Source organism: Pieris rapae, chromosome 12, assembly GCF_905147795.1.
Source record: "Pieris rapae chromosome 12, ilPieRapa1.1, whole genome shotgun sequence".
NCBI lineage: Eukaryota > Metazoa > Arthropoda > Insecta > Lepidoptera > Pieridae > Pieris > Pieris rapae.
The window spans coordinates 3,020,253-3,071,048 of record NC_059520.1 but is presented as its reverse complement, the minus strand read 5'-3'; the positions used below and the strand labels follow the sequence as shown (position 1 = coordinate 3,071,048).

Sequence of the window (50,796 nt, the reverse complement as noted above, 5' to 3'; positions counted from 1 at the left end):
CGAACCTATCCTAACCTCGGATGAGAGTCGCACCCTGAATGGAAACACTGCCCACAGACCTATATATATATATATATATATATATATATATATATATACCTAATAACAAAGAATAACATTACTTGTTAAAATATCTCTCCTATTTTAAAAGCCTTTTATTTATTTTAGCACACCAACATTATTATTTATGGAATTTAAAATATTAAATAGCTGATTTTAATAATTTATATTAAATCTAGAAATTAACCTAGAATGTTGACCATAAATATCGTAAATATATATATATATATATACCTAATAACAAAGAATAACATTACTTGTTAAAATATCTCTCCTATTTTAAAAGCCTTTTATTTATTTTAGCACACCAACATTATTATTTATGGAATTTAAAATATTAAATAGCTGATTTTAATAATTTATATTAAATCTAGAAATTAACCTAGAATGTTGACCATAAATATCGTAAATTTTGGCACATTTGCCACCTACTAAGAGACAAGACAGTTAAATTTAATTTTATTCACTTCTCCGATTATATCTATATAGCAGCTATAAAGAGGACATTGGCTCAAACAAAGTTTGGGTTTTGGCCATGTGTATAATACTTACATTTTTCTCAAGAAACGGTGAGGATAATAATGTTCCCGTACAAAATGTATTGTATTAGATTGTAAAAATAATAATTTAATAATTTTGAAATAATGAAGTTTGTTTTTACAATTATTCATTAAGTTTTAGACAAAAAATAAATTATGAAATTACTGTCGCAGATTTAGTATAGTAGTAATAAATAAATATTTTGAATGCGTTTTACTCAGGTAGGTGTGTGTGTCTTTTATGAAGTTTGAAGGACAGCATTGTAATGCCAATAAATAATAATTTCATTTATTCTTGTATTATTTTATATTTAGTTTTGATTTTAATGCTATACATATTGTTTATATGATTTCTTTTAGCCAATTTTCATCATATTGTCTAGACGAAGGTCCTCCTGTTGCAACTGATCTAAACGTTTTATTACGTATAATTGTTTGTGGTTTTATCATTATTTTGTATTCTAAGAGGTGTTTCCTCTCGTCGATTTTTTCATGTCGAAATCCACGAAACATTTTAGTGAACTCATAAACCGGTTACGCCATTTAAAATATAATCTAGTTTTAAAATCGTAAATTTATTACAATTTCAGATTTAGGTCTCACAATTAAACCTTATATTTTTTGCTCTTTAATACAATTTATAATTCTAAATTCATTACAAAAAAGTGTACAATAATTTAAAATTTGTGAACTTCAACATCTGCCTCTGAGTTATCATCCACCGACACATCTTCAAGATGTATAATTTTCTCGACATTTTCGTTAAACGTGACAACTGATTTTCTTCTTGGACGTACCTTTTCCCCAAATTCATCATCATCAGACTCATCTGTGTTATCTTTTAACTTGTCGATTGATTGAATTACAATCGGCCATTTTGAATCAGGTTCAGAAACATTAATTATTGCTTCAGTTTTCTCTACATTTTTCGAAGATGCCTTTTCTGGTACTTCTTTGGGAGCATCGAGACGTTCTTGAAGCTTTTTTTCACTTTTTCGTAGTTCCTCTATTCCTATAAGCCTTGGTGTTGTAAAGACAGGTTCCACCTTTGGTGATTCGACAGAATCGTTTCGTGAACGCAAACTATTTTGGTCACTGAATTGGTCGTAGTCGTTCGCTATTTTCCTGTAAAATAATATTTGAATATGTTACTAAACTCTTTAAAGAGTACTGTTAGAGATTATCATAATACTATACAGTATGTACATACGTACATCGATGTCAGTAGAGTTTGATTTTACATTCACATTATTTAATTTCTTTGACAAGAAAAGTTTTTAAAAGAGTTATACCAGTAAAGTTACACCAGTACAGTACATTAATTAATTTGGTGACGAAACTGTAGATATTTCTCAAGAATATTTAGGACCTAGTTACTGAAGTTACATTTAGATTTTAAAAATCATTGCATAATAGATGAGGAATGTTTCGTCTGATTCCTATGTTCAAAGTGTCTTGGTTAAAATATGACATTTTTTAATAACACGGTACAATTATTTTCTGTGAAAGACATACCTTCGCAAGTAGAACCATACCCCGAAAACTAGAATTATGATAAGAAGTAACACTGCTAGTACTATAGTTGCCGCTAACAATCCAATCTCACGTTCAAAAGCAGGACATATCTGAAGTTCATCTAGATGATCTTCCAGTGATAGGACACGGGCCAAGCTGACCGTTACCATGGTGTTACGAAGATCACTGTAAAAATCTAGTTTTAGTTAAAGTAGTTTAACCACCAACAAAATAGTTGTGTAACTGTTAACTATAGAGGTTAATAAAAAATATATATAATGAGAATGTATTGCTATTATGTTACCCTACTTAACATTGAGGTCGTATGTTCGAACTCCAGCTTTTTAATTATAGATATTTCTTTCTTCGTCTAGAGTTGGTATTAGTCTACTCTTCTCAACCCTAATGTCGTTGCGTTTGAATCGCGGCTGTGCTCAAATATGTACCAACTTGTGGTGCGGAGGAAAACATGAAAAAACCGGCATGACCTCAAAATCGACGGACGTCAGGCAAACGCTTGCATATTTAGAATCATCACGAAAAACTTACAAAATCCCAGGTTATCCAGAACGTTACGCCTACTGAATGCTGTCTCCTACACTATCGACATATTTGTAAGTTCGCAAAGTGAATTCACAGTAGCGATATTGTGTATATGTGTTTAATATTATATATGCACTTTATTATAGTTTATTAATTGATTTTCGACATTATCGTATTGTATACTATACAGTCTGTAAGGATAATGTATGTATTTTTGTAATAAATAAATAAAAAACTTGGGCCGAACCCTAAAGATAGTCCAGCTTCATCAGGTACCCTAAACATTCATGTCTACGTACTATTTTGAACACTTTCTACTTAAGATATTAAGGCAGTTAGGCTGTTGGTATTTTAATTAAAAACTTACTCAGTGAGTTGTGTGACATCAACAGGTTCACGCTGTTTTAGGCCATAAACATAAAGTCTTAGCGAGGCTCCATTTGTATTTACATCACGTCGCTCCCTTGATTTGTCTCCTTCGTTGTCATAACGGCTTTCCGAAATTACGGTAGTGCGAAGTGGTTTTACATCATATCCAACAGCGTTAGTCAGCTCATCCAGTATTGTTGATTCATCGTCAAGAAATCTACTTGGAACTGTTACAACGGCTATCTGATTTCTATCTAATAACCGAACCTGTGAATTACTTTTATAATTAATTATTTATTATATTTGGAATTAAATTGAAAATTACTGGACAGATTATAATTATCTCCTTTATCCCTGTAACCTATTTATTTCCGAAATATAAATGTAGTAGTAGTGTGAAGCCGAGAATCGAGATAGGCCGCTAGTATTCATAAAGTGCTTCAAAAGTTTAATGAAAAACAACAAGTACAATGGAAGAGTACAATTTTCCATTGTACTTGACTATAATAATTTGAATTTGACTCAACCAATTTAATTTTAAAAGCAATATTTTTAATTTCATATGTTTCATCTACTCTATCGTATGAATAGCCAAAGCATTAGCGAGTTTATTAAATGTTGTAACAAACGCTACAGCTGAATATCTTACAGGTCGCTAGTTATACGGCGCCGTTTAGTTACAAAGCTAGGCTATTAATTGAACGGCTAATTATGCTAGTTGGCTGCGACACATATATATATATCTATTTACTTTTATAACCACACCAAAAAGGCCACACATAAGAATTAAAAACTGATTACATGTTTTATTACACATTAATATTAGAACGTAGGTGAATAGATATAATAATAGTAGGTGCGGACAAAAACATAATATAACGATTACAAGGCAATACAGACAGAATTGGCAGCACCCAAGATATGTATGGTCAGTGCCTAAAACGATGAACAATGTCAGCAGTAAATAAATAATATTATGTAAACAGTTAAGGTCGACTGGATAGTAAACAATACTCTCTGAAGTTTACATTATTAAAAGATACTTCAAAGATTTGGGGTCGAGTACCGTTATTTTGTCAGATTTAAAAGACTCTTTAATTAGTGCCTTTAATTTATTAAGCCTTTATCGCATGTTACAGTGTTGAAACAGCAATGATTTATTTTAAATAACGCTAATGTATTAACGGTTTGTTGATATACAAAGCGACTTTGAAAAGTGTATAGTTTTGTACATGTTAGTTTTGCAATCAGGAAAAAATATGTAGCTAATAAATTAGTTCGTTAGGGAATGAATATAATAAATGATACTGAACATTGTAGTTTTTTCTGCATTGCAAGCATTATATAACATTAGAACATAATAGGAGTTGCATAGAGTTCCTTGCAAGTTGAATTTTTCCGTTCCATCGTCCCTTGATTAGTGTTATGAATAGAATTAGATTTGTTAATCGTGTTTATAACAAATCGGGTGTATATACAAATGAGAATCTTCATCTTATTAATATTAAGTTTAAAGAATTCTTTTTGATAAGTACTTATAACAACGCATAGTTACGATAGGTTCATTCAGATTATTTAGAAGTACAATCAGCCATAAACTCTGTTTTAAATTCCACAGTTAATAAAAGCCATGTCATAGACTCTCAGCTCTATAGAACGGTTGACATTTTGAACATAGAACTTGGGCGTTCGTTTGTAATATGGAAAAACACAGTTTTGGGTCTATGACACATAGATGCTATCATAGCTACGTGACGGCGGATTTTCCACGAGTCTAACAGTAATAATTGGTACAAACAGGATATAAGATGTCACCAGAGACCCAAACCTCGTGAGACTGGTTTGGTGCAAGTTCACATCCTTAATGGCTATTGGCACGAAAAATTTACAGAAATGGACTTTTAAATAACGAATGATTTTTTTTTGTTTGACTCATGCGACTACTACACATAATAAATTGTTGCAATTCTGCGAAAATATCGTTGCAGGAAAATTCAATTACTCGCAAAAGAAACAGAAATAGGTTTTAGAAGGTTCAATTTTGAAACATTTAACAAAATATACGAGAATGTACAACCCGATTCCTTTATTGCATTGTATGTATGTTTGACCCCGGTAACACAACAGCTGTTCTGCAAGCCAACAAGTATTTCAGAAAAACAGTTGCGATTTATGTATCGGAAAGCTATGGAAGTTATCGCACAAAGGAGGACCTTTTTTATTACCAGAAAGTTGAAGTGGCGTAGGAACATTAGAACTTTGACTTTATCATATCCAATTTTCATAAAAACTTGTATGAAAGTGGGATAAATAATTGACCTCTATTAAATAGTTTTATGAATTTAATTTATGTCTGTTGAACTCTGGGAGCCGTTCGGCGTAATAAGTAGCTCATAAATAACCAAGTGACCCACATTTCTTGTAGATTTTATTCGAATTTTTGTATTAAATATTTTATATTCTGATTTATTCGAAACTGGACTCAGCTGTGTAATTGGATACAAACTTCTTACGTCCCTATTAACATTGGAAGGTTTGGTAAATTCAACAAAATTTATTCAATCGTAAACCAAAAAAGTATAATACATTCCTTATTATTCCCACTATAGTTGGTGCAGTGGTTTCCCTTCAAAACGTATAGTAGTCTTAGTATAGCCTAAGCCTATGCGTACGACTCTCAATCCATAGATCGTGCGCTCGAATTCCGACTGTACAAGTCTTTTCTTTCCATAAGTACACGCTATTAACACTGGTTCGTACGGCATTAATTGTATGGAAACCGACAGGTCCTATGCAACATGTGCCAAGCTCATCATCTAATAATATCAGTACGGATGGACCTTTAACAAAGTATCAATAGCCCCTCACTTTGTTCACCACCGAAGTAATACCAAATCAGTTACACGAATCTAATTGCTTCAGGAATAACTCTAAAATTTCTACAAAATAATAGCCCGTATAAAGAGCTGTGTTCATTGGCTTAGGTCCGCGTGCAACCGTGTACCAGGATCATGAATCAATCCGGTTAAATTGTTACCAAACTTAATAATTATAATATAGCTTTATTCTATACAAATACAACACAATATATTAACATCAGTAAGTAAAATAAAATGTTGTATTCATTAGAACTAGAAGCAGTGTTGGCCTAGTGGCTTCAGCATGCGACTCTCATACCTGAGGTTGTAAGTTCGATCCCCGGCTGTTCACCACTTTCTTTCTAAGTGCGCATTTAACATTTGGTCGAACGGTGAAGGAAAACATCGTGAGGAAACCGATATGTCTTCGCCCCAAAAAAACGACGACGTGTGTCAGGCTTAGAGGCTGATCACCTACTTACCTATTTTATTTAAAAATGATCATGAAACAGATTCAGAAATTTGAGGCCAAGACCGAATGAGGATGTAGCGCTACTGATTTCTTTCATTTTTCTGTTAATTTTTATATGGAGACACCACGCGTAAAAGCCTTCTCCAAGGCATGCCACAACTTTTGAAGTTTATATGCCAGCATTGCCTACCACGATTGCTAAAAATCATTTGAAAGATTGTGTCATAAACAATGTACATACATAAATTGTAATTAAATTTAGTATTATTATTCAATTTAAAAAAAATATGTATTGCCGACATACATTTGTATGTTAACCGGCAATATGGAATACACACATACATATAGGAAACTGTGGGAGAGAAAAAAACTTTTCTTACCATAATTTCCACAGACCCTTTAAGCCCAGTACCATTTCGATCAACAGCGTCCACCACTAGCCGAGTATTATCTTCCAAAGTAACACGATTCCTCAAATGAACGGAACCAGATGTTGGAGATACTACGAACCTCTCATCCGAACTCATATACCGTAGTAATGCATTCTCTTCTATATCTGCATCCGTTGCCTGTAATAATGTTATTAATAAGTTAGCGAGAGGCATTGACTAATGTACGCGCCGAGACTAAATACATACAGAATTTTTTACTTAATAGATACTCCTACGAACAAACGAACTCGTGGTTTCAGTGTGCGACTTTTATATTGTGCGCATCTATCACTTGCTTGTACGGTAGAGGAAAACATGCTGAAGAAATTCGGCAGAAAGGTGATGATCTACTTGTCTATGAAATATTTGCGTGTTGTTACCACATGAATGTAAGTGCGTGCTCCTATTTCACCATTCCTCCTGCTGATAGAGGACAAATCGTCGTAATTATTATTAATTACTTAAGATGTCATGTGGAGCATTGTTTAATGGTTGCAGCACTATAATAATTGTGTATAACAAAAACTTGGCGATCAAAAAGAGGCGGAGAGTTTAATGCCACTTCATCCGGTTTACGCCCTTGATTTGAGAACTGGCAGTAAATGTACAATTAGAAGCACTTTATATTTATTTCTCTAATTGACCTTCATAAGTTTACAATGTGTTACTTTTATGAATAAACCAATGAGGCCAAGAATGGAAACAATTGCATTTAAGCACGCAAATAATTGCACAGATTAACAAATTGTACACGTAAAAAGCTATTTAAAAAAAATCAGCCGTTTGACGTGACGAGAAGACAAGACATGCTGCTTGTTATTAATTAGACGACCATGGGACGCCCAAGATGTTTTTAAACCGAGTAGTAATAAAATATAATGTTTTAAGCCTTTAACATCGGCTTTTCGATTTTTTAATTTTAGACAAATTATTCAACATAATCATAGTCAAAAAAAGCAAAAATGTTTCAAACATTTTCTTTCAGCTGTTCGAAATTTGAGAATTTTTGGAGGTATCATTATTCAACATGAGAAAAATTTTCAGCATAATTGTAATGAAAAATATAATTAAAAAAAAAACATTTTTATTTCGGCTGTATGAAAATTTTAGGTGTTTTGTTATGAGGCGAGATAAAGAGCACAATTTCAACATTAAATAATCCTAAAAAGAATCGGACGACAATGTTCGCTGTGTCCTAATCAGTTATAGCACTGATGTAATATTATCTAAGTGTTTTTCAAATATATACTTGTCAAAACCATATGCAGTGAGAAAAACAAAATATTTTTAGACTTCAATTGATAAGTGTTTGTTTACTCAATAAATCATGCTATAAGGATGTAGATAGAATTTTAAGACGCCGTGCCATTGAGGTGAGTCACGACAAAATTTTAATTTTATTACATTTTAGTATACATAATTAACTTTGAAATTTATATAAATCTGCTGTAGAATGCAAATGATTGTTGCAAAGAAATTTGAACTTATTTGATAATGAATTCGTTACAAGTCAAGTTCGTTACATACTAGAATATGATGTAAATATGGATAGGATCTTAAAGTTACTTTTACTGGCAGTAATATTACATTTTTTGACGTCAATATAATTTTAAATCAATCAAAGTGAATTTGATTTTTGTAATATTCTTCAGTTTAAATTCGTACATGATTCATTTAATTTAATTTTGCTTACATAAAAGTATACATTACTTTAAACAAGAGATATTGTAAGAAGCCACAAGAAATCCTTTCTCAAAGCGGTCACGCCCCGAGGGCTTTCGCTCTGATTGAAAATGCTAATGAACGATTGTTCCGGTTCCAAATTCGTGAAATTTACACCAAATAACTATGGGAAAGACATTACTGAAGCAGCAGTGCCTATACATCTAAACGTTTTGAAGTACTCCTCTGACAATTTAACATAAAATTGAGAATAGTATGTAGTTATCCTTTTCGCTTTCTGTTTAGTCATATTTTTATAGTGCTGGCGGGAATCAAACATAAGGGCCGTTCAAGTATTACGTAAACACTAAAGGGAGTCTTTGATTTTCGTTTTCCGTGATTATGTCAACAGTAATCATTTAGTTATTTACACATATTACCCACACATTGTGTATGCTTGAAAACAAAATGCTTTACCAAGAATTCATACAAAAAATTAATACGTTTATGTATTATTATTTTTGAAAGCTTTGCTTACTTTTTTTGGGGGTGGGGGAAGAGGGGGGATAAATTGCAGTAAATCTGCTTACGTGGTATTTGAACGTCCCCTAATTCAACTGCTACTCTTTCTAACCACCTACTCTTTTATTTACGAGTTGCATGTAAGATGCAATCATTTAGTCCTGTCCCAAATAACATGGAATATGTTTATTTATTATTGCCTGCACTACACAGCATAGGTAAAAATGTGTGATACAAAAATTATGTGATATTAAGTGATAATGACAGTGTTAAGGATTGTATAGCGATTGCTATTTGTGGTGAGTTGGATCAATTTAAATACAATAATTATTTTCACTGCGTGTTTGCGTGTTGTTCACAGCAATGTAGGCGCTTGCTCCTTCACCGTGCCTTGTTTGTTTTTTAATTAAAAAAAAATAGCAAGTTATGAGGTCGTTAGTACTTACAAACATTTTGTAAAGAAATTACCATATTAAAGAGTAAGTGTATTGACAGTTCTTGTCCGTTCTTGATTTGAGACATGTAAATTTAAATGGATTATTCTTTTGCTCACAAGTGTATATTAAGTTCGTTAAATACATGATATTGATATATCTGTTTTTTTTTTATAGAACAGGGGGCAAACGGGCAGGAGGCTCACCTAATGTAAAGTGACACCGCCGCCCATGGACACTCTCGATGCTAGAGGGCTCGCGAGTGCGTTGCCGGCCTTTTAAGAATTTGTACGCTCTTTTCTTGAAGGACCCTAAGTGGAATTGGTTCGGAAATACTTCAGTGGGCAGCTGGTATTTGTGTGCACTTTAAGTTTTCATTTTTATCACGGATTCAGTTAATAGAAAATATGCTCGGTTGAAAACTAAAAACTAGACGTTTTGACAGTGGATAGTAACAACCGCAAAAAGGATTTTTAACTCCACAAAGGGGCGAATGATGAATGAACACTTGTATAAAATCCGGAATGTTCAAAGCTAAAAGCATGAAATTAATGCAAAGAAAAGGTCAAAATTTCGGTCAAAAGCGACTTTTTGATTGCTTTTTTCTACGGCTACAATCCTATATAGATAAGACACATAAAAATAGACATGTAATCATTTCAATTTAAAAAAGACAGGTTACAAAAACAGGTTGCATGGAGATACATGCTGAATCACAATTCAGTTTTGTGGGCCGTGGCATTGTTTGAATAAAGCAAAAGTTTGGAAGTTTTAATTTCTTCGTATTTCCAACGACCCACTTTTTTTTTTAAACTTGAAATTCTTTTGGAAATTTGTCCTTCATATGCCACTTTGCAAGTGAATAAACATAATCTTTAAATAATCGATACTTAAATGTATTTTCTTTCTTCAAATATATTAATGAGATTTTATATACCGTAGTAGGAGAATATGTCTTCAATTTCCATTTAATCTACCACTAGAAAAACGAGCCTAAAATCATTTTCAGTTCTAAAATAGTTCCTTTTCAAGTTCATACTAATTCTTTCAATTCAAATACTCACCTATCTCTTTCCGTCACAGCGTAGTCACAATTTGCCAGAAAAAGACATAAGTTTATTTTATTCGTAATTGTGAAATAGGAAGTTCTTTGATCATCAATTTATCTCTTCTATAAGACAATGTGAAGACAATGTGAAGTGTTGGCCTAGTGGCTTCAGCGTGCGACTCAAATACCTGAGGTCGCAGGTTTGATGCCCGGCTGTGCACCAATGGAGTTTCTTTCTATGTGCGTATTAAACATTTGCTCGAACGGTGAAGGAAAACATCGTGAGGCAAAATGTCTTAGACCCAAAAAGTCGACGACGTGTGTCAGGCACTGGAGGCTGATCACCTACTTGCCTATTAGATTAAAAAATGATCATGATACAGATTCAGAAATCTGAGGCCAGGACCTAAAGAGGTTATAGCGCCACTGATTTATTTTTATAAGACAATAATGTAGAACTTTGTCATCCTTAACTGATAGCTATTGAAATTGTAATGAACTAAAAAATGATATATGCAATATATACCTACCTTATTATGATAATAATTTTTTTATAATTAGTACTTACTTTTAGCTCGGCTAATGCTCTTGGTAACACAATTTCTGCTAAGTCACCGCTTGGGTATCCAACTGTCACGGAATCGGCTTCAAATTTCGGAGCATTATCATTTATATCCCTAACTATTAGATTCACCAATGTCCTACTAGGGTTATAGGAGATACTATCCGTGAGAATCCATTTATTGGAACCATAGTCTAGAGTATCAACGTTAGAACGCTTGCTTCGTTTATTACAATTTAAGTTCAGTTCCACCTGAATTTGAGAAACAGGCATGAAGGCAATAGAGTCGTGTTCTCTGTCTATAGAACGTGTGTGTAAGCCTTCTGAATTCACGTAAAGCCAATTTTGGTCAAGTGGCCATTTATTTGAAAGACTGTATTCGCAGTTCGGATACTTCGTACGGTCTAGAGGTACTAGGTTTAAGTGTGGTTCTTCCTCATCACGTTCTAGGACGAGTAGAGGTGGTAAATTAAATGTGGTTCCAAGTTCGGCGATTGTCAGCTGAACCTGTAATATCATTTGTGAACATCTTATTTCTTATTAAACAATTATCGAGTCTTCATTTGTTTCATTAATTTCGGTTTTATTAATAGTATAATTTTGTTTTGGATCAGTGATGACCTAGTGGCTTTGGAGTGAGACTCTCATCCTGGGCTCATAGGTTCGAAACCCGGTTGTGTACTAATTAATTTCTTGCCTATCATATTTATTTGAAATTCGCTCGTACGGCGAGGTAAACATCATGATGTGTGCGACTGGCACCGAAAGCTACTACACCTACTTGTTTATTATAAAAAAACAATTGATTATGAAACAAACACAGACGTTTGCCCCCTGTTCTATAAAAAAAGTCATGACGTCATTATCCTATAGGCAAATACGGACTTTACCGGAGATGAAAAGTGACCAACTAAGGATATTCCACTTACCGCTGCAGAAGCAGAGACTTGTGAAATTCTTGTTCGGGCTGTTGCTTTGAAACTGTATACACCAAGATTAGCTGAAGCTGATAGATGTATCTCTCCATTGTTATTGACTGTAAGTCGTTGCTTTAAGTGTTCTGAAAATATCATTAAATTTCTGGTTAAATTCAAATAAAATTTAAAGTTCTAAATTTAAAATATAATTTAATTTTTTACATGATTTTTTATTGGAGGTTGTTTGGCTTAATTGGACGTTAGCATATTTGTTTTGTCTTCCGTCTGCCGTCTAAATTTTAAATTGAGAATTTGCTTTATTTATATACAATACTAGCGGATCCGACAGACGTTGTCCTGTCTACACGTCTTTAATTTCGGGACAGACTAAAATTAAAATTCGAATATTATTTAAAATTTGACACTGCGATGGTCTGTCGGATCCAATGTAAAACATTCCAAAATCAACAACAACTAATAAATTGAAAATTAATTAAAAAAACATTGTCCAGCGGACAAAATTGTGAATCTAAACCATTCCCAGATCCCCTTGAACACACACAAAAAATTTCGTCTAAATCGGTCCAGTAGTTTAGGAGGGGTTCAGTCACATACACACGCACACAAGAAATATATATATTAAGATAAATTAATTACAAAAATGACGACAACACACGAAACGATTCATAAATTGAATAAGAAATTTATGAGCTGTGGTGTAAAGGGGCAGGTAGAAGGGAAAAAGCCGGTGCCTATACATAAATTATTTCATCAAAGAATCATCATTTTATCAAATATTAAGTTTAAGTGACAATATTTTGAGAGAATTAAATGCAATTTGCTTATAAAAACAGCGATATTGGTATTGCTAATAGAAAATGCAGAGTTCCAGTGATTGACAGTAGTAGTAGTGAACCAGTCATCACACAGCATTGCATTTGGTATCACTTTATAAGTAATATATAATAATTGTTATTCTTAATATAGCGATGCATCTAAAGTCATTTTACATCTTAAACATAAAATTATCTATTAAATGAAACTTGGCTATGTTATAAAAATATAATAGACGAAATCACGGTTTTGATATTTGCAACCAGAACTATTATAATAACTTATGATATCTATAAACAAGGATTATAAAGAATAGAACTCATAAACAAATTTTTAATTATAAATTTTAATATGTATTCAAATGAAATCAAATTAATTAAGAGCGCAGAGGACTTGAACTGTTCTGAACAGAGATTTCTTGTCTATATAATTAATTTTTCAGAGGCACTTCAGCAGTATTGAGAAACTCATCTCTGAGGTCAAAGGTCCGAAGCCCGTCTATGCACAATTAATGGTCTATGCGCATTTCTCACTCGCTCGTACGGTGTTGAAAAGTATCGTGAATAGACCCAATAAGTCCACGGGATCACCGAGGCCTACCTGATTACCTTGCCTTGAAGAAATAAATACTCATGTACAGAAATACAAGGACAAGACGAAGGGCTGATGGAGTTTTTTTATTGTGGAGAAAGCTCAAGTTGTCCCATGCTTTATACGTCGTGAACATACTATCCTCAATCAGCATTTACTACTTCGATATATATACAATATCAATTACGTGACTTAAAAACCCCGTGGCGCTACAACCTCTAAGATCTTGGGTCAAAGCAAGCTGGTTTACCTTTACGAGGTTTTCAGCCTTTAATGAACATATGAAACTCTTTGTTGCCGTGATTCGAACCCATAAGTTGAGAGGCCCACGTTTAGAGCAACACTGCACTGCCAACATTATTTATCAAACTGTATCAAAAATATTTAATGGGTTCTTTAAAGTTAAGAACCGTCTGTCTCTGAAACAGGACTTTTTTCCTTTACCATAATGTAAACTTTATATTTACTATCATATTAGGAACAATAACTTTAATATTATATGAACAGACAGAATTAATTTCATAATCTAAATGCGTGATCGGCGCAAATACGTGTATTCAATATAATTGTATTGTTATAAACACAATAGCAATAACTAGGATATTAATTTCATATTACAAACGATATAGGCTTAGTTAGTTTATACATATATACTAAGATTAGGGAAATCAATATTTAGTTACTTTATTATAGGTTAAAACATATTTATAAAAGCCTTGAAATCTGATAAGACTTAGTGAGTACACCTAGTATGAGCCTCAGATTTCTGTATCTGTTTCATTATCAATCAAGTAGGCAAGTAGGTGATCAGCCATCTGCGTCTGATACACGCCGTCGATTTATTGAATCTAAGGCAAGCCCAGTCTCCGCACGATGTTTTCTTTCACCGTTTGAACGAATCTTAAATATAAATAACAAACCGGGACACAGCAAATCAAATCAAATAAAATCATTTATTCCCATTGGACCACCTAAAATGGCACGTTGGAAAGGTAAATAAAATATAAAGATGATTCTAGTTGCCCCTGCCAAATGGTAGTTTCGTGTATAAAATGAGTAAGAAACTCCAAACTTACTTATTTAAAATAGAATTAACAATATTTATATTCATTAGGAAAATAATTATATGCGAGCCGGGGATCGAACCTACGACCTCTTGCGGTTACTTTTGAAAGGTTTGCGAATTTGTAATAGGATCTAGTTATATAATTATAAATCTATTGTAATTTTAAAGAAACTTTTTAGTTGAGGCATCATTTACACTGCGTAGTTTTTATTTGTATAGTCTGTAATTCGCGCGAAGTTGATAATAAAATTGCGTAATAAAAGATTCCAATGCGACATTAACAATTGAAGGAAACGTAATAAAATTATTCAAAAATGTCTTGCCACTACCTTACGAGTCGGTGATATCATTAAATTTATCTAGATTCAATAAATCTTTTCATCTTTTGTAATTGACATGCATTATGTATTCGAGGTGTGTCATTATGATAAAATGTGACCCGCGGTTTTGTTCGCGTGTTCGTTTTTTGTTCCCGATGAACGGCTGAGAAGACTTCAACAAAATGTCTGAGGACGATAATTATTATTTGCAATTATTTAACACAATCAGTACGCATGGTTTAGTACTGAATGTAGGGTAGGTGCGGTAAGTAATAATATTTTTATTTCGTAACCGTTGGTTATAAAATATATGTTCGTTAATAGAATAATTTATTGTTCTTTTTGACACAATTGATTACATTACAGAAGATACATACAATATGAGGAACCTAACATTGAACCGTAGAGAGGAGGCGGGGCACCGCAACCTACCTTTACCTAATGCTCAACATAAAAAAAAAATGAATCTGTCGCTCTACAACCTCTTTAGGTCCTGACCTCAAATTTCTAAATCTGTTTCATGATCATTTTTAAAACTAAAAGGCAAGTAGGTGATCAGCCTCCAGTGCCTAACACACGTCGTCGACTTTTTAGGTCTAAGACATGTCGGTTTCCTCACGACGTTTTCCTTCACCGTTCGAGCTAATGTTAAATGCGCACTTAGAAATAAAGTCCATTGTTGCACAGCCCGGGATCGAACCTACGACCTCAGGTATGAGAGTCGCTTGCTGAAGCCACTAGGCCAACACCGCTCAACATAAGGCGAGTTAAAAAGTTCCGGGTAGTTTAAACAGCGAATAAGTAGGTAATATTCTTTTGTTTTGACAATCGAGTGACATTTTATTTTGTTAAAGTTTTTAGAAAATATTATTGTCTGTTGATTAAAGTCGTTGGTTTCCTTTTTTATCTTACGTAAACCTATAATTTATTGCTTCACCGGAGATTAAATGCATATACAACATAGTGATTGACAAGCAAATTAAAATTGATTTTATGTGTATGTTTTAGGCGGCATAGACGACTTTTATCTGCATTTGACATAAAAATAAATTAATTTTAATGATTAAGCTAGATTTTTCTTAAACTTTAAACAACGCAAAATATCATATAATCAATACTGATTAATTAAAGAAACCTATGGTACGTGCCATATCTGTTAATGTTTAAGGGAGAAAAATAAATCAATTATTATTATTATTATTATCTCTATCTGAGCAAAGAATAGGGTGGCCTGAAACCGTGATGTGAACTGTAGAAAGAACTAGAAGACGGCTACGTGACCTGTCGACGAATCGACTACTTAGCACTAAGTCTCGACTGAGAATGTAACCCTATCATTTTCTCTAGTATACATTTTTATATTGGGCGATATTTGGCTTAAGTTAATTGAGATACTAGTTATGTATAGTTGCTACACCAGCCTGTACTTGTTATGAATATTATATAATTCAAATAGCACACAAGCCTCAAGTGGATGACTGTCAACATGCTATCGGTGAATTCGACGGTCTCTAGTGTCGAAAGCAAGGCTAAATTTGGGTCACAGAGTGCCAACGGAATAAATAATAATAATTTTGAATTTTTACATGTACAACATATATAAACAATTTCACATATAAAAAAATCAGGTGCGTAGACACACAGACACTAACGTACGTCAAGGAAATTATTAATGAAATCATGTCTGTTATTACTATGATGAATCTGACGATTTTTCAGATCATTATTTTCTAAATTTAAAATTATTATACATTATTATAAGTTTATTTACAAACAAAGTGGTACATTTAGATCGATTAAGTACGCACCATCTGCCATTTAAAATAGGCATGCAAATGTCACATAAATTTTCAATAAGTCTCAAAGCAAGTAATTTATAGTTGTTGAGAAGTTTTAGGTCTAAAAACTCGCCCACGCTATAAAGACTCCTTGCTTTTAAAAATCTGAAGGAAAGAGGGCGCGTTGGTTTGTTTACCTCACAAACCTATTTTATGAGCTGTCCTGATCATCTATCAATATAAAAGAAAATATTACTGTTTTAACAGAACCAAGATAATACCAGCACCTAACGTGATATCAGATAAAGTAAAGTAGAAAACAAAGGTAAATAATGGTGGTCGATTACATAAATATCTTCCATGATGTCAAAAATAAAATATATAATATTATAAAGAGGAAAGATTTGTATGTAACAAATTAGCTCAATGAATACTGGATTTACTGAAACTGAAACTTTTAAATATTCTTTCACCACTTCAATGCTGATTAATATTGAAGAACACATCAATGTCTACAAAAACTGTTTAAAAATAAATGTCCACCCGTGCGAAGCCAGAACGGTCGGCCAGTCTGTCTATAAAGAGACAAAAGAATCGTCTTTTTTATACAAATTTCTCTTCAGCAGTTGCGAAGAATAAACTATTGTCCAGTGTTTTAATATTATGCCGTACCATATTAGTAGGATAAGTAAGCCATTACTAAGTAGAGAACATCCATCACTAAACAAGCATGTATTATTACGCTCCTAATATGAATTACACCAGATTAAGTCTTAGACAAAACTAGACTTCAAGCAAAAAAAAACTTTTTTTGGTAAAAATGCAACGATATGTTTTAGACGTTATTCAGTCTTAAAGGTTGAATCATCACTAAGAAATCTTCATATTAAAAAATCATGAACGTCGAGAGGCGGGTAGAATTTATATTACTTGTAATGTGCGGATTCCTACCCGATTTGTGTAGGTTTAGAAGATAAATGTTACTGCTTGAAAGATATCGTTTAAAGGAATACGAAATGTTTTAGTTCATGTAAAATATATTCACATTTTTTGTGTAAATTTTTCGTTTTTTATTATGTTATTTCATATTATTTTTTTTACCATCTGATTTGGAGTTAAATATATAATTTTTAGTGTATCTGTTATGTCCAGTTTTTTAACTATATTCAACAAAGTATATGGACTTGGCCAATTTCAGACGTACCATGTTTACTATATCCGGATGAGACACGATCTGTACTGGAATAAATTCGTTATCTGTAAAACTCTAGGAGAGATCCTTTTGGGAAATTCCAAACGTATTTATGTAGACAATTTCAGAAAATCTCTGTGCAACCAAAGCAGTGCAATTTATTTTGATGTAACCCGACATATATACATTATATGTAGCTTATTAATCTACAAAATTTTAAATGACTACGTACACACTAACATATCACTAAAATAAATCAAATTAAAAAGCGCAGTTCACGACGCCCTTATAATTTAATCCTACCTAAGTATAGAACCAATTACGACAAAAAAAACATTGAGCGTTGGGGGAGTACTGCGGTATAATAGACTCCCACAAAATATAAAAAGTGCAGGCAGACTAGCAATATTTAAATTAAGATAAAAAGACCATCTATTGAGTGATCCCAATCTACGGAAATGAAAGTTCATCCAAGTTCTACCAAGTTTCTTTTTTTTTTCAAATTGTAACGTTAGCATATAAATGTTCTCATGTAAGTGACTAATGTCTATTATGAGAATAAATGTCTTTAAACCTAAGCTTGGAATTAAAAGTAAATTGCTTCAACTATTTAATTTAACTGTAACTATTATATTAGATAACTTAAGACCTTAAAAAAATGCCCGGGGTTGACTATTCAAAGAGATCATGTGATTTTATTGAATAAATGAATTTTGATTTGATTTGATTTGATACATACAACCCAAAATTATCAAAGTACTTTTAAAAACTTAAAGTTCAGGAAGTAAAAGAAATAACAATAGCAAACGTACATTAAGAGTAACAATACTTATAGATTTATTATTATCTACAGCCCAAAATTGTCATTTTAATTTCTCCGCGAGATATGAGACATAATTTTCTAAAATTTAGGTATGAGTGAATAAAATGTTAGTACAGTCGACTCACGTTAATTCAAACCTGTGATAATTCGAACCTCTCCAATAATTCAAAGTTATCATGATTTCCCTACAGAATCTCTTTGTTTTTCGAGGTAAATCAATACATTTTATGCAATTGGTAATTTGAACGAAAATCATTGCTATATATAGACTGACGCGTTAATTCGAACGCATTGGCGTCCAACACTCGATAATTTAAAGTTGCAGAGAGAAAGAGGCGGAAAGAATGTAAGTACATTTTAAGACAATTCAAACTTGAGGAGAGTTTATTGCCAGTTCTTCTCTTCCGTTCTACGCCCTTGATTTGAGAACTGGCAGTGAATGTAAAATTAGAATCATTTCAGTTATGTATATTTCTTTTATTTGACGTTCATAAGTGTACATTATGCTACCTATATTAATAAATGCTTTTTGATTTGATTTGTATCAACGTACTTTTTTGTCATGATTGTGAACGATACACAGAACCTTTGGCAGGTTTTTGAGGTGTCAGTTAAGAAGGCAAAATCCTCATTCGACCTTACAAAGCTTCTGTCTACAAAACGAAAGTGATGAAAAGGCATCTCAGGAGCAGACTAAGCAGCAGCAATTACCTGCATAATTCGCCAATGTTTTGGGGTTTATCGAACTATGACATCGATTATCAGGATATTAATCTTTTCCACCTCAAAAAATAGATGTCAAGAAGTACTTGAAGAAACGGGAAGACTCTGATATTGTTCCAGGAGTAATTTAAATTGTATGTATTATTTATTATTTCAAATGTTAAATTTCAGTTTTTTTTGTATCTTTGTATTTTAATGTACTTGCTTGTTTTCTGTTTCATATACATAATATATTGTTTATCTATGTAATCTGTTTTGGTTTTCTGTATGGTCTTAGTCATATAATATGTATTAGTGTCATATGTAAATATTATCGTCTATTTATCATGTGATAATCCTAACACAGATAATATTCGCCCTCGAAGCTCTTAAATTTTCCTTACAAATTATCACTATTATTATATTTCTTTACTTATCATGATTTTACGTATTATTCCTCCTAAGAGAACATTAGATTAGGCCCTGAATATGGCAAATTACGAGTCCTCTAGAAATCCTACTCGCTTCGCATTCCTCATAATTCCAACTGAATTACAACTTTAATCTTCCTACGACAGTACATCTAGAAAATTATGCAAACAAGCCTTACCACGCTATTATCTAATACATACATTTGTATGCAATGTGATGACACACGTATCTGGTACCAGTTTACCTTTTACCTGACTTTTATTAGATAAAGCATTTTTATCTGTGGGTGGTATCCGTTTGTAATATTTTCTATAGATTAATCGTTTATTTAATTAAAGAATTTAAAATCAAAAGAAATATATAAAACCTTTTCTTATTATGTCCATGAGTTGCTGTGAGAGCTTGGAGTCGCATAAATGAAGATGGTCATTAATCTTTATAAAAGTCGTGTTTGTACACTTAAAACTCGAGAACGGCTGGACTGATTTTAATTTAATGTATCCGACTGACTTAATCTCATCTATTTGCCTATTAGATTAACAAATGAAACAGATACAGAAATCTGAGGTCAGACCTTAAATGGTTATAATGCCATTGAATTACTTTTATGTTTTATTCGAAGAAAGACGAATTTTATATTTAAAAAAAAATGTAGAATAATGTCAGTTATTTAAAAGTATTGATATTGCTTATCAAAATAAAATGTATTTTGTGTTCACTAAGGACAGCATATCAAACAATCTAGGTATAAAACAAAGCCAGGCTTATTGTAAAAATCAGAATCAAACATTATAGTTTTCCGGGTCGACTATTTTCATATAAAAAATCAAACATTATAAACGCCTTGTGTTTCTTTTATACTTAAATGGTCTTTGACAAGAGTATGTTCACAACATCCAGGCAAAACCTTTATCCTCTGTAATCTACAAACGGGGTCCTCAAACAGATTTTAAAGAAAGACTTCGGCTGGCAGCTGGTTCTCCTAACTAGCGGGTTAGCACAAAAAATAAAGTGACTCGTCAAAAGTGAATACATACCATTTTCTATCTCCAAAGAGTAGATGACATTCTCCCCATTACTAGCAATTGCGGATACTCGACCCACCTCTCCTGTAGAACCTTCGTTGGCTTCTAGTATGTAGGATGAAGAGCTGAATGATAGAGAAGGTGGATCCACAGGAGTATCTTAAAAAATATAATATAAGTTTATTTATGATACCAGTCCTAAAAATATCTTTAAATTGTAAATAATATTTATATAAAAACAATATTTAATATATACAAAATGATATTTTTAAACAGACCTTGAAATACTCAAACTGCAATTAATTATAAAACTTATTAAATTATCTATTTCATTTACATATTAAAACTGATTTAATTACTGACACTATTGTGTTAGATATATATCTGTGATTCTTAATTTAATTCAGGCCAATTTGAATATTAATGATGATTGATTTTATCAATATGTTATTGTACAGTTTCTGTCTTGAGTCATTTTCGATACTTTTTATAATTGCATACTTCTATCGAAATTCTTATTATTTTTTCTTTTTTTTATTGAATAATACTATCTAAATCAAGGTATATTACATTCGAAAACTAGGATGGTTTGTATTAATGTAACAATAGCAGGCTTGTCAGTTGTGACAAATGCATATAAAAGTTATTCATCAACTTATTGTTACGTTTTTATGTTGTTTAACAAAAATATTCTATGTAATAACTGTGCGGGTAGACCATTTATTAGCCGCGGTAGTAAATACTTCATCGTCCTTTCACCATAGACGTTATTTTCTCTCGATATAAATCTTGACAAATGAAAAGTTAATACTTTAATAAATGTAATAATTTACCTGATTCATATATATCTAGAAGAAGTACAGCATTTGCTTCATCAACTATCAGTTTCAAGGCGACATACGAAAGTGTTGATGGTACACTAGTAGCAGAAAGCGTTATAGTGACGACTCCATTGGTGATAGCTGCTCTGAATAGATGGCTATATTCTGAGAACAGAAACATAAATACGAATATAAGAACTAACCTTAAAATGTAATAACTGTAATATATAATTAAAAGGAGTCCCTTTAGGCAAGGTTCCGAAGATACTGGCAGCGTACCCTTTGAATAGCTAGACTAATTCTTTGTCCAAGTAAGCTGCCAGCTCTTCGGTCTCCAGTGATGTCGGCTAGTCTTTTTGAAATTTCCCTAAAAAGCCTTATAGCGCCATGACCCCATACCGAATGAATAAATTAAATTCTCAGAATCAATATTTTAGTGAAAATAATATTGGTGTTTGATCTACCGGTAGCGACTGAAAAAAAGTTTCGTATTAGACATAATATATTACGTAATTAACTTACCCCCTGAAACTTGAACATTTCCGCTAAATTCCACGACAGTTATCACTTCATGGACCACAGCATTATTTTCCACGCGTCCTAAATACAAAACTTTGTCGAATTTCACATCTGTTATCGGATCTGAAAACACAGTTTGAGTAAGAGAATGTATTGATGTTATTTCATCTTAATACTTATATTGAGGGATAAGACGTAAACCACAATCTTTATTTAATTCATATTATTGTTTCAGATACCATTCAATGAATAACTGAATTCTCTTTGTCTATGTTGTTTATCGATAGATAAGATTACAATACATACGTTTTGATAACGTTAAACACAAATATGTATATCTATGAAATTATAATGCCTGAATTAATAATATTAAACGGTTTATAAATATTGTAGTATAGCGTGATGATTTCCTTTTTTAAAAGAGTACCGAGAGTTTTTTACGCCGGCTTTTTCTCTCGGTCTACACCCTCTGTCTTCTTTGCCGATGAGTAGGGTTGCCAATCGGTTTTGCCAATTGCCAATGATCTTATGTTCCAAAATAAACGCATTTATTTTATTTTATACAATTTATTGATCATGTTAGGCATCTAATAGATGTTGCAAAAATACTTAAATTTATTTGAAGATCAGCAGTTTAAGAGTTGTCAGATAATTTTATTACATTTAAACCTTGGAACACATATTTTTTTCTTAACTTTATCTAGTTACAAATCAAGGTGTCTCAAGTAGATTTTACTCAAGTACGCATAGAGTTATGATTAGAAAAATAAACTATATATTGTTTTGTAAATATGTGTTCATCTTTGATATAGATTTACAGAGAGTTGAAATCGTTGGTTTACGAGAACTTAATGTTTTTCAATATATGTTTTTTAGGGATTGAATCAAGCCATTTTCCGCTGTGGGATTAGATTCCACTTTAACTTCTGCATTATTGTAAATTTATCTTAAAAGCATATATATATTTACCGTTTGTTACGGCTATTATGATAACCGATCGGGTAAGAACCACTTCAGAGCCCACTCTTTGTGCGTATACAACGAAAACCAGTTGATTGACATTGTTTATTATACTTTCAGGAATGGAGGAACTCAGTTCTAAGTCAGCGGAGTTTCCAGATTGCCGCAGTCTAAACCAAGTTGAGTCGTCTGAAATGAATTATTATGGGTTAAGATAAGTAATAGACGCAAAAGTGTACATACATTATGTAATGTTAATTATTTTTATTTGGTATAAATATACTTACAATATAACTAAATAGTTAGTAAAAAAGCAAAGAAAGTTACAAACGGTCTTATGTTAATATTAGCGGCTTTATTGATTAGAAAAATGGAAAGATACAGAAAAAAAGGGAATGGGAATATAATCTTGTCGTCAAGTGTCTTCAGCGTGCGATACTGATCCCTGAGGTCGTCGTTGCAATCTGTCGCTTTGCATCAATGGACTTTCTTTTTATGTGCTCATTTAACATTCGCTCGGTGAAGGAATATATCGTGAGAAAACCGGCTTGTTCTAGGCTCAAAAAGTTAAGGGCGTGCGTCAGACACAGAAGGCTGATCTATTTGCCTATAAGATTAAACATAACTCATCATGGATCAGAAATCAGACGCCCATTCCTAAAATATTGTTATTTATTAAGTTTTTCTACTATTGTATAATGATTATGCTATATTTTTTGATAATAAAAAATAAAAAGGTGTTTATTCATTTTAAGTACATATGCATTGAAATGTGTAAAATTTGGGAACCTTTTAAGTAAAAATACCTGTGTCAGGGTTCTCAGCTCATCCATAACAAGCTTAATTATAAAATCCTGAAAATATATTTGTATGTGATTTAATTACATCTTTTATTTATTTTTCATTTTTCAACTAAGATCAACACACCTGAGTGCATGAGTGAGAGTGTTGTGCGAATGTGTGAGTCGGTCTGTGAATGAATAAAGTTTACCTTACTAGGCCTCAGAAGCATCCCTAACACTGTATAGCGTGTTCATAAGCCAGTCCTTTAATCGTACTGTTAGATTGTAGACTATTGAGCGGGTAGATATTAAGTAGCCTATTTAATGTATTATACAAGTATTGGACGGATATATTATACGGAATTCAGATAAAGTAGATCGCTAATACAAGAAATCAGCATCCCCAAAGAATTTAATTCTTTCTAATTCATGATACGTACCTCCCTCCAATTTAAATTGGATTGTTTCATCAAAGCCTGATTCTAGTCGAATTATGAAGTCAAAGCTAAATTCAGAAGCTCCTGCATAAGATCCCGAGTAATATGGTTTATCAAAGCTAAGACTTTTCACTGATTCTTGATTTTGAACGATTTTTAAAACTATCGCAGCACGCGCGGTTGTATATTCCGATATTGCTTGGATGTCCATTGTTATAAGTCTATTAATAGGAATATTTTCTTCTGGTATTGGTCGTAGAAGAGTCAAGGTTAGCACATTTCGCTCATTCGGTGTACTGAAATAGCCATTAAGTTCTGAAAGTGTTTGGAAAATTTTGAAATTATTAAATCTATTAGCAGACTAAATCTTTTTACTAACAATTACCAAACTGTAAACAATATTACAATACTTCTTCAGATTGATTTAACAGTCACTTAAGCTTTAATCAGTCGTTTACTAATCGGACATTAAGTGGCGTCACCCAGTGGCGGATCCTACATTCCAGAGGGCTCTTACAGAAATTGGACATTTCAGGTAATTATTTGCCATACCTCCTATTAAACTAAATGTGACTTCGTCGTTGTAGCCTTCGGCTAAAACTATTGGGTCCAAGAATATGACACTCTGGTTTATGGTACCAACGTATGCCTGTCGGTCGAACTTCATGATAGGAGAAGATCCATCATCAACATCTGAAAAAATATGCCATTTGTTTTTTTTGCTTTGCTAATAAAATCTTTTAAAGTACAGTCTTTAATAAAAAATACCATTTAAATAATATTGTTTAAAACATATTTGACCAAACCAGGATCATTTTATAAAAAATATATAACATAAACATAAAATCGCCAAGAAATTTTTAAGTTTGTTAGTAATAGTACCTTCAATAGCAATGATAATAGTTGATCTTGCGGATGCTGTATCGCTAGCTCTATTGGCATGGACCTCAAAAATTAACTGTGAATTACTACTAACCACGTCAGATGGTACTTGCCGAGATAATATCATCTTAGCAGAACTTCCTGTTGGAACTAATTCAAACCATGTAGACTGATCTGAAAAGTATGGGTCACTTGGCTAAAACCATAGTTATTGTAGATATGTCTAAGGTTAATAATTCAATGGCTTTTAAAAGCCTGACCCAGGGTTCAGGGGTTCTTACACACATAAGCTATTTGGAGAACACTGATTATTATTTATATACTCAATATTACTATATTTCCACTTTTACATGATTTACTTAATGAGCCTTCTTAATTTTACGATATAATTTTTTTGTTAATTAAACAACCTATATAGCTATATCGAAAGCTTATACCCACTTTCTTGTTTGTGTTATGGAAAGGTAACAAGTAAAACCAGCCACATCTATGGCAATTCATGAGTTTACTTCAAATAAATTCAACTAAGCATTTAAAAATATCAATAATAATAATAATCTCTTTTGTTTACCTCCGTATAAAGAATATGTAACAGTTTTGTCGTATCCCTCAGCAAGGGATATCGTGTCTTCAAACGTAAATACATTTTCTGATGTATATCTCCCAACATAGTATACTCGATCAAATTGAATTCCATTTATAACCGGAGGGTCATTATCTTTTATTATTCTTAGTATTGTTGTCGCTCTCGCAGTGATAACATCATTTTTCGAAACTCGTATCTCAAGGGTTATAAAATCGTTATTGAGTAGATCTTCAGAAACCTCCCGCTGAAGAACAATTTCAAATACAGGCCTTTGAGGTGTTATAGAAAAGTAATTTGCGTAATCTTAAAATAAATAAACGAAAGAGGTTAATGGTTGGTGCTCGCTTCTTTCACATTTTTCATACGTGATTCATACTTACTTCCATGCAAAGTAACAGAATGTGTATCATCGTAGTTGCCGATTAGACTTATAGCTTCCAAAGTTATACCACTTTTATTTAAAGATCCGACATAGTAAGCTCGGTCAAAGCGTAAGTTCTCGGAGGATTCTGGAAAAATGTATAAATTATAGTCAATAACATATAATCAAATGTAAATGTAAACACAGTCACTCTCAGATATTCCTAATTCCTAATAAAGAGTTAAATTAAACACATCATTGTTAGTTTAGGCTTAGGCATTCTAAGCCTAAACTTGCATAGTACATACCCGGTATAATTTCTATAAATATAGCTGCTTCTGCAGAAAGGGCTCCAGGCTTTATTGCCAAAACTGTAAACACAATTTGATTGTTGCTTTCTACTATTTGGTTGGGTAATGTATTTGTTGAGTTTTCGTATAATCTTACTGAGTTTTCATCTTGAGTTATGTAGAACCATTGAGATGATTCTGAAAGCAAAACATTTGTTTAGGTACCTCTGTTACTATTAATATTAAGAATTTTGAATAAGTTTTAAATCACTGTAAAGAGAATAAGTTGTTAAAAATGCATACCTCCGACTAATTTAAACTCTACAGTATCATCAAAACCACCTGAAAGCGAAATGATGTCAGGAAAACTCAATCCATCAATAGAATATTGGCCAGTATAGTAGGCACGGTTAAAACGGATTGGTTTGATGGTTGGTGTGTCATCAAGTTCTTTTATAAATTCTATTAATACGGCAGCTTCTGCAGAAAGGACTCCAGGTTTTTTTGCCATAATAGTAAACATAATTTGATTGTTGTTTTCTACTACTTCATTGGGTAATGTATTTGTTGAGTTTTCGTATAACCTTACTGAATTTTCATCTTGAGTTATGTAGAACCATTGGGATGATTCTGAAAGCAAAATATTTGCTTGGGTATCAGTTTTGATAATAATATTAAGAAATTTCTAAACGTTTTAAATCACTGCAAAGAAAATAAGGTGTTAAAAATGCATACCTCCGACTAATTCAAACTCTACAGTATCATCAAAACCAACTGAAAGCGAAATGATGTCAGGAAAACTCAATCCATCAATAGAATATTGGCCAGTGTAGTAGGCACGGTTAAAACGGATTGGTTTGATGGTTGGTGTGTCATCAAGTTCTTTTATGAATTCTATTAATACGGCGGCTTCTGCAGAAAGGACTCCAGGTTTTTTTGCCAAAATAGTAAAAACAATTTGATTGTTGCTTTCTACTACTTCGTTGGGTAATGTGTTTGTTGAGTTTTCGTATAACCTTACTGAATTTTCATCTTGAGTTATGTAGAACCATTGAGATGATTCTGAAAGCAAAATATTTGTTTAGGTACCTCTGTTAGTATTAATATTAAGAATTTTGAATAAGTTTTAAACCACTTTAAAGAGAATAAGGTGTTAAAAATGCATACCTCCGACTAATTCGAACTCTACAGTATCATCAAAACCCACGGAAAGCGAAATGATGTCGGGAAAACTCAACCCATTAGTAGAATATTGGCCGGTATAATAGACACGGTTAAAATGGATTGGTTTGATAGTTGGTTTGTCATCAATTTCTTTTATAATCTTTAAAATCACTGTTGCTTGAGCAATAGTAGTATTTCGTGTTGCTCTTATTTCTAAAGTAATTATATTATTATCTGGAAGCCCATCTTCTGGCAAATCTTCCTCAAGGATAATTCCTAGTCCATCACCTTGTGTAGATGTACTAAAATAGTTGGCCAAATCTAAAATTATTATGACATTACAATTCTTTATATAATAAAACTTTCATTTACATAGATTTTCAAATCAACTTACCACCATGTAATGTAACCGAGTATGGTTCATCAAGATTGCCCCGTAAGTTAATGGTATCCAAAGTGATTTTGTTTTTATCTAAAGATCCTACATAATATACCCTTTCAAAAGATAGCGAGCTGTCTTTATTTTCTGTAAAACGTAATGTTTAATTATATCGCACTATACAGATGAAATAAATAAACTTTAGTGGCAACAAATGGAACGAGAAGTATTAAACTAGTGTCCAAGTTACAATAAACACAAAAGAGTAACAAAGTTTAGAAGGTGGATGCACCAGATTATCAGGTCATTTGCCAAAGAAGGACACACTGATATTATCTAGGATTGTATAAGATAATAGAAATATCGGATGTAAAAGGCGCTATTATTATTACTGATTATAATATTATGATTAATATTAGATAAAACTGTGCTTAACTTTTACAGTATTTAATTCTCAATAATACCTGCATTAAGTTCAATTACGATAACAGTTCTTCCTGGAGTCGCCTCTGGTTTATTCGCAATAATTGTTAAAACAATTTGTTTATTATTTACTATAAAGTCATTCGGTATGGAATTTGTTGTATTTGGATGTAATATAACTGAATCTTCATTTTCAGTAATATAAAACCATTTCGAGTGTTCTGCAAGAAACATACATAAAAGGTGACCTTAAATGCTATCTTATTGTTTATTCAAAGTAGCCTACATTGGATACAATATATTTTTTATTTAAAGAAAACACTTTTTTACCTGATTGAAGCTATTTTATATATGCTGTGATACTTTTTTTTTGACATTCAACACCTTTTGTCTTCAGTCACCGTCATAGCTTCAATCCGGTAAAAAAGTGTTTTCTTTAAATGTGTAAAAGCTATGTTAATAAAAGACAATACTATATTTATTATTTAACAAGATCCAGACACTCATACATAAGAATAATAATATTTGTATCAACAAACAAAAATAAATCTGCCCTCAAAGAATTCTTGTCTGTAATGGATGAGGATTAGTTAAAATATAACTGATATTTTATTACTAAAGTATATACATATAAAATTGGTTTTTATTTATGTGTTATTTATATTTATAAAAACTTACCGCCTTGTAAATCAAAGGTAACAGTAACATCAAGCCCAGATGTTAATTTAATAACATCGTTAAATTGCAATCCAACATTTTCTGTGTAAATCCCCTTATAATAAGGTTTTTCGAAAACAGGTTGTATTATTTCTTTCTTAACTATGCTTATTACAATGGACGTTGTAACAGGAATTGCATTAACTCTTTCTGCTCGTACGTTTAATATTATATTGTCTTCGTTGCCTAAATTTTCATGTAATTCTTCACTCGCCAAAATAGATATAACATTTTCCCTCGTAGAGTATGTGAAGTAATTGTAATATTCTGAAAGGAAAATTCTTCTTATTTTGATTTTCCGGTACTATAAAATCTAGCTCCAGTGAAATTGAGATAACTTCTAGGTTATCCTTAAGTATTCCAGGCATGCAACCATCAAGAATACTGCTGATGATTGCTATCTCCGATATTCGACTTGACCCAGCGATGAAATGTCATACTTACTGCTACAACACACTAAGGGAAGATAAACAATGCAAAAATAATATCCAACCGTGAGATTCAACCCTATTTATATAACGATTAAAGGTATTAAAATTTACACGGAAATGTAAAATCATCAGAGTAATTCAAAGAAAAGTTTTGTTAATAAGTGTTTTTAACAGAAACGTAAGCCCGTTAAAATGATGATAATGTTTATATTAGCATTGATACGTTTAAGATAAGAAATGAGTCACTATTAAAAACTATATTTTCTTTATAATGTGAAACTACAGTTATAAATGTAATAATTGAGTTATACCTCCACTTAAGATAAAACGCACTTGGTTCGTAAAACCACTTTCTAGTATAACATTTTCTATAGATACCACTTTGTTTTCCAACGTTCCAATGTATGTGTGCTTAGAAAATTCCATTACAGCAAGTTCGGTTAATTCTGCAATAAAAAGAAATAAGAAGAGAATTTTTTTTTATTAAACATCATCAAAATTTAAAAATAATTTGAGTTTAATATTTATCGGGAAGTTATAAACGCTGACGATATCATTTATCCAGATGCTGTTTAACCCTATGCAAGTCGTAGCCTCAGAATTTGAACGCGTGTTTTTATAATATTTTAATTTTTACTTTCACCAATTTACAAGATCCAGAATAGCTACTAGCTTATCATTCTATATCACCAAGGTGCATACAAATCGTTGAGTTAAATAACCAAACATAAAAGTTAAAGGATTTTCATACAAAGCATTTTTATACTTCACTCACCATTCGGAAACCTTATGACAAGAGCGGCGTTACCGCCAACAGTGTTCAGTTTTGTAGCAACAATGTATAAAGTAAAAATCTTGGCTGAAAATATCAGGTCTTCAGGAATAGCGTACCTTAACGATACTATAACATTGTCATCGTCGTTTTCTATTCTGAAATAGTCGGCGTGCTCTGAAAATAATTAAAAAGTATAGGAAAAACTAGCACATTGTGAAGATAATTAATAAAAATGTTAGATTTTCTTTAATTTAGGTACGAACTCAAAGTTTAGCTGTATGATACTAAATAACAATCCTTTATCTGAGTCAGTTTTCATGCGTATGTTTCTAACTTTAAACAGGCATATAGATTGATTAACATATATTTTTCCTCGCAAAGAAGTAGCATATACTACAACAATAACTTTACTTATTCAGTAATAGATTTGACTAAGCCTAAGTATTTCCTTCGACTGCCGTCTTACCTCCGAAAATTTTAAATTCCACTGTCCCATCATACCCTTGAGTTAATCTTATTTCTTCAATAGAAACATGTGTAGAATTTACGTATTTGCCTTCATATATTTTTTTTGCGAAAACGGGTGTTATCAAATCATCTTTAATTATTTCAAAAATGAGGGTAGATGCCGCTGTATTTGTGTAGTCACCACTTGCAGTAATTTCCAAAGTTATAATATTGTTTGAGGTTACAATCTCTTGAGGTAATTGTTTCCTCAAAGATATAATTAATTGGTTTCCGTTGCTTGTTTGATTAAATAAGTTGGCGTAATCTAAAATTCATTATGTGAATTAATTATCTTTACAAGGTTTAGGACAACTCTGATTTGGAGATTGAATTTACAAAATTATTTTGACCATTAAGTTCCGACTTACCTTAAATTTACTTGCACCTTCTTGGTTTTGGTTATATTTACAATTGCATAGATTCGGAGTAAAATCAAACATCACATTACTATTTTAGTTTCTGTCATTTTCTAATTAGGTTTAACACAGTTTAGTTTATTGTAAAATCGAGTTTACAAAATAATGTATAAACGTAGAATTTTACGAGTGAGTAAAATAATCGTGACCAACCATGATTCAAGAATTTGCTAAAAAATCTTAGTGAAACGTGCTTTTCTACTCCTGTATACCCTTACAGATATAACCAGCTTATGTACGAATGTTTACAGTAAAAGTTTTATTAATAATAAAGAAAATTATACTGACCTCCTCGAATGCCAAAAACAACATCTTCATTGACTTGATTTAAAAATATATCCTGATGCACTAAACTAATACCATCTATTACACCTTTATAAGAGAGCAATTCAAAACTCAACTCGCTAGCTAGAAATAAGAAAACACAGAACGAAACCTTAAGAAATACAATAAAGAGTAGAAAATGGGAATAATAAAATATTCATCGTAATACAGTCTATAGATAAATAAAAATAATTTATTCTTACCTGTTCATTTTAATATAAGTATGATTTATAAAATGTGGTTTACGTCTTATAACGAAAGAGATTACTTAATTTATATATTGTATTGTTCATACTTACTGTTATGCTTTTAAAAATACTTTTATAAATAAAAACTCTTTCAGAAAGTACCAGCATATTCTAAATTAAATGCTACACGTATTGTTTTAATAAAATACGAATACAAAGGATAGATTGCATGAATTAATGAATGTATCTAATTATTATAGACTAATGCCGAGATCTATAGAGCGCACTTACACTTTGCTCAGACTAAACTATCGAGTTAAGTCATATTTGGTATTTATAGAGCAAACTACGAATCTCTCGGAGTGTTGGCTTAGCTTAATCTCAAGTCCACGAAATCGACGACTTACCAAAAACTTTGACTATAAGCCTAACAAAAATAATGGCCCAAAATTTACTTTGCCATCATATCTTTTACTTGACTTTTTATTTTGTCGTATCTGCCCTATAGCAGTGACATATGTTGACAACAAAATTCAAACTAACTTCAACTCTCGCTTCAAATCTGTTATTTTCGTTTGCCTAAAAATATTAATATCTTAGATATTTAATCTTCTCTACCGTGTCACATACTGTAAGTATCTACACTATCTATAAATATCAATATGCTGTAAGATAAATACAAAGATCTTCATACACTTCATTCACTAATTAGGTATAAGCCCGCGGCAAAAATTTAATGGTTATCTTAGCCAATAAAAGACATTCCTAAATGTTTACTTATTAGATTGTTTACTTTTTTAGCTGGTACTGATCATGACAATAATAATGAAAGCTGGAGACCAAAGAGGGCAAGAGCGTCCACTATAGATGCCACATTTAAATATGTAAATCAGCCGGGAACAAGCCACAACTGGACTGAAGAAGCTGGGTTGACGGAAACCAGTGTTGAAGTAACCACTAAAAGTCAATCAGCAAGCAGAAAAAATAAACCTTCATTTGAGGACCTTAAATATTGCTGTGGCAAGAGTTGGACAACAACAAAAGAAAATATGAGATAGAAATGGGACATTTAAAATTAAAAAATCAGTTAGAAATAGATTCTTCAACAAAAAAATAAATTATCATTAGAAGCTTTACAGTTAAAAAAAGAATCGGAAAATAAATGATTAAAATACAATAAGTTTTGTTTGATTTTCTTTATTACCAAAAACGTAGTTAAATTGGGCAATCACGGATTGCCGGAATGCTAGACCGGTAGGATATATTTCATTGTTTTTGTGTTCTTCAACTTCTGGTGTCTGATCAGCAAGATCGCCATCGTCATAAGCATCCCATCTCTCTATACCTATATTATGCAGTACAGCATAAGCAATATTTATATTACTGGTATTTGTCAATTTTGACCGTAGTCCTAGCTTCATTTTGGTTGTGTTCGTTCCGAACATATGCTTTTGGTATTCGGGGATTCATATCGGCTGCAGTTCCTACCCTTTCAATGTTTTCTATTAAAGATAGAACTCTCTTTCTATATTCTCCATTATGTCACTTTCGATAAAGCTAGGTCCAGGTCCAAGTCAAAGCCAGTCGTTGTTTTAAAGTATAATTAAACATTTGTAACAGCTCACACAAACAGAAACAGCAAAAGTGAAAAAGCGATTGAAAATTTTTAATTGTAAATACAAGTTGTCATAACAATGCGATCCGTTCTACATAACAAAAAATTATTGTCATCTCTGTAATTATGTCATTTAACTTTTAAATAATTTTTCTAAAGGTAAACTTGTGAAATTCTAGTTATTGCAATAATAAAATAAATAGATATCAATAAATGTGTACCGTTTTAGACGTTTAAATATTTGTTATTGTTATACTTTTTTAAAGAATAATAAAGAAGGTATTCCGTGAAATGAAACATCACTTTGTATTTTGTCATTTTCTGTCTTAGCTTGTGCTTAGCTTAATCTTACCGTTAAAATGTCTATAAATACCAAATCATAGTTTATGCTAAGTGTACACTAAGCTAAGTTTTTCGTTAGTAAAGTTTGAGCTAAGTCAAAGCGCGCTCTATAGATCTCGGCATTAGTCATTAATCTGACAAATGATCACTAATATTATATAAATAAATATTGAATTGAATATTATTATTGTATTTAAAATTAATATTAAATAAATATAATTAAATTAATAATAATATTATTGTTTTTATTAAATATTACTTCTGTGAGTTTGCTTAAAATTAACGTCCTCCTTAAGCTTATGGCTCAGTTCCATAAGTTTATAATGTAAAATACGTAAAAATCTCGCTTACGCGATAGTTTCATAATGTTGGTGGCAAAACTACGATTGAAGAACTTCTATTAAGTCCGGAGTCTAAAAGATCTTACCAGTAGGCAGTTGTATTATAATGGTAGCTGCAGCCCCACTTGTGTGCTCTCTCTCAGCTCGAACTATGAGGTATATTTGTTGCTCTCGTAAAATTTCAGTAGGTATTTCTGTTTTTACCCTAAACGTTATTCTATTCCCATTTGGAGTCATTTCGAAGTATTCTTTGTGATCTGTGAAGGAGATACCTAAATAATTTCCATAAAAGAAAAGCCATGTAATAAAAATTTTTACTTTTAGAAAACTAATTATGACTTAGTTGTGAATAAATAAATCATCAAGAATCGGTTGCCAATTAATTATTAAAAAAGCATTGCCTCGGCTTATGGCGGATAAAATATTTGTAATAAAATTTATGTACGCGAGTAAATGGAACACAATTGCTCGATTGGAACGGGTTTAACTATACTAGACAATCAACTCATGATTTTTAAGGTATCTCGAAATAATTGTATATTCATTTTAATCTAAAGAATTTCAATCCTAACCAAGTATATTTTTTATAACACGTACCAAATCAAATACTTTAACATACCTCCTTCGAAGCTAAATGTTACTTGATCATCGTAACCTCGATTCAATAATATCAATTCATCAGTTACCAAGTTTTCATTAGTGTAATTCAATAAATAGAATATTTTTGAAAATTGTAATTCCTCTGGTAATTGGAATTGTGTATCTGATATTATCCGAACTGAGCCTTCCGTTGTTAGTGGCGGATCGGATGTTTCATCCACATCCTGGAATTTATTATCACATCTTTTATTAACACATTAAGTGCTCTTTTCTCGGATCCGAGTGGAGCGCGATCACATTAGCGGTGCCGACCACTTGGATTCTTGCGACCGTTCTGTTAATTTTTAAACCATTGCCATCCCTAGATCTTGGAACCGAGTATTCGGCACCCAATGTTGCCTGTATGGCGACCACTCGGATCCGAAAACAATTTTTTTTAATAAAAATAATGACATTCATTAAATATACATTACTTTATACTTTCAAACATTCATATTTAAAGTTTTTGTTTCCGGCTATTACTTTGTATTCATTGTTTTAACATTCAATGAGTTAACTAGCTGACTATTTTAAGTAGTTTTGCAACTGCAACTATCATACTTGTATCTGGTACATTATCCACATTGTTAAGAGAAATATTACTAGTATTAGTAATAACTAAATTTGTTAAACGATTTAAAGTGCATTATTTATGAAGTGGTATACTTTATGCAAGTGGGAATTGTCGATTCCTAGTCTTTCATTCATTCATACCATATAGTAATTGATCTATAATGGGATAGCATTTAAAATGTCTTTCAGAATAGCTGCAGTTTTTTGTTCGTATGTTTTTTACTTATTTTACATACTTTTTTGATATTGAAGATAGAAATCTCATTAGACCAAGGTAAGGACTTTACTTACTGTTGCCATTATCTTTAAACTAAGATCGTCTGGTATTGATCTTATAAACATCTTGGCTCGTAATGTTGCTGAAAATTCCTTCGACGCGGGAGACGAATCGTAAAAAATTTCGAAATAATCGTTTTCTTCTATAGTGAAATCGACTCTTTGAGTTGTCAAATCGATATCTCTGGCTATAATTTGGTTGTCACAACCTGTCACTAAGAATCCCGGAGGTAGAGGGGGAATCACAGTAAATTCATAATTGTCTGACGGAAGAAATCGGGGGGCGTTTTGGTTCGTATCTATAATATCTATTTGAATAACCTGAAACACATAAAACATCATATAGTCATGAAAATATTTATTTGTTTGGGATTTCTAATACTGTTTGAGCAATTTAAGGTTGATACTTTTATGAATAAGAGATGAAGGAGAAGTAACAGTCAATGGTAAATGTATAATAATATTTTTTATTACAATGTACTGTTAGTATGTACAATAAGTTATTATACGTCACTTATAACTTATATTAAACATGAATAAAATTAAATACGAATCATACTATCAGCATTTTTAATTTGTATTTTTAAATGCAATTGCTATTAGCAACGATTTAACATGCACAATGGATTTCAATTGTAGAAACAACAAATCAACAGATTTCCAGTTAGGTAAAGCATTAATAATATTAGAGTCAAAAAAGCTTACCAGCGGAGGTTGATTGGTTGATCCCTGCGCGCAGTTGAACGAAACTGTTACTCTCATAGTTTTTGATGTTTCATACTCCTCATATTCAGCGAAGTTTGCTCTAGTTGCGACGATAAATCGCGAATTTTCGTACTTGACATCGATGTATGGACCACGGTTTAATCCTTCGCTGTGAACTATGGAGTTAATACCTGAAATAATAGGTATATTTTTATATATGTATTATTACATATTGTTTAAAGAACTTTATTTCTCATTAAAAAATAATAATTTACATGAGAAACTTAATATTAATATGTATATATACGAGCGAGATACACGTCGCCATAAGCCGTCTTAATTTTAGTCAACTGTGTTCATTCTAACATGCATCTTTACTGCCTCTTTGTATTTGTCAAACACTCCAATATTGCGAATTTGAGATGGTAATTGATTAAATAAGAATATAGGTAAATATACCGAATATATAATAATACATATATTCTAAAACGGTATAATAACATAAGCAAATAAATAAATAAATAAGTAATCTCGAATTATTTATTTTTTCACACTTCACACAAAGAAAAAAAAACACAATACATGAAATTTATAAGGGATGTAACGGGCGGCCTTATCGCTAACAAGCGATATCTTCCAGACACTCCTAGTAGTTCGTATATGTCGGGACAAACGTGGCCTATAGAATAACGCTAAAAACGGTTCATGGTTCGATTCACAGCAAGCGATATTTTTTGAGTTTGAGAGACAAAGTTAACGTATTTTTTAAAAGTATTTATAGTACTTAAATTCCTACAAACAGCAAAATATTTTTTGTACTAACCTAAAATATCGGATGTATTCCGATCCAACACAACTCCATTGTGAGTGTCGAATATTCTCTCTTCCACTCGGAGACGCCAGTTTGTAACTCCTTCCATTTGACATGCTGAAATGTATTCAAAAATATTAATTATAAAATCAACTTTTACTAAAATATACTTTAGAATAAATAAAATATAGAGAGGAAACTGTGAAACTATTTTTTGATTATCAAAAATAAATATATTTATAGGAGCCCCAAGAGAAATCATCAACTATTCGATATATTATATTCTATACGAATAAAACAAATAAAAAAAAACATAAATTATTGTGTGTGAATGCGTTTTTACTTAGGTATATGCGTTAGAAGTTATACTTCTTTGGAGAAACAAGATAAAAATGTTTTCAAAAAATTTATTCTTCGTATTAATCTACGTTTGTAGAAAAAACAACACCAACAATAGAAAAATTTAAATGTTAACTATAGCTAACATACCGGTATAATTTTCAACAATGCCTCTACATTTTTTGTTCTATAGGTCTTGTTGAAAACTAGACCAGTGTCAGAGACTACTAGACCAGAGGTTTAGAGGCACATAGCATTTTATCAGAGCTTCGGTGTGTGATAACAATTGTCGCGTACCAATGGAGAAAGCACGCCAATGGCAGACAGATTTCTGTGTCGATTTAATTTTGTATAAGCTAGTAGAAGAACTTTATTGACTAACCAAACACTGATTGTCGTTGGTTATTAAATAAATAATGTTTTATTTTTTGTAAGAAATCGATCAATAAATAGTGATAAGGCAATACCTTGAATATATTGTCAGACAAAGACATTAGATATAATAATAATAATAATCCAATCAATACTGTTTTGTTTTTAAGAAGTCTTTTGCGTAGTATTGGAACGTGTAAAATTATGGGTGTGAATTTAACCATGGGTAAAATTATGTTTACGCGGTAATAAAATATTGCAAAATTTTACTATGGTGATTGTGGATTAACTATTGGGTTCGGGCGTAAGGTACCTCCCGCGCGCATAAGTCCAGATTTGCTTGTCATTCAAAAATCTAGCATATCACATCCTTTATTTTCACCGGGCTTAGTCTAGTGATCTAACTTCTCAAGCAACATCTTAGGGCTAAATTTGAAGATCATTAGAAGAGGATATTTAAAAAAGGGATCTTTAGCTTTAGAAATATATATATATATATATATATATATATATATATTTTATAGAACAGGGGGCAAACGGGCAGGAGGCTAAGTGATACCGCCACCCATGGACACTCTCGATGCTAGAAGGCTCGCGAGTGCGTTGCTGGCCTTTTAAGAATTTGTAATCTCTTTTCTTGAAGGACCCTAAGTCGAATTGGTTTGGAAATACTTCAGTGGGCAGCTGGTTCCACAACATGGTGGTGCGCGGTAAAAACTGCCTTAAAAACGCGCAGTTAAGGAACGCGGACGTCGATATAACCACAATAAAACTTAAGGCACTATTGCGTCTTACCGATAAGCCTACATTACCCGAAACAGCAATTTGCCATACACTGAGCCTCGGCCTTCTTGGAAGTCATAAACATAGATAAGATAATAACACAGAAGAGACTCACCGAAACATAAGTGCATCAGTTGTATAAAAACTATACAGTCTAACCACAATGGTCGCTCCATTTTCGGCATTTTCACATGAAAATATGTAACATCACTTCACCGACACTTTATTAATATCACTATCGTCAACTAATACAACAATGCCTGTACTGACTTGAATTATGACTGCTTTATCATTGATATGCGATGGTCATTACCTGCCAATCATTTGATTCATATCGAAGATAACTTTAAAGATATCAAAAACGTTAAAATATAATTGAAATTTATCAACTGATATTTCTAGTACTAAAAGACTTGTCCAGAATGTAAAATGTGTGGTTTAGATTAATCAAATCAAAATATAATTAACATAATACTAATAATAATGTTATTAAAGACAATCATATGGCTTTCTTTCTACAAAATTAATTAATCATATCATAAGCTAAAGCCTGTTAATACAGGGGCTCCAAATATGATTTTGTCCCATTCGGTGTCGAGACCCTTGGTCCGTGGGGTCCTAACGTTATAAGGCTTTGTAAGGAATTAGAAAAAAGGTTATTCGACATCACAGGTGACCGATGAGCTGGCAGCTACCTCGGACAAAGAATTAGTCTAGCTATTCAAAGGCGAAACGCTGCCAGTATGTTCGGAACCTTGCCTAAAGGGACCCTTTTAATAATATATTTTAGTTATGGTAGTTTAAGTAGGTAGGTAAGTTTACTTATTGTTTTTATTGTTATTTTTTCAATAGTAATAGAAAAAATAGTTTTCATTTTGTCGGCCTTTGAAGAATCGTTAGTATCGATAGACGTGAGCCGATATGACCTTAGTTTATGCCAGGTTTTCTGTAAAATATAAAATATTTCTTCTCGTTCTAGAAGCCACGATGAAACAGTAGCATCTATGAATACATTTTGTCCTCCTAATGATTTTTTCTATTTATCAATTTTTAAATATTATTACTATTTATGTAAAGAATATTGTAGTGGATATTTGTGTGTTGGAGATAAATTAATTTTCATTAGTTTTTATTTAAAACTACAAATATGTAATGAATACATTTGAGAACGATAATAAGGTATTTAATAGGTCATTAATCATGCAGATTGTTATCTTATCACTTAATCATTAATTGCAACTTCACAAATACCGACTTGGGATTCCAGAAAGCTAAGCATTTCCGTTAGTTAAATGTGAAGGTCAAATTATAAAAATCTAAAATTGTCTATGTAGATATAGACATAACCTTTATAACTATGAAAACACACACACAGAAACACACAAAATAACAATAATCAAAGAAAAAATTATAAAATAAGGAGAGATAACAAATTCTTTTAAAGAACAAGGTATGTTTTAAATATGTAATGCGTCTGTGCTGTGGTTGTAATTTTCCCTGGCTCAGCATTACGCTGAGGAGCACAATGTTACTCAGCGCTGGTCATGCTGCCAGAGACCACTGCAGTTAGTTTTATTCTAATCTTATGTCTAAGGTTAATAGGAAAATTGTTGATGATTTTCGCGCATTATTGAATTATTTCGGTAACATGTTTTGTGTATGTATGGTAATGCTACGTATATTATAATAAGATATTCGGAATTTTCATACGATTAACTTTTTATTACAAATGTATGTATACCTAATTGTATAATTGAAATACAAAAAGTCTTTGTTTTCAAAAGTATTGTTAGCAATATGTCTTTGCAGTAGTTTTGCTAATAGTGTTATGTAGGATACATATTTTAAACGTACTAATTAATGTTATAAGGCAAAAGTATGTAAGTAAGTCTAGACTATGTACTTTACTACTATATATATGACAATGCCGACTTTAAAAATCCATCCGTTCCACCTTGATGTCTGGGGTTCACGTCGGAGACACTTCTCGCCGCGCACCATAACCTTCTGGAATCAGCTGCGATTCCTCTTATTTCCGAAATGTAACGACTTAGGGGCTTCCAAGAGAAGAGCGTACCACAACAACTACTACTTCTACGTACTATCTTAAAGGCCGCAAACACTCTTGCAAGGCGCCTGGTGTGGCAGGTGTCCATTGGCGGCGGTGAAGACTTAACTCTCCGATGAAAAAATTATTTTCATATTCATTATAATGTATTTGGCTAAGGTCCTCTCAAAAACATTTGCAAAAAGTAGACGTCACAATCTAGAAATAAATATATATTTTTAAAACATTTTTGTAAAACATTTTTTTTAAGTAATCAAATACCCATAGAAGAAAACTATGAATACGATTGACAAATCGGTAATAAAAATTTCTTTATCAGCGTTAACGCCATATTTTTCTTGTCCCCACCACGGTTGGCCCCAAGAGACAAACATAACAAATATAAAACAAACGCCAGCCGTTCCCTAGTTATATGTTAGTTGTATGTAGTTAAAAGGCCGGCAACGCACTCGAGGGCCCTCTAGCATCGAGAGGGTCCATGGGCGGCGGTATCACTTAACATCAGGTGAGCCTCCTGCCCGTTAGCCCCCTGTTCTATAAAAAAATGTGTAACCCAACTTCATTTTGTTTATTAAGATTATCATTAGATATAGTTTAATTATGTTTAAATAGAAATGAAAAGATCACAGGTGTTAATAATATGATGAGCATGACAAATTCAATACAAATTCGGTTACCCCTTTTGAAGATCGTCAACCGTGATTATTCTAACTGATAATCTCTCAAGCAGTAAATTAGTTTATGAATTATTTTGATATTAAACATCTTCTTGATTATTGAAATTTGAAATGGGAATTATTTATGTCTGTTGAGAAGATTTGTTTATATATTATGTGAATCTGTTGTAAAACTAATTATTTACAATATCCGACACGCTTTGTAAAGTAACATACAATCTCAGATAACTATGAAATGTTTTGTCATTTTCCTTCTAGTGTTTAATAAAAATCATCATCATTTGTCAATCTAATAGGCAAGTAGCCTGGTGCATGCCGTCAGTTTTTTGGGTCTAAGGATTTGCTCACGATGTTTTCCTTCACTGTTCGAGCGAATGTGCACATAGAATAAAATTCCATCAGTGCTCAAACCTACGTCCTTAGGGAACGCACGCTGATGCCACTAGAACCACACTTCTGTATATCTATTCTCTAGTATTTCAATTGCTATACGTTAATAACATTTCTTATCATAAATTGTATTACTTAGAAATAATAACTATCTATAGATGAAACAATAATGTTCCTTTTGTAAATGTAATTCTCTATTTGCTATTCTTGAATTTGTAAGATTAGCTCTTAGTTTTAGTTAGTTATTGTAATATATATAGTTTTTAATAGATTAAGGTTCTATATATTAATATAAATTTATTTTGTTTTTTATGTAACTTCTGGTTATGCACTTCTTGCACCCATCATTTTTTTTTATTTATTTCTTTTCTTACTAGGGTTGCCTGGAAGAGATCGCTTGTTAACGATAAGGCCGCCCGTTGCATCCCTTGTAATTGATATATATTGTGTTATTTGTGTTTCTTTAGCAACGAAGTGTAAATAAAATAAATAATGGCTGTATTTTCTTTTAGACAAGTAAGTGATACGCATCTTATGTCTGATATTTTATTTTTATTTTTGTTAGACCTGTTGCTTTCCCTAAGATATTTCTAAATGATATAAGTATGAATAATTCCATTAGAAGTATTCATGAGTCTGCGGAAGACAAAAATTACGTTCATAATAAACATTTGGTATGAATTTAATCATAATTAATACCGACATTGCAAATCAATTTTAAATTGCTCTATCAAAGACACACTTTTACGACTTGTAAAACTATTTCGGACGTGTTAAATCGCGACAATTAAAATTAAATAAACTCTAAAACATTTAATAACTTTATGCTCAAACAAAACAATTTGCTACTACATGTGATACAAAATTACGGCTGCTATATTGTAGAGAAAGAAAATACTGAATTATTCGATCAACAAGGGTCGTGTTTATGAGGGTTAGTCCGTTGAAACTATGTCGAAGTTTGATTGCGCGTGTTATTTGTTTCTATATTTAAACACGAACTATTTCACAGACCCAACATTTAAATTTACCAAGGGCCAAGTATATATACCTACATACTTTAGCGTGTACAGTATAAAAGCATTCTCATATATTTAATTTTGATATTTATTTTGATACTAGGCAAATGGATGTGAAACGTGGCAAAGGCAAGGCATGCCAGTTGTCTAACAATAAGTTTATTAGTAACTTATGTCCTACTGCGCTCATGAAAACTTCGTGTTTTTCAAGAATGGCGGTTTCCTCACGATGTGTTCCACTGTTCGAAAGAATGTTAATTGCGCACATAGAATGAAATTCCATTACATGCACAGCCGGGGATCGAACCTACGAACGGGATGGGGATGAGGGATGAGAGTCGCACCTCCTGTGTCACTTTATATGTAGCAAATCCTCCTCCAATATTAGCCATCTATCTCTATTTCTCTCTATGGTCTGAATGTTTCAAATTTTTGTAAATTCCATATTTAAATAAGAGATTCATTCAATATAAGTGAAAAATGGGAGCTGGTTAGTTAGTCCTTTTGATTATCAAATATTTTTTGATAATCAAAAGGACTTTTAAAAAATAAAACAAATCCTATCATAGACTATATTTAAAACAAAAACATGGCAGCTTAGTGGTGACAATTTTAAAATAATTTAAATAAATTAAACAATGGAATGATATTGTCTCTAGAACGCCTTTGTATCAGCTTCCAATCCTCCTTCTGGATTTAAGCAAAGCAAACTTTGCAATATTTCTCCAAAGTATTACCAATCTTCCATACCCTGTATTTCTTCCATACTTTCCTGAGGCTTCCTATTAACAGTGACATTTAGAGCCAGAAGTTGCTGCATAGGCAATCGGGGTGATAAGTTAACCATGCTCGCCCATTGACCAGCACAAAGCTCTGGGAACTTCAATTTCTTCAAGAAATGACCTTCTAAATACCACGGTGAGACGCAAGTGGGTGAATAATCCCAGATTTTCATTTCATTTAATCGTACCCATCTGAAAATAGGTACAATATATGGTATATGTTTTGTTCAGTTGCCACATGAAACGATGCAACATGGCTGCCTATGGACACCCATTTTAGTATTTGCGTTGCAAGCCTTTGAGGAAAGGGTTCATAATCACTCAGCAATAACTAGTGATATATTTTAAAACTACATGGGTTTCATATATACATGAGCAACACAATTTATCAGTTGTTTAAATAAATTCAACCCCTTATCTAATATACACAGAAAACCAATTGTGTAATTTTATTTTGTTTATGTATTATGGTTGGTCTTGTATCGTGTATTTACAAACACAAGGGTCCTTGAGGCTAACTAAGCTCATTGCAAAAGCACAGAAGCTTCCTGGGCACTTCGCACGCTTTACGGAGCGAACTCACTGCGCCGAGGATTTCTGCACGTTGTTACAATAATAATACTCGTAGTTACAATAACGGCGATGTTATTTATTACGTGTAATTAAAGGCAAAAATAACAGAACTGTCGTTACACTATATCGACTATTGAAACATTAAAACATCACATTATATTTGAAAAATTTTTGTTAGTTAAATTATTAATGTTTAATTTTTAATAATTTTACTAACTATGTAGGTTACAAAAGTGTAAATACTGTATATTGAGAGTTATGTTTACACGAATTAAATGTATCTTTATTAATTATATGGAACAAATATATCGGTTACGTTTAAACAAATCAAAAATTCACTTAATGTTTTATTTTCTGTGTTCATAATAGACCGATAAAAATATAAACACTTTCAATTAAAATTGTATGTGATGATGAAGACAGTACCTATATGAATATTGATACTGCGAAATCCCAAAAATGCGAAGAAATTTTCTATAAAACATAATAGAAATAATAATGAATATTCCAAGAATTACGCTTACTTACGCCGAAATATACAGAGCGTGACAGTCGCAGTGCCATGGGTTGTTTGACAATTTTACGTTAGCGAGTTTGGGCATATAGTCAAATGTACGTGACGGAAGCGAAGGGAGCATGTTAGTGTCCAAATATCTGAAATTATTTTTAAACATGACAATCTTCTTTACATATTATAAGATAGACAAATCGACTGGAAGCTTAACTAATATTAAGTCATTAAGTTAAGGATACTGTCGCCCATAGGCTCGCCTTTTTATTCGATTATAAAATTACTTAGTCGTTCTTACAGTGATCACAATAAAAAGATAGATAGTACATGCAATAAACTTAAAAGCGAAAATAATCAAAGAAATATGAACCAAAAGTTATAAGAAATGAATTACAAAGTAATTTTGTCTAACTTAGCTTCGATTTGAATGAATTGAAAGAAGTTTTTTTTTTTAATTTGTTTGATTATTATTATTAATTTTACTTCATAAAGTAAATATTAATTATACGTGTGCTCATGCAAAAATGTGCCCTTGTTATAAAAAAAAACATCTACCTATTGTTAGAGTGTATACAAAAAACTCACAATGTTGTAAGATTTTTAAGCATTGCAAATGTTTTGAAATGTATTTCATATATTTGATTCTCTGAAAATATTAATGACGTCATATTTCCCAGGCCGTGAAATGTGCTTTCATTCAAAAATTTCAGCTTGTTTCTGGATAAATCCAGTTTTTCTAGGCTTGAACAGTTTGCGAATGCGTTATCTGGTAACTCTGACATGAGATTATCTTTTAAATCTAAATTTCTCAAATAACCAAGATTTCGAAACTCCACTCCCGATATCTGAAAAAGAAACTTTGATATTGTATGATGACATCAACATTTCTAAGTATCTATCTTAAGGTTATTTATTTATTAATAAATTCTTATATTACAATATAAAAATTGAACATAATTAAATGAAAAGGTGGGCAACTGGCGGCCTTTCAAGCGGTTTCTCCCAGGCATTTTATTGTTATATATTTTATATGTTATTTTCTTTAAGCAAGTAAGTTAGTCATTATAATTTAATGACATCAGAATCTAATTAGTTGAAACCCGTTATTACTGGTGGTTAATTAGATTTGACAATGTTGCTAGATTTCTAATTAAACTATTAAATGGTTGATAATTATAATGAAATAAGCATTTTCATTATAATTTTTAAAAGTAATTTATCATTAAATAAATTAACTAAAAGCAAAATTAAGGTCTGTCATCATCTACTCAAAAAAATCTATAAATCATAATTTAACAGTTCATTACACTAATGGGAATTTAAAAGCATAATACTTACACTCATTATATTATTCTTTGAAAGATCCAAAAAAGTCAAGCTAAACAGATGGCTGAATAAATCGTTCGGTATGTATCGCAAATCATTTTTATCTAACAGCAATGTTTCCAGGCATGACAGGCTCTCAAATGCACTCTCCGTTATATTACTTATTTGATTATTCGACAGTTTTAACATTTGCAAACTCTTCAAATGAAATGTACCGTTTTGTATCTGTTGAATTTTATTATTTGACAGATCCAGTATTAACAACGAGCGCAAACCAACGAAACTGTCAGACGGTATATACACAATTTGATTGTTCGAAAGGTCTATTGTCTCTAGATATGTGTTGTTTGCGAATAACCGCTCTGGTAATGTGTACAAGAAATTATTAGATAAATCAACGTGGAATAGCTTTTTTGTGTGGCGAAAAGCCTCGCTGTCTATCTCCTCTAAGTAATTCCTTTGTAGGCGGCTGGAATGAAAGGATTTTCTTAGTAAATGGTAAATCACAGAAAAGTTCACTATGAAGTGTCGTATTTCAACACGACTTTGAACTTTCGTTTCTACTAACGGGATATTGAAGAAATACTGGATAATACGGGATATTGTAAAACTTTTTTTAGCGATTTTCTATTATGGTTTATTAAAACTTTTATTAATCAGTATACGGAATTTCACTTTAAGACATTAGAATCTTAATCGATCTAATTGTATTGTTTTAAATTAAATACTGATGTGTCTTTTCACATCACAGCGTAAACAAGTTAAGACAGAAAGAGATAAAAGAGTTGTTTAATTAAAAGTGCAATTAGACAGATTTTTTCGAGGATCATTTTTTGCTTCAATAATTTTATAATCGCTTTCAAAAACTATTACTGTTATATGCTCACTGTCAACATTAAATGTCTATAACGCATACTAAACACTGAGTAAAGAGAGGGGAAAGAGTATGTTCGAAATTCGACTATCGAGTGAGTGAGGAGATGGCTGCTGCCGTATGCGTGAGAGAAAGAAAAAACTACGCAGACTAGCACCGTAACGCGTTACGTAACGAAGTGGTTTACCCTCCCAGAAACATTATTACTTCAAAAACATGAGTAGTCTGGCCTCGGTCAGCATGCGACTCTCTTCTGTGAGGTCATAGGTTTGAACATCGGCTGTGAACCAATAGAATTTCTCTGTACGCATCGTGATGAAACCAGCGTGATTTAGAACCAAAATGTCTACGGCGTGTGTTTTAAAGGCATAAGAAAAGCAAATGATAACGAAACAAATACATAAATCTGAGGCCAAGACCATAAAAGTTGATAACGGCACTTTCTTTTCTTTCTTCTTTTCATCTTAATAAAAACAGGTTGTAATAATATTTTTAACTTAAAGCTTAGGTCGAGGATTCATTATTCACAAAATCTTATCACAGCCAGACCTTAATTTCACTGGCATTTAACGTGGTTACAACTTACACAGTACAATGTTGACATTCTGATACTTTATTGAATAATATAATCCTGATTTAATAATATTTAAAAAAAAAACACCACCATTCGTAAATATTTTAAACATAAATATTCAAATTTACATCCTTCAGAACATTTTGAAATGAGGAAAATATATTTGATAAATGCAACTACTGTATTTGTGAAATGCGATGATGGATACCTTTCATATATTTATTTTCTTTGTAGGCAGGAAATAGTTAATAATTCACAGTAAGTAAAACAAATTATAAAAATTCTAATTCCAAAAAAAAAATATAAAAAAAAAAACGATTAGCCTCCCTTAACAATCACTTTGTCCCCCTCACATTGGGAAACACTGTAGAATTGGCCATCTGTATAATAATATATAAATAAAATAAGACTAAAATAAAATATCTTTATCTCATCATTCTGAAAACGACAAAATCATGAAGCCGGTGCTGACGTTTTTGTGTTTACACACTCTATTTTACCTCGTTATTTACTGTATCACGTATACAGTATACGAGATACTTAACAAGATACAGAGATACTTACAGTATTCTTAAATTGACAAGAGATTCGAAAAGTCCTGACGGCAAGTACTCCACATGATTGTCAAACATATCCAGCTCAGATAGTGTTCGCATACCTTTGAAAGTTGACTTGTGTAATGTACGCAGCTTATTCGTCCCTAAGTCACTGAAAATATAAAGAACTTATGAAAAACAAAAGCAAACTATAGTTTATATATTATAGATAATACATTAAACTTTGTATAAGAATAGCAATACAGCCAAGAAATGTTGCCAGCATTAAAAGTACACTGCAAGAGCGAACTTTTTAAATTTATTTTATTGTTTCATTTTTACAACATACGGAATTTATTGTTTGGATAGACTATTTGAATAATAATTAGATTAACACTTTAATATGTGTATTTTTCATATGTTTCACTTAAAAAATTGCGTGCATACAGATACAAAAATTTCCACAACCGACATTCAAACTACCTCAGAGTTAAAAGTGTAACATTAGTTTTTTAAATAAAACATGCAACATTTATTCCATACAAATGAATATAATACATATGTACAATAATTCTAAAAATCAGTCGCAAACAATAAATTAACACAATAAATTCTCTTACAATATTCCGTGATTAAGAATCCATTACTGGGCTTATACAAAACAAATGAAGGTCTCGTTTTTACATTTATATCGCTTCTATATATTGATGAAAAATAAATTAATTTAAATGCACCAATACTGTTTCTTTCATCGCAGCATAAACACAATTTGATGCATACATGGGACTTTATTTTTGTATTATGGAAGAATATATATTTATTTAGACTTCGTTGCCAAATAAATTTCAAGAATGGAGCTTTCGAGAAATCTCTTCCAGGCTACTGTCAGGAACAGTATATTTTTCAATGTTACAGAAGGCAATGCTCGTTTGCATCCACATCATGTGATCTCATCTGATGTTAAAGTAACACCGTCGTCCATAGACACTCACATTGTCACAAGGCTTGCAAGTGTGTTGCCGGCCTTTTTAGGAATAGAACGCACTTTTCTTGAAGGACCCTAAGTCGAAGTTATTTATTAATACTTAATATAAGATTCTCAAATTAAAGTGTAAAATCTGTATCATATTAAGTATCCGTGGATTTAGGTTTAAATACTTTATTTCTCAAAACAGACAAAAATGTCACTTACATAAGAATAATATCTAAGATTAACACAACATTGTAGTCTTTCTTAAAATAATCACAATAAAAAGATATCCGTCCATGGAATAAAAGTAAAAGTACCCAAAGAAGTATGTATTAAAAGTAATTATAAGAAATTGATTTAAAAGTAATTTTGTGTAACATATTCACTTAACTTCAATGTGATTGAATTGTAAGAATTATATTTTTTTATATTTGTTGGTAGTTTATAAGACATCTGTGCGCCTTCGTAGGTAAATATTTTTTTGCCATAGTTCGTACGATTTTTAGGTAATACGACATTACCTAAAAACCGAACCGTATTCGTTCGACACATACTTCTATGAGTCACACGTTGCGTTATAATAGATAATATCAAGAATCGAATACGTACATGGTATAAATATCGATAGGCACTATCAAATCCGCCGTCAGAGCTGTTAATCCGGACCTCCAACAGTTTAATGATCTATGAACTGCATCGCATCTGCAAACACTCTTAGAGCATTGACGCCATCGAGACTGCGCTAAGCTAATCGTCCATGCTGAAAACACAACATTCTGTTATTTTTTTATGTTATTAATTTATGAAAAACAATTGAAATATAACGAATAGTAATCATAACAATGAAATAGACAGTATTTTCACAAAAACAAATTTATAAAGTTTGGTCCCTGTAACAATGACAACTGGCAGCATTTTCTCGCTGTATTGCGATACTTTTACGAAAAAAAACCTAAACCTTTAAACTTAAATAAAATTTTGTATATAATACATAAGACACAATATCACTACTATACTATACTACTATTTTAAATCAGTTTGTGAACATATATAGATCTTTAGGTAATATAAAAGCCGTTCATTTATTTAACGATCCCAAGCAACATCTAAGGTCACGGTGGATTCCTGTCGTACCTTTACAGATTCAGGATTAAACAAAGTGCTGCCTGTCCTTGTTGCGATGCGGACGAGGAGACGGTGTTACATGTTCTGACCGAGTGTCCAATGGATACGACAGTTTTAACACTGAGCAAGCTATGGGCATAAAAGTAACGGAGACAAATTTAGCGGAAATAATGTTCAACGTCAAATTGAGGGGCATATTTTTGGGATTCGCCGTAGTGGTTATACAAAGGGTGGTTAAAAGGCAGTAGAGTATTAACATCGGAGTTACCAATACGACTTATGTAAGATACATAATGCCTCCGACGACTACATAGTCGGAGAATTGTTTAGAAAATACATATTTAAAAAAAAAAGCAACATCTATACCTGTCCTATGTTGGATCGGATAACATGATGGTGCAACAGTTGATTAATTATAAGATTGTGTTTAATATAATTTCTTATGTCAATTTTATGTACTTGACATAAGATCATTAATGTGTCAAATGGAAGGACTAGCTCTCGCAACACAGGGAATCGTATTGTGGGTCAACATGTATGTATAGTCTACTTTCTGTTAGACTATACATACATGTTATTTTATCCAAAAATATAATTAATCAGTGCAAACTTTTTTAAGTCTTGGATTTCTGTATCTTTTTATAGTCATTAAAATTATTCTCATAATCATTTGTCAATCATGTTGACACACGCCGTCGATTTTGGTGTATCTGAAGTTTACTCACATACATAGAAAGAAAGTCCATTGGTGGACAGACGGAAATTGAACCTATGACGCTGGAGGGATGAGATTCGCACACTGAAGCCACTGAGCCAACTCTCTTTTTTTAAATTTAAGAAAGAATTTCTTTCTTTACTTTTGTTTCGTATACAAATGTTAAAGATTGTATGTAACGCAATTTGGCATTTATACAAGTC

General features: G+C 31.9%; 2 protein-coding genes and 1 long non-coding RNA gene across 4 annotated transcripts in view; 1 reads left to right on the top strand and 2 right to left on the bottom strand.

The window, feature by feature from the left end:
* Window positions 1–926: 926 nt before the first annotated feature.
* LOC110994652 (protocadherin Fat 4) lies at window positions 927–38,746 on the bottom strand. Of its 2 annotated transcripts, XM_022261443.2 has the most exons (32): window positions 38,569–38,746; window positions 36,972–37,076; window positions 36,149–36,339; window positions 35,459–35,764; window positions 34,575–34,779; window positions 34,042–34,212; window positions 31,434–31,553; window positions 30,689–30,994; window positions 30,223–30,396; window positions 29,759–29,893; window positions 28,978–29,283; window positions 28,341–28,520; window positions 27,892–28,023; window positions 27,501–27,818; window positions 27,069–27,395; window positions 26,637–26,963; window positions 26,352–26,531; window positions 26,063–26,191; window positions 25,668–25,985; window positions 25,097–25,270; window positions 24,767–24,907; window positions 24,218–24,529; window positions 23,005–23,184; window positions 22,039–22,158; window positions 21,529–21,681; window positions 20,708–20,854; window positions 11,945–12,075; window positions 11,022–11,522; window positions 6,737–6,925; window positions 3,025–3,293; window positions 2,115–2,300; window positions 927–1,724 (listed from the first exon to the last, which is right to left on the bottom strand). In XM_022261443.2, exons 1-32 carry the CDS (start codon window positions 38,636–38,638, stop codon window positions 1,277–1,279), a joined length of 6,951 nt encoding a protein of 2,316 aa, XP_022117135.2. In that variant the 5' UTR covers window positions 38,639–38,746; the 3' UTR covers window positions 927–1,276. The 2 variants fall into 2 exon arrangements, with proteins under 2 accessions (XP_022117135.2, XP_045486483.1); XM_045630527.1 differs by lacking the exon at window positions 26,637–26,963.
* LOC123689595 lies at window positions 31,924–32,667 on the top strand. The gene is made up of 2 exons (XR_006750543.1): window positions 31,924–32,288; window positions 32,459–32,667. It is a non-coding gene; the product is annotated as an uncharacterized LOC123689595 (long non-coding RNA).
* Window positions 38,747–43,205: 4,459 nt separating the features above from the next.
* Window positions 43,206–50,796, bottom strand: part of LOC110994690 (carboxypeptidase N subunit 2-like) — a 14,545-nt gene continuing 6,954 nt past the window's right edge. Inside the window, exons 3-8 of the mRNA XM_022261486.2 lie at window positions 49,363–49,513; window positions 47,812–47,955; window positions 45,812–46,268; window positions 45,059–45,318; window positions 44,491–44,616; window positions 43,206–43,581 (exon numbers count right to left, since the gene is read on the bottom strand). Of these exons, the coding sequence (XP_022117178.2) occupies window positions 43,341–43,581; window positions 44,491–44,616; window positions 45,059–45,318; window positions 45,812–46,268; window positions 47,812–47,955; window positions 49,363–49,513 (1,379 nt within the window). The 3' untranslated portion in view covers window positions 43,206–43,340. The remainder of the gene's footprint in view (window positions 43,582–44,490; window positions 44,617–45,058; window positions 45,319–45,811; window positions 46,269–47,811; window positions 47,956–49,362; window positions 49,514–50,796) is intronic.

Bases quoted from the DNA above. Each gene is read 5' to 3' on its own strand.
- LOC110994652 (XM_022261443.2), bottom strand. From the start codon at position 38,638: ATGCCGAAAATGGAGCGACCATTGTGGTTAGACTGTATAGTTTTTATA. The intron at 37,077-38,568 runs GTGAGTCTCTTC...AATACATTTCAG, and splicing joins ACTGATGCACTTATGTTTCG to CATGTCAAATGGAAGGAGTT. The intron at 27,819-27,891 runs GTAAGTTGATTT...TAATAATTTTAG, and splicing joins CTCGGTTACATTACATGGTG to ATTTGGCCAACTATTTTAGT.